The sequence below is a fragment of the Rhipicephalus sanguineus genome, chromosome 7 (assembly GCF_013339695.2).
Source record: "Rhipicephalus sanguineus isolate Rsan-2018 chromosome 7, BIME_Rsan_1.4, whole genome shotgun sequence".
Classification (NCBI taxonomy): Eukaryota; Metazoa; Arthropoda; class Arachnida; order Ixodida; family Ixodidae; genus Rhipicephalus; species Rhipicephalus sanguineus.
The window spans coordinates 130725684-130795828 of record NC_051182.1 but is presented as its reverse complement, the minus strand read 5'-3'; the positions used below and the strand labels follow the sequence as shown (position 1 = coordinate 130795828).

Sequence of the window (70145 nt, the reverse complement as noted above, 5' to 3'; positions counted from 1 at the left end):
ACACCGCCTTCGTTATAACGTCGCGTTCAATAATGCCTGTATGCGTTGACGCGTGAACCAACGTTTTTTCTCGACATAGTAGCTTCGTTTGCGTGCCATGTGTTTATATAGTAGATTTTGAGGGAGCGCTGTCGCACCGGCGTATAGATTTCACAGGTGCGGCCTGTGAAACTTTGAAAGCAGCACGATAAACTTGTGAAAAAATAAACGATACACTTGTAATCATCGGTGCAGAAGCGCACAGCGAACATTCTGTACCGATGATCGTATTTCAGTGCCATCAATAGGTAGAATGCAGCCGATTTCGTCCAGCACACGTGTGATTCCACGGCGCTTTTGTAAAGGAGCCGTTACCTTCCCCACATTCTCTGGCACTGCGCTTCGCCATTCGTTTTTCAAGAAAGCCTAGGCATCGCGTCTTATCACTAATGGCAACCTCATGTGCATTGTAGCAGGCGAGGTCTCCAAGTGTAAACGTAGTAGCGTTCGCTGAATACGTAGCGACATAAATGGAGAAATAAAAACACGGTAATCGTTCTAGCACTGCCGTAAACAAAGCGCGATTGCTTACTTTTTACGTCGTACAGCCGCAATCCACCGCCGCCGTCGCTCTCGCTCATGAAATAGCACCGGAAACCTGTAGAAGTGCGTTCCTGCGATTTTTGTGTGTGTTTGAGCAGCCGACAACGCAGCAGTTATTTTTTGACATCGCTGAGGCCCGACAGAGTCGTTAAATCACGACGAAAACACATCCATCCGTGCTCTCGCGTAGACGGTCGCGGGAACACTGCTCGCCGGGACCCGTCAGCGCTTCCGAGCCGTGGCGGCAGATGGCGTCGTCGGCGCTTTGCGCATCGCCTATAGGTCTCGAAACCGATGCGTTTCAACATAGTTTCTTTCCTCTCACTACTGAACGTTGGAACTCGCTACCTGGTGTTACTCGCTGTTTTGCTTTGCTAGATCTTTCATTGAAACTTGACAGCTACTGATTCAATTTGTTTGTTTATACTTTGTTCGTGTGTTGTTTATACTTGTTTTTTCATACGGTACAATTGTGCGATTCTCCACTCCTGCCACAGCCTAAACAAAGCTGCAGCATGCGTAAATAAAGAAATAAATATAGAAGGACTGCTAGCATGCGCTACGTCGAAGGGCTTGGGAAGTGTGCGCTAGGGGGCGCTCACTGTTTTGTAAAATGAGCGCGAGGTCGGGTCGCCTTAGAACGCGTAGTTATAAAGCGAGATTTAGTAAAGAAGAAAAATTCACCCCACATCCCCGAAGGGAATCGTGAGGAAATGCGAATGCATTTCTTTGGGCGCGAGTGTGCGGCGAAGTAATTATATAATGAATGACTAGACGGTGATTTGTAGGGTAACCATTTATTTAACACCTGTTTGTGTTATCGTTGCACTTGACGGCCACGATCACTGCCTTGTGGTCGGTAAAGTGCACGGTCAGACGGTCTTTGAGAAGCATGCGGGCGTCACAGTTTCGGGTAAAGACTAGATCAATGCAAGTACCGTGAATGGTTGTGGGGCAGAGTTCGGATGCGGTAGAGGCACACTGCATAGAGTGCTTGGTGTGCATGTACTCGACAAGCCACTGTCCACTCGTCTTTCGCACGTCAACGTTAAAGTCACCAACCAAGACAACGGGGTCAGAGCTTTTGGAGCGCGCACAGACACTTTCCATGGCCGCATCGAGCTGCGCGGCAACGGCGTCTCGGGTGAGGTTGGGCGCGAGGTACACGGTCACCACAAAGACTCCGTCTCCGGCGTAGGCGAGCATGTACATGTCCTCGTGCGGAGACGCGTCTCGCACGGGCGAGGTGGCAACGGCTTGCTATATCATGTTGCCGTACACATTAGACACGAGATTGACGCCGCAGTACTCGCCGTTCTTGTCGCTTCTGGCAAAGTAGTACGGGTCGACGGCGTCGTCACCACTGACGCTAGGGCAGACTTGGCGATCGAGGACGAGAAGCGAGGACTGGGATTACCGGCGCAGTTTGCGAGTGAGCGAACGGGAGAGTGGGGCGCCCGCCGAGATGAGAAGTGCCGAAGCACGCGCCTACCCTCGCCCACACTCTCCCACGCACGCGGGAGAGAGAGAGAGAGTGATTCGTGAAAGAAATGAAAAGGGGCGCTATTTTCTGCCTCCCGTCGTGGGGGCACGGCTCAGCGCCCTTAGGAATGGGGAAGGGGAAGTAAAGATGATAGAAGAAAGGAAGATAGAAGGAGTGATTAGCGTGGCAAGTGTGTCTTGTCCACGAAGGCGGGAGCACGAAGCCAAAGGGCTCGTCTATAAGGTGGCGAGGTCCGCAGAAGCCGCAAACTCGAGGAAGGCTCGCAGGGCTTGCAGCTTTGAACGTGCAGGAAAGAGAAAGTCCTCCACCGTTGTGGCAGGGAGACCGAGCAGGCGATAGCGGCCAACCATCAAGCGTCGTTCAGCGGCCAGGGCAGGGCAGGCAAATTATATGGTCCAAAGTTTCGTCGTCACCGCATCTGCGGCACGCAGGCGATGAGCAGCGACCCTTGGAAAACATGCGTGCCGCAGGCCAAGCACTGCCGGTCCGCAGGCGAAGCAGTAGCCACCGCTCGCGTCTCTCCAGGCCGGTCTCTGGTAGGGGTGGCGGTGGTTTGCCGCTTGCCACGCGCGTGTCAGGGCGGGCGCTGGAAGCAGCTGCCGCAGTCGTTGCCGGGAGTAGTCCGACAGGGCTATCGCCTTGGTGACTGGGGTGTCGCCGTGGTGTGCTGCCTTAGCGGCGGCGTCGGCCTCCTCGTTACCGGCTATCCCAACGTGCGAGGGAAGCCAGTGAAGGGACAGACGCACACCGCTAGTTTCGATGGCGGTTAGCTTGGCGTGCAGTAACGCCACGGTAATGCCGGCTTGGTCTGGCTGCAGCAGCGCTTGTAGGGCTGGGCGGGAGTCGCACAGGATCGCCACGGACAGCTGGGGTGGCATAGTAGCGAGGTAGTCAGCTGCCAAGTGAAGGCCAGCCAATTCTGCTGCAGTGGAGCTGGCGTGGAAGGGAAGGCGACACCGGATGGTCGTCCCAGTCGTTGGTATGACACAGGCAGCCGCGGCCGAGCGGGGGCTGTCCCGGACTGACCCGTCCGTGAACACCAGGAGGTGCCCCCGCAGCCTGTCGTGGAGCTTCGCCACGGCTGTCTGGTGGAGCTCGCACACCGGTGTTCACCTTTTGCTGAGGTTTGCCCAGCTCCAAATGCACGTCCAGAGGCTGCTGGTGTGGTGGAGGGGGCTGGATAGGACAGGGAGCCGCGGGCACCAGTTCTTCATAGAGTGTGCAGATTTGTCCCATTCGTGAAGCTGGTCGGCTCCGCAGTCTCCGTAGCAGGGCATCGCCCCCTGGGGCCCTGTGGAGACGGTCCACATGATTCAGCGCCTGTCGCAGCATAAGGAGAGACAGCGGCCACGTCTGGGCCTCTGCCAATGAAGCAGCCACGGGCGACTGGCGCGGGAGTCCCATGAAGCGCCGAATCGCCATGCGGTGTTGCCGCTCCAACTGCTCCTTCCGGTGTTGCGCCAGCTGCACCAGAGGTAGTGCGTAGGTTTGCACTGCCGTTGCAGCCCCCTGGTAGAGCTGAAGTGCCAGTCGCGGGGTGCACCCTTGGCTCCTGCTCAACAGCTTGCCCACAGCAGTCTGAACCCTGGTGGCCTTGAAGGTCGCGAGTTTGACGGCTGGTATCCAAGTGAGGCGGTGATCGATCTTTAGCCCCAGGTACGTCACCGCCTTGCTCCACGGGATTGGCCGGTCTCCCAACACAAGCCTTCGGATGGCCCTCCGCGCAGCACGCGGGAGCTCCGCCGAGCTCCCGCGATGCGAGCGCCCGAGCGCGCTCCTCCTCTCCACTCACTCTCCGCTGATCAGCCCGCACCACCTGCTCCGATTGCTAGGGGCGAGGAGGAGCGCGCGCGCTCGCAGCTGTTACTATGGGAGAAGGGGGCGGGAGCGGAGAGATCGCGGACGCCGCACGGCGCCTGACATAGCTCGACTAAGAAATGCATTCGCATTTAAAATTTACACGCTGTGGGGAAGCTAAGGAAACGACGGAGCGTGTTCTGATTGAATGTGGAGATATGCAACCAGGTGTGCGTTTGGGCACGAGCCTAAATGACGCTTTGGGTTTTAGGGACAACAATAGAAAGCTGAACACGTCTGCGATAGAAATAAGTAAGAGTCGGTCAGAGCATATGGTGGCGAAAAATTAGAGCGAAAGTACACAAATAGACAGTCGGAAAAATAATGTCACTCTGCCATTGGGGCAGAAAGCTGGGTTGTGAATTTGTTCCTTTTTTATAGTAAGATCGAAATTATCGACGTAGACGAAGCATTAGGCTAACTTAAAAACAAATGCTTCTTCTTTCCTGTTTCTTTTTGTCGAACCTGCTGTGGCGCACGTCACCATCCCATCATAAAGGGTACGCTCATAGCATCTATGCATCCATCCAGTGCCAAGTAGATTACTACTGCCTTATGGTGAACACTGCAGCCCTAGGCGCGGTCAACGAGGAAGAGGACGAGGCTGACGTGGCCCTCTGGTACTCTTCGCCGTGCGAGGAAGCGAGGACAGTCAGCTTCACCCACAACGGCGTCCTGCTGGAGTTACTGTTCCTACTGCTGAACGGCCTGATCTGCCTCGCAATCGAGAGCTACGTCACGTCCGGCTACTTCAGCTGGCGAGAGGCAATCTTCGGACGGAAATGGACACGGACAGGGTATACACAAAGGCTCAACTCTCATCCTCATTACGTTTTGCGCAAAATCGTCTTCATCAACCTCGTCATACCTTGGAACCTTTTAGCCACTATAGACTCGGAACTCGAACTCAAGCACCTCGAAACACTAAGACGGAAAGAATTGCGGCCGAAACTTCCTTTAAAGAGGTCCTGCAACATTTTTAACTGAGCAAAAAAGCGCTGTCATTAAGTGTAGTGAAAGATGCGATGTAGTGTCGAGCCACATAATATACATAGCATGCAGTCTGCACGAAAGTTACAATCTCGTATCACAAAACAGCAAGAACTAGCATGCTTTCTCCTCGGCAGTGTCGTCATAAACTACGCAAAAGTTGAGAGCAAATGGGTGCGAGTCAAGGCATCGGCATAGGCAGCCACACATGGCACCAGGGGCGTAACCAGAAATTTATTTTCGGGGAAAGGGGGAAGGATACGGGCGTTGATCCACACTTTATGTATTCTCGCGCGTGCGTTTCTGTGTGCACGTGTATGTATGCACATGCAAAATTGAAGAATTGCACGCACGCACGCACGCACGCGCACGCGCACGCACGCACACACACACACAGATAGATAGATAGATAGATAGATAGATAGATAGATAGATAGATAGATAGATAGATAGATAGATAGATAGATAGATAGATAGATAGATAGATAGATAGATAGATAGATAGATAGATAGATAGATAGATGTAGAAATACGCAAGATGCAGACACGGAGATAGGTGGATATACAGAACAGTAGATAGACATTGAAACGGCTGCTGCTTTATATATTCTGGGTGGTGAAGCCTGAAAGCGGCGCCACCAGCTCCTGCGGACGACCCGAAGAGGACGCCCGCAAGACCAGGTGATCCCGAGGTAGAAGAAGAGAAGCAGCTGGCGACCGCCCTATGCGACAAGAAGGACTTCACAGGGTACGCGCTCGTAGCCCGCGACCTGCGCAAGACCTTCGGCGACAGCCCTGGAGTCAGGGACTTCAACCTGGCACTGAGGCCCTCAGAGAGCTTCGGGCTGCTGGGTGTACACGGCTCGGGCAAGACCACGACGTTCAACTTGCTCGCGGCGCTGACCGAGCCCACGTACGGCGAGGCGCACACCGCCGCAGCGTCCATGCAGGAGGACGCGCGAAAGGTGACTGCTAGGGGCTTCGATGCTTTCTTATTCCCTTTATTGCACGCTCTAAAACACTCAAAGCGGCCATGCACCACCCTACATGTATGGCTCGGTGAAAAAAAAAAAGTCTGCAGTACGTTACACTCCCTCGACCACTTCGAAAAAGCCTGCTGCGAAGTTGGCAGTACATTAAATTACATGTTAGGGGATCAAACGTGCAAAACATAACAAGCCGCAGTGCAAGAGACACGCGAATTAGATTACCTGGACGTCTTCAGTCGATTGCATTGTATGTCTTGATCACACAAGCTGGCGATTCGCCATCATTGCGAATTATGTCATTGCTGTTCACATCATGGCGTTTATAACACCATTCTGACGATTAGTACAGTACCAAAGGATCGAGAGACTGAAATAAAGATGTGTTGTGCATAAAACGTAAACATGGCGGCTACGGGCGATATCAGGGGTGCTATCCTGGGCATTGTCAAATTCGGCCATTGATCAACAATGATTGACCCAGTGGGCTGTTGCGGCCTCTCTGATTGGCTTAAAAGGCCGTCATTGTGAAATTTGACAGTATGGCGGAATTTGACAGTGTCCAGAGTATCACCCCAGTACACAATATCACCCCGCGCGAGCATCACTTCCTCCTTCACGTCGTTGGCCGTTTTCTTTATCGGGGTATTAGTTGCCGATTTGTGTTTCGGCTCGAGATGCGCCTGCCGTCCTGTCCCACCTCTTACCAACGTAGCTTCTCGACACGATAGTGTAGCCTAAGATGGCGGCCCTAGCGTAGTGGCTGCAAAATTATCCATTCTAGAAAGCTAGGATGCGTAAGCAATGTCGTTTACTTAATCTCAGTTTTGTCAGCGTAACTCGATAAATGGTAATGACTACCTTCGAACAGTAAAAGACATTGCTGTTCTTCGAAGTTAGTCATTGTTGTATACTCTTCCCGCTTTTCTTTTTCCGTTACCAGTGGCAATCGCAGATCAGCTATTGCCAACAAAACGGAGGCCTCCTGGAGAAGCTGAACGCCTACGAGTTTTTGTACCTGATCGCCCGTCTACGTGGGGTCAGCCCAAACGACTTAGATGACGCGGTTAACTGCGTCATTTCTATCGTGGACATCAAGGATAACGCCAGCGAGCCCTGCGGCATCTACAGGTACCTTAGACGAACATTATCTATCTATCTATCTATCTATCTATCTATCTATCTATCTATCTATCTATCTATCTATCTATCTATCTATCTATCTATCTATCTATCTATCTATCTATCTATCTATCTATCTATCTATCTATCTATCTATCTATCTATCTATCTATCTATCTATCCAGTAACCTCGTTAGATGATCTGAATTGGTCAGCCTATAAAGGAGTCAAGGCGGTGAAGTGGGACAGCCGAACTTTTGCTGAATTTCGTCTTGTGACAAAGCGGCTGCAGAGCACACGGAGCCAACAGAACGAAGCTTAGGCAAATCCATGTACATATCCATCATTCCCGTGCTGGCTGAAGCGCCATGCGTAGCGGCTCCCATATGCACTAGCGCCAGATTTCCCTCTACTGCACGATTATGAAACTATATGGTCACCTTGTGACACCTTGCTCTCGACGCAGTGGCGGCACTCGACGCAAGCTGTGCCTGGGCGCGGCGCTGTTGGGCATGCCCCCGCTTCTCTTCCTGGATGAACCGTACACGGGAGTGGACGCCGTGTCGCGCGACAGGATCGACAGCGCCCTGTCGCGGATCAGAGAGGCCACGCACACAACCGTCATGCTGGCCTCGCACAAGTGAGCCGACTACGTTGTAGTAAAGGCGGTAAAACGGTTGCCGGCGCGTACGGCGCGTAAAGACGCATGCGTGGTGACCAGGCGTTGACCCTACATTCGTCGTACAACTAATGGCCGCGATAACATATTATAGCGAAGTACTTGCTTCGAACTGGTTCGCCAAGTGTTTTCAAAGGTGATAAAACCGAACTGAGCGTTGGTCCGTCCCATGATGTAATGGGCCCCTAAACCACCTCCAACATTGTTTTGTAACATTTCAAGTAAGCACGCGCATCGAGTTCAGAATGCCGCCATGGTCAACAGTGCCACACGCGGCAGCGCTACCCTCCACGGGTGCGTCACAGTATAAAGGAAACAATCCCGAGCTCCTCTCCGGGCCTTTCGGTATCCCCGGCGTTGGTCGTGACGTCACCAGGGGAATATGGTCATGTCAGCAGTAGCGAGAACCCGTTTGCCTGACTGCAGATACGTGCGCTCTCTGCCTTTCCTCCTCGCAAGGCGAGGATGAACAGTCGCCCAGGAGGTGAGACAAGCCAACGAACGAAGCGTAGCGAAGAGCGAAACGAGCTGCAGAGCCGCACTTCGATCATCAAATGCGTATAACTCCGCTGTTACGGCACCGTTGCGAAAAATTATCGCGGCTACGTGTTCCTTGTTGGCTCATGCGCAACTGCAACACTGCAACTACATTTTGACCTCAGTATTGTATAGGGACCTTTTAAGAGAAGTGCCCCGCTTACTCGGCGTACGTACAGTGGGGATGGAAAGAAACGCGAACATGCGGCATCTACATATCTGCAGCTTCGCATTTATCTTCAAGCGGTTGTAGCCTGAATGGTGATAATAAGCCATCCATGATACAATCAAGAACCATCTAGCATCTTTTTATTTCTACCAAGGTCAGAGCGTGATGGAAACAGCGCACCGCCCTGTTCGCGTTTCTTTCCATCCCCCTGTACCTTTCCCACTTAAGATGGCGCCACACTATAAACGCAGCACTTCTACATTGACGAAAGTGGCCAGCAGGTGACGCAATACATCGAGCCAATCGCGTCTGAAATGCGTACAGCTAACAACGACAAGTTCACTCAATGCACCTGACAAACTTCCAAGAGGTTTTCAGCGCGTTGACCAACAGACTCAACTAGCCAAGTTTTCTGCTGGCTTCTAGAAGACACAACAAAGCCCATCGGCATACAGCGTGCGTCCAAACCACCCGATCTTGGAGGACCCGTTGGAAAGATGTATGGTCATAGTATCGCAAATAACTAGAACTCGTTCGTTTGATAAATACTGATGGGACATTCGTTGTACGTTCCGTTCGTATGCAGTGATATGAGCTAGGGCTAATACAAAGATAATAGACTTAGGACAGATCACCATCGCAACGATGCAACAAAGTGGTATACCAATTGAGTTACACTTCTAGACGAATAGTCTGTCGATTAAACTCAGCTAATACTCGGGTAATAGGACCTCTCGTTTCCAGTTGAAATGACAACCGAACTTCTCATGAGGACAACATAAATTGCTGTTGTTACAGCAAGACTTCTCTGTAGTCACTACAACATCCCGATGTAGAGCAAACATTCTCTGTCGAGACATCAGAAGTAAATTCCGTCGCGTATCTTCCGGTAATAGGACTTCTCGTTCCCAGATGGAATGGCAACAGAAAATTTGCCATGGGGACAACAAAAATTGGTCTTGTTACGGCAACATTTCTCTGTAGTTACTGCAACAGCCTGATGGAAACCAAAATTCACTGTCGTGATATAAGGAGTGAATTCGGTCGCGAGCGCGTTGTTGCGACAGGGGCAACAAAAGTTTGTAGCACCGCAGAAAAAAGAGAATACGGCCGCTCCAGGGAGAGATGCTCTCCGCATAGTCACTTCGCGTTGAGAGCGCAGCACATAGAAGCTAGGTATACGAGCCGCCCGCTGTGATGGCTTTCGAGATAGCGCTCGCGACCGCGCCCTTAGATTCAAAGTTCAAAGTGGCTTCTCGCGCGAACACCCCCCCCCCCGCCACCTCGCGTGTTTTCATGGTCGTTAAAGACGCTCGGGGCATTTCCTGTCTGCTTCGACAGCAGGCCTCCCGAGCGGGGTGATGTTATCGCACGCACCCTCCGAGCGACGGAAATGGGCCGGCTCGTTTGATCTCTGCATCGGCAGCGTTCGTCGCCCCCCCCCCCTCGCTCGCTTTTACCCGCGGTAGAACATAAAATGCGCGGGGGAATCTTATCAATTTGGACTTCATACCGAAAGGACATGACGGCGACGGCAAAAACCCGTCGAGACTGTCCATATAATTGCTGTCACAATAAAATGCGTTGGCTCAGCAAGCAACGAATTGCCACAACAGATATGTCCCTGAACTAACGCGGCAAATCTGTTGTATCTCTACAGAAACCTGTTGACACAATTGCAGAGCTTCGCGACATACGACAATGTGGCAGTATTCCACGCCCCAAAGATCAAGACGTCAGAATTTCTTGTTTCGCATATTCTGTTGTATTGTTCAACTGGCACTTGCTTATCAATGTTTATTAATGTGCTCGAAAGTGGTGAGAATCATCAGTGCGTGCACTGTCAGACGAGGAACGCATCTTCCTGACTCGGCTAATAATGAAGTAATTAACACCTGCAACGAAAATTTAGTTGCCCTCCCCCAAACAGGAAAACGGGGCCCAGTGAAGCTTGGCTTGTGCGTGCCGGACCCACTATTTTTCTTTCTTTCGCATTCCGGAATACTCCCTGCTAACTTTTCTCCTTCCTCCATGCCGGGAATCGGACCTTTACCCACGCTCTTAACAGCGCGACACATCGAAGACAACTTCTGTTGCTACAGGCAACGACGACTGCCATGCGTGAAACAATGAAATGCAACAAATGAAGGCAACAGTGAACTGTGGCAACGTGCAGCGACAAGTGACCCCGATAAGAGATCAGATTTCCATATTAGAAACGGTGAATCGCTGACAAGACCACGATCGAGAAAGCATCAGTTATTGAAGAACGGCGCATAAGAATCACGCGTGTGAGAGCTGCACCTTCGAGGCCCTATTTGCATACACCCGCATTTCTGTACACTCGCCAGCGCCGGGTTTTTCGAGAACTATGCCGCTACCGCCACCTGGCCACCAAAACCTGGAACTCGTAGAAGTTTCGCTTAAAAGGCTGCGCACATTCGCCACCAAGTGCTACGAGCTGTAAAAATCCTGCGCTAATGTCATTTTTGTGCAGGCCTTGGTGTAGTTCTAAATCCTGCGCTTAATGCAGCTCCACTATACCGTGAAATCCGAGGAAGCGCGTAGCGCGGGCTACCCAACTATTCCCATAGCAATCGCGCGCTTGCCGAGGCGGTGGCGCCCTCTCTTGCGCGGCGCGGGTATCAGCCGCACGTTTCAGTAGCGTCTAGCGATGTACATTATTGCGATTAATTCTTGATTATTTCTGTAGTTTATATTGCTTTAGACCTTGTCAGTGTATCTAGCACTGGTCTTGAGCTGTTAGCCTTGTTTTAGGCCTGTATTGACCGCTGCATGACCGTGCGACATGACACAGTCGATGGACGTAAGGCAATTTGTGGGCCCTTCAAGTGTTAAGCACTAAAAAGGTCCCATTGTCGCCTTGCCCCATTGCTGCAGCATCGAAGAGTGCCAGTCCTCGTGCGACCGGATCGCAATCATGGCCGACGGCCGGCTGAAGTGTCTGGGCACGCTGCAGCAGCTGCGGGACAGGTATGCCCGGGGCTACCGGCTCGAATTCATGCTCAAGAACGAGGCCCAACCCAGCGCGAAGAAAGAATTCAGGGAGGCCGTGCAACAGCACTTCGTCGGAATCGAGCTCGTCGAATCACTCCAGGTAAACAATACCTACTTTCTTGCTATCTACGTATGAAGGGGACCCTGAAACGACACAAACGCATTCATCCGTCAAAGCATGTTCTAATGATTATTTGCAGACCAATTTGAGCCCTCTGCGTCAAGTGCGTAATATGTTACAATACTTTAAACATGCGAATCGCTACAGGTCGTAGCGGCGCAGCCGAACGAGTTTCCTACTTCCCGCTTCCATTCTATACGTAGCGTTGTTCCAGTATACGTAGCACCGGCGACCTATCTGATTGGATGTGTCTAGTCTACGTCACTGAACCACCGATGGACAGTGAGCGTCGTCCGCCTGTGCTACAACGGGCTCCGTGTTGTCCTGAGCTGTCCGACAGCGTTTATCTCGAGGTTTTCTTTTCTAGGACACCATGAATTGTCCTAGCTGCGTTGTGTGCTCGAAATCTAGCGACTAGCGACTTGTAAAGTTGCGACATCGTGTAAGACATGTAAGGTAACTGGTGAGCGGAGTCGCTTTAGCTCGTCGGTGCAGTGAGCGTCGGGCTCTCGACATCCGGTCAACGCCGGGATCCACGCCTCTGGGGCTGTAACATCAACCCGAAAGACACAACCAAATTGCCCGAGTTTACGTTTATCGTTCTCAGATACCTTTTGTTTGTGCAATACTTCTTGGAGTTGGCAGATTACCTGCGTGCCGGAGAATAAAATAAGAACGGCTGGTAATATTGCCGGACCTGGCGAAGCGGATGTCAATAATTACGCGATCCGCTTCGCCTCCGCTACACGACGGCGTGCTGCTGAAGTTCACGGAGAGCCTGGGAGAGGGTTGTGCCTCTCAACCCGTCGAGCGCGCTGCCGCTGCCAATGACGGCTGCACGTTCGACGAGTTAAGGAGGAAAGACAGTGCCGAGAAGTAGGATAGCATAATTGCCCGTAGCTGCCTTGATACAAGCTGCGTCGCTTAATTTATGGTGCAAATTAATTTGAGGATGGTAAAGCCTAAACGCTGACAAAATGTAAAAAAAAAAAACGTTTCAGGGTGCATTTAAGCAAAGCTTTTGGCAGGTTGCCTGGATGTCTCGTTTTGAACTCGCAAAGATGGCCGGATTATCTCGTTTGAGGGCCCGGATAATGGCGCTCGCTTTTGGCTCAGGCTCACTTGAAGGTCGCTGCAACGAAAGCTAAAAGCATTTCATGCGTTAAAAAATACGAATTGGAACTCTAAACGCCTTGCTCGTTGAATAACTATAATACTATAACACCAAAACGCATCCTCAAGATTCTATTTTTTTCTCCGCTACCGCAGAACGGGCTCACCTACCAGTTGGCGGAGCGCCTACCGTGGAGTGTGCTGTTCCGCAAGGTGGCACTGCTCGAGAAGGACTTCCCTCTCGAGTACGCCATTGTCGGCGAGAACACGTTGGAGCAAGTCTTCCTGTCCCAAGTCGGGGCCGACAAAGGGCAGTCCTCGACGTCTAAATAAGCAGTGACGTCATTGCTAAACTTTATATTTCAATTATCGATTACACAGCGTCGATAACGGTGCAATAAATGCTGTAGTCTCCGAAACACTCTTTTCACGGCCACGTCGCTCGCTTTAGCGTCTGCCGAAGCCCCCGACGAACGCTTTTTGCGCTATCGTTGCCGTAAATGTATCACTGTTGCGTTTATAGCTCAGGCGTTAACAGGCACGACGATAAAGGTAAGACTACCGCAGCTTCTACCTTGTTAAAGGGAAACTAAAGCAAATAATTTATGCCAGAATGAAAGGTGAATGCTAGAGAACGTCTAAAACGTCCTCCTCTGCTCCCTCCACCACCGCACCCTTCCATAATAGTCTTTCTCCTCCTCCTTATTACACACAGCCGCGCTTTAGCAATTGAGAAATTAAGATAAATGTAGGACACGATTTAAGCCACCAGTCGGACATTCTGAAACACAAGCCCGATGACTTAGCAGGACCTCGGTACAATGATTCACAAGTACTGAAACTAGCCATGACAGAAAAGAGCATTTCAGTACATTACAGGACGGAATAATGCGCAACAAGTGCATTTCAGTGAGGAATCAATACAATCTACTGATAAGAAATAAACGATTGTTTCCGCCTTCGAGTCGTCTTCAGTGAAAGCAGAAGGGACTTTGTGGCTTTTGTTTCACAACAGGATGTCTGTGAGGGAACATGATCCATTAGTAATGCCATTACCTGATAACTGAAGTGTTACGGGTATGGAGGAAAATAAAACTAGGAAGGAGCTTCACGTGACATTCCTGAAACTGACCCCCCCCCCCCCAAAAAAAAAAAGAAATTAAACAGGAGCATGCCGGAAATGCTACCATGAGCATCGAGCGCATGATTGAGCATGAGGAGGGAGCAGAGAGCGCCCCGTAATTTTTTTTCCTCATGAGCCCAGCAAAAAATGATGAAGCCGGAGCATGATGGGAATTCTACCATTGGTACGAAGAGATAACGGCTTCGGAAGAAATTGGCTTGTGGACGCTAGGCGCGCTCCCCCCCAAGTATCTCTTTCTTTGGTCTCTGTGGTTGTAGCGTCACTTTAACACACATCCAAAGGATGACCTTTAACAGCGGAGCAATTCAACCGCCCAGATGCACTTATTGCATACTCTAGTCCTCAACATCTACGTTGTCTTGGACAGTTTAAGTATTTCTCGGGCATTAATAACGAAAGGTAGATAATAAGATAGATGCATCTGAAAAAGTCATTTGGTAAATTCCTCTACCGTTTAAAGAATACAAAAGCATTGCTCAGATATGCAATCAGAATTTCAATAACTCGCCCGAGCGAGTCGGACGGTTCTGTTTGACTACGTTAACGTTAAAGCAATGTCGTTAACTGGCTCCAAGAAGCAGTGTGTGTGTGGAAGCCTTGAATTTCGTTACTTATTCAAGGTTATCCAACATTTCCTGAACACGTAATGACCAGAATTTGGAGACGTGTGCACGTAGCGCCATCTCTCGTCAGTGAGAGCGGTGGCCTGCCGTAACTAAATAGGAAAGAGGCGAAAAAAATCATATCCGACGAAAAAAGATGCTTATCAAAAACGACTCCCGGTTCTATGCAGCAGAGACTTATTTGAATATTCTGTTAAAATTACAGTGCCGCACCACAAATCATGTGGCTTCCCAAAGTGTTTAATATTTTACAATGGGGCCCCATGTGTTTCTTATGGGAGGTGTTCAATTGTCCTGGGAAGCCACACGCTTTGTAGTGCGATACTGCAAATTTACGAAAATGTCCCAGTAGGTTACTGCTGCATAGAACCCGGAGTCGTTTTTGATAACTAGCTTTATGCAAGAGATATGATTTTTTTCGCCTATTTCCCATTCAGTTAAGGCAGGATGCCATTGCTGCCGCCGACAGATGGCGCCACGTACAGATGTCCCCAAATCCTGGGAATGTGATACAAACTGTGCGCCATGTCCAGGGAACGGAGCTTAAGGTACGTGATAAGCTTACTTACGAAACACACGTGAAAAGCATTTTTCTGGGATAAGTTTGTGGAAAGCTTCAAAAACCCCAAATAAAGGGACACTGAAGGGAAAACGATCTTTCTCATATTTCTAAATCACTCTTTCACAATTGCAGTTTCAAGAAATTTCGTCGAGCCAATGTCGCCAAAATACGAAGAATACACTTTGACATACCTGACGTCACGTGTGGCGATTATGGGGGAAATTTAAAAATGCAACTTTCACCTTGATTGTCTGCACTACTATTAAACCTATGATCGCGATATTAACGACATCTAACTGCGCAATTTTTAACAACGTAGTAATTACGTGTTCATTTTTTCCGGCTGAAAAAGAAAACCCTCGAAATATGAAAAATAACACGTGACTACGCTCCCACCCGCAAAGGAAACCAGCGCCCTCAAATAAGCTTACTGCAAACAACCGCGTTGCCTGTTGTCCATTGCGAGAGACAGCATTCCGCATTTTGGCAAGGGTACAGGCAATGCCACCTAGAAAAAAATTCTAGAGGGCGCTGGTACAGGTCGGGTGCCAACGATATGCGTACAGTTTCGCTGGGATTCACTGCGTTCAAAAGTACGCCGCAATCAACCTTATCTCACGGCCAACCGTTCTCACTGATAACGCGGCAGGTGTTCTGATTACGGCCTGACTCTGAAGAAACCAAGCGGTGCGTTTCTTAGGCCGGGGAGTGGCAGATAGGGCGATGCGTTTTTTTTTCTTTCTGCATTTTTTCCTTGATACTGTCTACATCATAGGGAGCCTGTTTGAGGGCGCTGGTCCCCAACGCGCGCAACAGTCTAGTCACGTGTCACTTTTCATATTTCGCGGGTTTCCTTGATCAAGCAGAAAAAATGAGCGCGCAATTAGCACGTTGTTGAAAGTAGCACAGTTAGATGCCATTTGAACATGCCTACATACGCCTCATTGATATTTGACAATTAGGTGAGTACTTGTCGAGTTACAAATATAATTATGACTAATTAATTAAACCTCATTAACGAAAAAAAAATAGCAGTGACTACTCCAGTCCACTAGGAACATTATGCAGTAGGTTTCCTTCGTGTAACGCCGTTCCTATTTTTTAAAATCGTGCTGCGTGATAGCTGGGACACCCCTGTATATATATATATATATATATATAGATATATATATGATGTTAGGTGATTTTTTTATATTTATAGAGCTGAGCAGATGACTTGCTTTTCAAAACTGTTTGTTTTAAATCAAGGAAGAATCTGCAGAAACAGATTGCGCAGGCTGGGACGCCATATACCGCGACAACACAGCAGTGTTTAATAACATTTTGGAAATATTACCATGAAGTTTAAGAAGTACACGCAAATTTAACCTGATCATTTGAGCATTGCATCAGCAAACTTCCCAGTCTTAGTTTGGCGTTGTAGATACGATGAGTATGAAGAACCTGCTATGACTCTAGTACCTTAAATTCTCACTTATTAAACAAAACATGTGGTTCACAAAGCAAGGTGCTTCGCATGAAGCCGAGTGCCAATTTCTTTACTGTTAGAGCCCTATAACATAAAATCTTTCTTAAGAAGAATACAAAGTTCAGTCGTTAATTACTTAAGCAAACCACATTGAGCTGGGTGTATGTTTATAAGATTATAAATGACTACGAATTTATATACTACGTGTCGTTCCTTGCCCTCCTACTTTTCCCAGCTTGGGTGGGGAGTGCACGGAAAAGCGGTGAAGTGGCCATTTACCCTCCCTCCGGCTCCTCCAAGTAACCGGCCTACGTAAACCGTGTAAGCTCAAATTTTCCTTGAAAAAGTGTGGGCGATTATAACGTTAAACTACCCCGCATTGTTTCCTTCCGTATACGTCGTTAGCTGTTAATGATTGGCAGGTATGTTCTGGGTCATGCACCCAGCAGCTGCTCGTAAAACGACGCAACAAATGACGCGTAAGTGATCCACCGCATAATTACCACGTACGCTGACTGCGTAAAAAATTATAATGAACTATTTTCAATACGGCGTATTGTTTGTCATTGGCTATTCGTCAAACATTTTCAATGTGCCATAAAATCGCCTCTTTGTTACGCGACGTCTCAAGTCTGCGAAAACTCACGGCGCTAAAATGAAGTGTGCACAATAAGCAGCACATTACTGTGCTGAACAGTAACTTATTTTTTTTTTTCGGAATAGCCAGACAGTGTCTCTTTTTGAACGTAATTTAAGAAGGCTGCCCGCCAATCACATTGGCAGCGGATTAGAATGACGTATTCTTTTTTTTTTTTCGGGAGGGAGTCAACCATACTTCATTATGTATGAAGCATACTTCATTATGTCGTGCGTGCGCTTGCATGTGTGCGTGTATATATACACGCACACATAATCCTCCCGCTCCCCCATCTCCTGTCTAGGCCAATTGAGCAAGATACTAAGTACGGGGCTCCCCACTCGACCAGCGCAACGGGCGCGGCGGCATCTCAGCCACCCGCCCCCATCTAAGATTGGAATCGCCCGTCCGGGACGCGCGAATCGAGCATCTAAGACAACGGCCAGTCTCAGTCTGGATCGCGCGTCTCGCCACGAAAGCGCGAAAGGTGCCTCTGTGCGTCGCCTGAGGCCCCTTCCCGTCGCCCCCTCCGCTGTCGGCCAGTGCGGCTGAACTTCACAAAGACTTTCTCCCGAGGCAGGTACGACGACATCTTCGTTCTCCGTTGCATGCAGCTGCAGTAGCCCGGATAAGTAATAAGTGCGCGGCAGTTTTCCGCTGCCATAAAACTGTTCTACATCTCTCGGTTAACGCAGCCGGGTCGTTATTTCCCAGTAATTTCCATGAAAACTGAACACAGTTATTTTATTCTTGAAACAGTGGCTATTTTCTGTCAACTGATCGGGCCCATCGGGCCACTCATTTCGAATATGGTTAGTGAGAGTTTTTGTAGGCACGCCACAAGTGAAAAACATTCCCTAGGCCGCAAGCGTCGAACTCAAAAACCGCCATAGAGCTTTCTAGAAAAAAGGACGCGCCCACTCTGGCAGAGGGGAGGCCGGCAAACGGGAGCGCTGGTCGCCGGAGTTTCGGCCGTTTGCCGTGGATGGAATGAACAATTTGTGCGTTCACGCAAGCGAGTTGATGCATTCAATAGCCGCTCTTGTAACTATGTGTGAAACTTTCTTCGTAGCACATAGAAGGGGAATAGCCTTGCGTTGGGGAAGTCGCCCCTCGGTCAGCTGACGATGGACGCAAAGCCATCTCCCAACTGTTTATGCTCTCTTCACTCGTTGCTTACGCTCTTCGAATCGTTACGTCGAATGCATTTAAATGGCTCATGAAACGCAAGAATTGAGCGTCGGCGTCGACGGCGTCAACACGATCGAGTGATGCGAAGAAATCGCCTGGTGACAAATTGCGGAATTTTGTGACATCTTGACGTCACTATGCCGTCATATATTGTGAGGCCGCATGATGACGTCACCACATGACATCATTGCTTGGTCTAAGCTACGTGGGCCTATCAAGGAGGCAGTGCAAAACAACGTTAGGTGCAGAAAGCTTTCGGTAGGGGGCGCGGGAGGATCAATACGTTGACTGAGCAGAAAGAAGCTGATGGCTTTCGCCTTCGCGTCATCTTAGGAGAATATGCATCAGGGACCCTGGGAGTTTTGTGCCTTCCTCCAATTCCCCCGCATTTCTTAAGCCGTAAACCCCTATCACCTTACTCCAGTGGTTCTCAAATGGGGTTCCGCGACGCCATCACCCGCGAAAAAAAAAAAACTTTTTTTTTAGGCAAGTTTTGACCTATTCCCAGTTCCAGGCTCTGCTCCAGGAAATGCAGCTACCTTCTGAATAATACCACCTCGGCTTCCCCAACACCTCCATTAAGAAGTAAGCCTGCTACATCAGCCGCAATAGCGCTGCATTTCCTTCCTGTTCTGTCTTCGTTTTAATGCGATAGCGAGCGCGTGTTAAGGAAACAGTTTAGATGAATTGCTCAGTGCAAGATAGATAGATAGATAGATAGATAGATAGATAGATAGATAGATAGATAGAAAGTATAATCATGCACGTATACGCTAAGCTTAACTCGCCTCACATTATCGCGGTAGGGCAAAGACTCCTCAATATTTTTCTGTTTCCTTTTTCATTGCGATAGCCATTTTACGGGCACTCTGGGTGGGTTTTTGCCGTCGCCGTCATGCTCCGTATATAGTCCAAATCGATAACATCGCCCTACGCATCGTATGTTCTCCGCGCTAGTAAAGGCGCGCTAGCGTCACGGACGAGCGCGGCTGAAGCTGAGATTGAAAGAGCCGGCCTTCTCCGTCGCACGAAGGGCACATTCGATAACATCGCCCTGCGTGCGAGGCCCGGCGTCGATGGCTCGTCAGGCAGAGAGGAAACGCGCCGCCCGTCCTTCGGGCGAAGGAACGTGAAAGGGCGTCACTGGGAGGGCTGCGTCGCTCGAGCAGCAACTGCGAACTTTGAAGATATGGGTGCGGTCGCGAGGGCTGGCGCGCCTGTTATCTCGATAGTAGACAACACTCGACGGCTCGCATACGTGGTGTGCTCTCAGCGTTTGCTTTGTCTTGAGACGACAGACAGCACGAAAACCGCGTCGCTCCCTGGAACGGCCGGATTAGTTTTAACCAGCGTTTTGTATAGTTACGCGAGATCGGGTCCTAAAGACCAATCCCTGGCGCGATTACGATAGAGGCGAAAATGCTTGAAGCCCGTATAGTTAGATTTAGGTGCAGGTTAAAGAACCCCAGGTGGTGGGAATTTCCACTGGTTTTACGACGTTAAACGTGGTTTTAGGACGTTAATCGTGGTTAATTTTAGGACGTTAAACCCGAACAATTATTATATTATCCAAAAGAATTATCTGCTAGCCTTACTTTCCACTAAATTTTAAAGGGACCCTCCAACGCTTTTGAGGGCGCTTTACTGACCTGCTACTTCCCTTTCTCCACCTCTCCTTTACACCCCTCTCTCCACTTTCCACAAAGGAACTGAGAGATACCCCACCCGGCAGCATTGTCCGCTACGGGTGCCGTTCGTACTGGTTTTAGGAACCGCAGCGGGAGCGGAGTGGGTTGAGAGACGCGGGCGACGGCTGCCATGGTTAGTGCGCCAGTTTGTGCTAAAGTTGAACGGCACCTTCTCCAGGGGTGCAACAGCTGCGCCAATTGCGCAAATTTCACACAATTCCTTATTTTTGTGCTAAGCTGAGCCAAAACCGTGAAAAATTGCTCCACGCTGCGCCAGAATGCCCGACCAGCCTCAATATTCTCTCATTTGCGCAAGTTTTAGCGAGAAATGGAGGCCGCGTTGGTCATCTGTAGCTTGGGCATCGTCATCCAATACAGACGTGCAGACCCTAACTCCCCAGGGAAAGAAAAGCAAGTCACAGTTTCACCGCAAGGACGAAGCAATGAATGCGATAGCAACAAATTGTAATGTTTCTTATACGAAGTGAGACCGCCAGCAAACTATTTTTTATCCAATCTCGCATAACTCTGCAAAACTTTGGTGTAAGAGAATACGGCCGCTCCAGGGAAAGATGCTCTTTCTGCACTGTGTCTTCGCATTGAGAGCGCAGCACGTAGAAAGATATACGAGCCGCCCGCTCATGGCTGCCGAGATAGCGCGCGAACCGGCGATCGCGACCGCGCCCTTAGAATCAGAGTTCAATGTTGCTGCTCGAGCGACCCGTCCCCTCGCGTCTTTTTATGCTCGTTCAAGACGGGCGGGGAGTTTCCTCTCTGCTTCGACGGCAGGCCTCCCGAGCGGAGTGGTGTTATCGCATGCGCCCTCAGAGCGACGGAGGTGGGCCGGCTCGTTTGATCTCTGCTTCAGCCGCGTTCGTCACCCGCACTCGCGCGCTTTTTCCCGCGGTAGAACATACTATCCTCGGGGTGGGGGGGGGGGGGGTATGTTATCAACTTGGACTTTATACGGCACATGGCGGCAAAAACCCGTCGAGAGTGTCCACATAATTGCTATCGCAATAAAAAAAGGGCAGTGGTTCGCCAATTTCCTGATGCTTGTTTTATTGCGTCCAGAACGCTTTTTAAGCCACTTTTTGCCGCAGTACACTGTTGTCCTGCTGAAAAGCGTACTGAGATTTCAAAGGGGCTATTAGTACTAGCTGTCAGGGACACAGCACGTTTCGTTCCTTAGTTACTTAGTCGTGCACGCGCAGTGTAATTACGAGCACTAGTATAATCGCTGACGTCTAAAGAATTATTGACAATCATTTGGAGCTGCTGTGTATGGCGTTTCTGCGGCCTTGGGAAACAACTAGATAAAAACGTACGCCAGTTTTCTTTTTTCGGTACCCCCACTTGCTCCTGCTTTACGAATCTCCCAAATTTCGAGGTTGCCAGTTTCGCAGATCCACATTAGCATTTGCAGTGTCTGTCGAATTATTTGACAGGCCCTGCAAATGCTAATGTGGACTTAGTCGTTGTTCGCACTGTGGGGTGGCTGAACACACTGATTTTATTGAAATACCAGTGTTCACGTGCACTGTGCACGACTTGGCTGATGCTGAATGGTTTGTACGTGTTTTTGTTTTCTTTTCTAAAAGTAAGCCTTCTTTGTTATACTGCTGCAATGTGGGATTTCGTGCTAGAAAATTCAGGTATTTTCGTAAGCTGCTCCAAAAGCAACATTTCGCTGCTTCAAAAATTGCTCCAAATCATTTTTCGGCTGTTGCACCCCTGCTTCTCTAGTTCACGGCGCGGTCGATAGATGCGGCAGTTCCTGAAAAACGCATAAAATTCATTATTTTGCTCCAGTTTACGCCTGTAAGCACCGTTGTATTAGACAATTGTGCTTGGGTGCTAAAATTAATTTTAGCACCCAAGCTTTCATTTGGGCTAGAAATCTCGGCAGCAAAAGTTCTGTTCAGTATCCCTTCAAGTAATGGCTTACTGATGCCGAACTGTGATAGGCGATTGTTATTCTAATTTTTATAGGGTTCCAGCCATGGTTCCAGCCATGGCCAGAGTCAAGACACGGACGTCTCAGCAGACCTCTAGGCCTGTCCGAGGATCTCCAAGGAAAATCTGCGATAATAGGAGTCAAGACTCCATATTGACAGCAGACAAAAGGTGAGTAATCTGTGTGCATCACACGTTTCTGAAATGTTATAAAAATTTCCTGGTGCTCGTTTTTCAGTCCAGGTTATTTTTCATGTATAAACATTGCTGCTTTCTATCGCGCATTTTTGTTCGTGTTTTGCTAAACTTGATATTATCGTGACCAATCGCAGTTTACAGTGAAACCTCGGTGATACGAATCTCACGGGACCACCGAAAATATTCGTATCATCCGAAATTCGTATGACCAGAAAGCACGGAAAATTAGCATGCGACAAAAGAAAGATGGCGTACATTTTCATTTACTGTTTTTCAGGGCCGCAGCAACGTCAGAAAGAACCCTGAATGATTGTCAGTTATGTTTTTAGATGTCGGCAATCACACCTGCACTCGTAAATGTACGGCCCGTACGCACGTATTTAATTATTGAATCAGGTGCGTTGTGACTCGCGACAGCCGTAGCCCCTTCCAAATTTTAGTATGCCTTTTTGCATGACACCAGAGCACTGCAGCGAAAGTAACAAAAGAAGCGCTTTGTCGCGATGAATCAAGACCACAAAATTACCGAACCGCGGTCCTGTGTTATGATTTTGTTATCTCAGAGTTGTTGGGGATGATTTTTTTTAGAGATTTACGGCCGTGCCTGCACAAGTGCAACCTCAACGGTCGCGCATGTTGACGTTGTGAGACCTGACTCCTTCGCCAAGACCGTCCTCGCCTTCTTTCGGTCCTCGTCCACCTTTCGTAAGATGTCTGATGCACGAGGGAGGCACGTGTAAACACAGTACAATGACAGCAGCCCGCGTCGACGCGTTAGAAAAAAAGCATGGCGCCAATGTCCTCTGTAATCTAAATGCGAAGGCACACGGAAGCACATAAGAGCGTCAAAGATTCGCGCACACAATCTCGGAGGCCGTGACGCGTCTCTGAAGGTTTATTCTGACCGTAAGAAAAGTTTTTCTTACACTGTGATTCTGACGATTCGGCGGTGCGGCGCGCATGCCCACGCTTGCGTTCCAGCGCTCGCACCTGCTTGGCGCGTCTTCCGCGACATCGCGGACAGCACTTCTTCGTACCTGGGCGATAGCGTACGTTCGTATCAAACGTCGCTCGGTGAAAATCGGTTCGCAACAACCGTACTTCATTACATTGCAGTCCAATGGGCCGGCCGGGACCAACGAAAAATTCGTATCACCCCGAAATTCGTATGAGCTGTGATCGTATCACCGAGGTTTTACTGTATTAATGTACAACGTAATACTCATTGCAAAAGTTGCGAGGTTATTCGGTGGTCTCTTGTTTTTTTTACGAGAGTAATAACTAAATAAGCTAACGAGCACATACAGTCGCTGATGTGTTTCGAGCCGTAGCCGATCCGAAATCCGTGCCCGAACCAGAGTTTTACCTGGGACTGAAGCTGAACCAATATTCTCGGAATGGGCCTGAGCCGAAAAGGGTAACGGTTACCGGTTCAGCTTAGAAATGGTTCAAGGATACAGAGCAAAAACAAGGACACAACATGTAGCACGATTCTTCGCCAGCTTCTCCCACTGGCAGATCGTGACGGCTGACGAGTACAGTAGTCCACGTGAGTGGCAATGCACTGTAGATATGGGCTCTAAGCTATGTGGATATATGCACGCCTAGACGCTTCCACTGCTGAACTAAGCCATGCCACTAGCTTTGCGTAGCCGAAACATTGCTCCGTGAAGCTTCGCATAATCTCCGGGCTACCAATATGGCTGCTAGAACAGCTCACTACTATCTAGGTCATTTCGCTACACTTCTCTAGCCGTACTGCGTGCCAAGGTTTGTTTAAGTAATGGTGGCATATTAGCGACAGCACAAGGCCAGACTAATTATTATTAATAATCATTTTATTAGTCTTGTTTCTCTTCCAAGCACTTCTGGTTTTCGAATATCCAGAAAGTCTTCTAAAATTAAAACTAGTATGAAATCGATGGCTCTGGTTGAAGTCATTAGTTGTGCATCTGATATCGGAGCATATGTTTACATAAGGGCAATTAACTGTCAGGATAGGTAATGAAAATTAACTGATTGAGTTCATTGAAAGGGCAGATGCTTTTGAACGAAAGAGCATGCCGCACTTCAATGAGCATCGCTGCTGTTTACGAACTAACAGCCAAACGACGACAGATTCAGTTCTTCTTGTGCTCATTTGGTTAATATTTTTATTCACCACAGCCGCGATAGAAAATGTGAAAACACAATTTGCCGATAATCGCCTTTTCTTTAATAAGCGTGCTATTTTACTAATGTTTAGTCCTGACAAGTGATTTCGGTATTATTTTTATACTGCAGCAGTCCAGTTGTGACCAAATCCAAGAGACCGACTTGTCAACCAGCCCAATCCAGCTCTGTCCAAGATTCTCCAGGAACAAGCGGCATGGATAGAAGGCGAGGTTCCGCCGCACTGACAGCGGACAAAGGGTTAGTAATTTGAATGCATCATGCGTTACTGAAATATTGTGAGAAATTTAGTGTACACGTCATTCAAGCAAGGTTATGTTTTTTTCATAGATATTGATGTTTTCCTCTGGATATCTTTTGCCCACCCTGAAATGAAATGTCCTCATTCATTACATTTAGAGAGCTAATGGAGGTGAAAATACACCTGTATATTTCGGGTGCTCTGATTGGTGTTTTCATAAATGAGAGATTGGGGCTCTTTAGCATTTGATTGATAAGCATAGGGGACAATAATTGTTGCGTTTAACTGTAACGCGCCAATTATGATGTAAATTGAAATGAATTAAAGTGGAGGAAACATCACGATTTAATTCTTTAGGATGCGAATCCAGGGCAATCGAATCACCCATCTGACGCTGTACCGAGCTACGATGCAAGGCGCTTTCCTGTCACTTAAATTCATTTCCGTTTACATCCTCGTTACTAAACTACCCTTAAGGACGTGTATTAATGCCCCCAACTATTTCCTTGGCCTAATTATCTCTTGGATTCACTTGCTACTGTCTAACAAGGAAACAAGACCACTGAAAAAAAAATTGCCCTCTCGTTGGAAGATGTCTCTATAATGCTCAACGTGTTAATCAAAACTAATGGCATTAGACCGCAGAGCAATGAGTATGAAGAAACTTCCGGGCCCGTACGTGTTCTCCGAGAGCATTATGTGCGCTTTAAAAGCGTTCAAACGCTTTCTTGAAGACAGCGGCATTGCTGGCAATTATTAAGGCAATTACCTTCCTATTACTTTAAGGTCACTTATTATATATATGTCCTTCGTATGTCCTGGTTATGACGTGTTGACTGCCACGTTGCCCATACGCGGGGATTCAGTTCTGTGATGACTAGAGACATCGTTAAGGACTTTACTAATTGCACTTGGACAGTTTCTTTTGCGTTACGGTGCTGTTGTTGGACGTGTGCGTGTGTTTTATTTCTTTCCGCATCCTACTGCTTGTGTGTTAATTTGTTGTATCGTACCTATGCGCCAAGCAGCTTCTAGGGTAGCGTAGCCTTGTATAAATGTAGCAAGGCGAGGGGAAAAGGAAGCGAGGGTGAGGAGAAGGTAAATGAGGAGGGCAGAGGGTAAAGAACAGCATAGTCTTGTATAGTATAGTGTAGCAAGGGGTGAGTGAGGGAAGTTAGTGTGAGAAGTTGGGGAATGCCACCCACGCTTTTCCGCTGTTTTTTTAGTCTTCGCACCAATAGTGCTAGATGCCCCAAAATCTTCTTTTATATCCTACTGTTTGTGTGTTTATTCGTTGTCTTGTATGGCCGATCCATTTTTGAGAGCTATGAAGTAGCCAGGACCTTATTTGTGCGCCAACATCTCCTTAATATCTTATCAATGAAAAAAAAAATATTTCTATCGCAGGTCCACTGACAATGTCAGTGTCTCCAAACTAGAAAGAGACCGCAAGACTACGGCCACGAGGTCCTTGCAGTGCGGCGTGTGTGACAAATTTTTCAGATTCAGGTCGCGCCTGCGAAGACACTTGTTTTCTCACGCTCGCGTCAAACGGTACGTCTGCGACGTGTGCGACAGGAAATACATGCGAAAGGCGAGTCTGGTGATCCACAGTCGCACGCACACGGGCGAGAGGCCCTTCGAGTGTTCGTCCTGCCCTGCCACGTTCGCCAGCCGCCAGAATCGGAGAAGACACATGATGACCCACACCGGTGAAAGACCGCACGAGTGCAACGTCTGTGGAAAGAGATTTGCCAGGAAAGCAATGCTCGTGGACCATGCACTGACTCATTCGGGGAAGAAGGCGTTCGCCTGCCACGTGTGCGGCCGAAAATTTTTCCGTAGAGACGCACTCCGGAGCCACGCCCGTACGCACACTGGCGAGAAGCCCTACGTCTGCCACCTTTGTCCCGCCACGTTCGCGCACCTGAGCACGCTGAAAGGGCACGTCGCAAGCCACACTGGCGAGCGACCTCACAAGTGCGACATATGCGGGCAGAGTTTCGGATCAAGGTGCAACCTTTCCAAACATATGATCGTTCACTCGGGTGTGAAGATTAGCTGTGAATTTTGTAGCCGCAAATTTAGTTCTAAACAAGCACTGACAGAGCACACCCGCACGCACACTAGCGAGAAGCCGTATCTCTGCCACCTTTGTCCTGCTCAATTCGCGCAGCGGAGTACGCTGAAGAAGCATGTTGTCACCCACACTGGCGAGCGACCTCATGTGTGCGACGTATGCGGGAAGAGATTTACCCTTAGGGGGAACCTTTCGCGTCATAAGCGTATTCACTCAACGAGTACCTAAGCTCGATTGTCAAATATGTAGCGGTACAACCTAATATGAAAGTAGATCGCTATTCTCATATCCACATCTATGAAAACCGCAACGCCTGCTGCATGAGATTTTGAGAGCCTTGTATCCTTAGAGAAGCGCATGCTGATATCATGCACCTTGAAACACTACACCAAGCAATTAGGCAGTAAAGCAGATTCATTAGCGCGCATATTGCCCTCAGCCATGCAGCGGGCAGACACCGTGTATGTATGAATTGCATTCAGGAGTCGCGGCCAAAATATCGCATTTTAAATTACAGGGCACCTGTGGGTAGTGCCAAGTAGGCAAGTGCTCTGGCATGAGTATCTCTTTTCAGTTCATCGTGTATGTACAATTTTTCTTTTAGAGGTGTTCCTAGGTATTTTCAGATAACATCGAAAGATGTATCATAGATATGTCTCATAAACGTAATGCCTAATCTTGCTGCTTTTAAAATGTTCTTTAAATATATGATCTGTTGTGTGTGACAATAAAATGTGCTGTTTAGACTGTTTCGTACATGGTTCCTATATTCTTTACACGCGTGTGCATGTGAACCGAAGTGATACAGATCAGCCAGGAAATAACTTAAAAGGGTACTGGCACGAAAATTATTAGTTGATTTTCTTGCGTCATATGAAAGGCCATGCCCCTAATGACGTCACACTCGGTGAAGCTGCAGCGTTGGCGGTTGTCGGCTGGGCTAGTCGGCGGCGGGAAGGCGAGCAATGGAGCGCCCACGCCCTGCGAATCGCGCATTGCTACTGACGTACCAGGACGTACACGTTTAATGTAGGCCAAACGTACAGGGCAGTAACAATGCTAATAGTGGTATCTTGTGACAGTTTATCCAGCGACAACATATGAAACAGTCTTGTAGTACGTGAGCGTTCTGGCCGAGGAATGAAACGCGAAAGGCACTATACATCGAGCTCAGGCAAGCACACTCAATCATGTATGAACTCACTCGCATTCATTTGGAAGGCGAGCTTGAGTATAAATACCCACGAGTGTGGAGCAAGACGCGATTATACGCACATGGACGAGTGCCTGAGTTTGAGAACACGTGAGTATGAGAGTCAACCCCGATGAGTGTTTGTGTGATTGTGAGACGGGAGTACTATATATAAACATGAGTGAGCACTGTTGCTCCTCAGCGGTATTTCTCCAGAAATTCTATGACCTCTGCAAATTCCGGGCGTCACCATGTGAATGCACGTTGATGTGTGCGCGTGTTGGGGGCAGTTGTACGCCGGCTAGCATAAGTGTACATTGTGGAATATGCAAACAGCGGGGTAATTCTGTTCCCATTGAACTGCCGATCATCGATCATGATCACGTTACCGCAGGCATCGAGCAACTCGTTCAGTTGAAAACGTTTTCGCTTTTCGCGGTTCATTAGCACGAAATGCAAACAGCGCAGTGTTAACTGTACGGTAGCTCTCTGCCTAAGAAACACAAGAAAGGCTAGAAAAGTACTAATAAACATCGAGACAGGCGCGAAGCATATATTATAAGTTTAATTTATATGGTAGTTAGACATACGCAGCTTGAAAACCACCTCTAGCTGTGCTAACGCCACGTTATTATACGTCTACAAAACTTCCTGCAAGAATTCTAAAAAAACTTATAACGAGAACTATTCAAGACTTTATTTATACATCTATTTTTAATTCCAGTTTTAGTTTTAGCAGCGCGTACGAGTGTCATGTTAGGGTCATTGGCAAAAGAAATCATCCATCCATATAGCGCCGCTCCTGTAAATGCGTAACCCAGGGTATGCGTGCACACAGAGGGGGAGCGGGGGGGGGGGGGGCGCCCCCTCTATCAAGTGAATGGGGCTCTAAGTCTGCCCCCCATACGTTTAGTCAGTCGCAAATGACCGTCACTGTTTAATGTGCATGGTTACGGTCATGCACGTTTTTGAGGAGAATGGCTGCCGAGCACCGCGGTGATATTACATTCCAAGAACTGTTTACTTTTCACCTGTACACCTCAAAAGCCGGATACCACATGTAGATCGTTGTGGGAAGCACATGAATGCTTCATTTTCACGTTTGTATCTATTGTAAAGCTTGTTCTCCCTCGAACTTGACAAACGGAATGGGGGGGGGGAACCTCCCCCCCCCCCCCGATGCAACCCAGGCATATACTGCGCAGGCAACACGCCATGAAAACGCGCCGCTGTGATGTACACTCCGGTAACACGGTAAACGCAATCCCACATTCCGGTAACACGGTAACATTAGAAAATGACACGGACAAGCTTAAAAAAAGTGTAGTGGCTTAGCTCGGCTATGCCAGGATATACGTAGCGTGAGCTAAGGTTCAGCTGATTATTCTTAGCTCTCCTGGTTGTCTAGGAATAGCTTCATTATCATGCTTACTGCTGCTTGATTGACACACACATGGTGTACGCATTATGTTACACATGTATATTTATTTTTTTGCTCAACACCATTTATTGCCACAAGGACGGCTCGGTGGTCAATGTAGTAACACGCTGCCGTCTCTATCGCCCCAACGCACGACGCAGCGCCGCCGTTTGGGTCATAGAGACGGCGGCGTCTTATGGCAGCGTCTCGTGCGCGGTCGCAACGCCCGGCGCATTGGTCAAATCTCCTCGCGCATGCGCAGCGTGGCTCTGGGACGTGCACGCGAAACCAGGCGAAACTGCTCGACGTCGGCCAGTGTAGCTAACGCGCTAGCGCCAGAAAACCCAAGTCGGCGGCGGTGCTGCCGGTGCTGCCCTTGCTGCCCGCAACACCAGCGCTAGCGGCGCGGCGTCATTTCCGCCGTCACCCCCATTTAAGAATGGAACGATGGAACCGCCCGAGTGCGACGCGCGCATCGCGCATCCCAGACAACGGCCACAATGCAACCGATGCAACCGTCACAACGGCCTGTCTAGCTCGCGCGTGTCGCCACGAAAGTTGTATCTGCGTCGCCTGACGCGGCTTCCCGTCGCCCCATCCGCTCCCGGCAAGTGCGGCTGCGTTCCGTTCAACTCCACACAACTCCAGGGCTCTCTGCAAACCTTTCTCGCAAAGAAGGTATGACGACAACTTGATTTTCAGTTGCATGCTATCGTATACTAGCGCGGATAAATATTAAACGTGTAGTGGAAAGGCGAGGTGTGCTCCTCTTTTGCGTCGCCATAAAACTGTTCTACATCTCTCAGTTAACGCAGCCGTTTCGCCATTTCCCGTTGATCTTCATGCAAATCGAATATGTCATTTTCTTCTAGAAACAGTGGTTCGTTTGTCTGAAGTCAGGGCGACTATTTTTCGAATATGGTTAGTGATGAGAATTTTGTAAAGGTGTAAAACACTCCCTAGGACGCATGCGTCAAATTCGAAAACCACGATGGACCTTTCTATACTCCATCCAACGCCTCCTCTAGAAAGATGCCTGCGGCGTCGCTGGCTGTACCAGCCGTCTTGCGTTGTAGCCGCCCTGCCTTGAGTTGTGGTTGCTTGTCGAGAGATGGCGCCACGTACTACCCTATTGTTTTCAATGGGGCTGGCGTAGTGTGACGTCGGTGGTGGTAATGTGCGCATGCGCCAATGTGTCTTGCAAGCAGCCGCCGCAAGGATCGCCAGCTACCGCCTCGATTAGAAACTAGGAAGGAGGGAAAGGGAAGGGAAGGAGGATTTTGGATCACGCGGCATGCATCTTTCTAGTGGAGGCGTTGTTCCATCTCACCACTACCGTTCACCACTACCAAAGCTACGGGGTGTAAGCAAGCCACATGCTTGCGCAGCAAAATATAGTTCCAGATATAATTATCTTACAATTCGCAGGGTTGAGACATTTGCGCTTGTTTAGCACGCGTTACATTACATGACATCAATGCGCGATATGTTTATTCTTCATCGCATTTACTTCGTACTTCTTCAACTGTTAGCCACAATATTAAGGAGAACTAACTGATAATGCGGATATAAATGTGAAGAAAGTAAAGTGGACGAAACGATAACTTGCCGGCGGGATGCTATTTGTAGTAATTAGGATATAAATGTGAAGAAAGTAAAGTCGACGAAAAGAAAACTTGCCGCCGGCAGGGACAGAACCTGCGACCTTCGAATAACGCGTCCGATGTTCTACCACTGAGCTACGGCGGCGGTCATCTTCCCGTCCACTTTATGGGGTCAGTTCTGGGGTCAGTTATGGGCGTCACTTCGAATTACCGGAGTTCGAATTAACGAGCTTTTACTTTATAACGTGACTTCACATGACGACGTCACCACATGACATCATCGGTTGTGCAAACGTTGGCCGATGGGCAATCACGGAGGCAGCGCGAAACGACGTTAGGGGCAGAAAGCTTTCGGAGAGGGGCGCGGGAGGATCAGTACATTTAAATACCCTTCAATGCATTCACTGAGAGAGCAAAAAATAACGTTTTTCGCATTCGAGTCATCTCAGGCGAATGCATAAGAGACGTACCCAGTGAGTTTTGGTTTTATGCTTTCCTTCTATTTCCTCGCGTTTGTTAAGCTGTAACCTTTTGTCACCTTTTGTCAACAAGCTTCGCCAACAAGCTTGGCCTTTTCAAGCCAAGCTTGTTGTGACACACATGTTTCGGTGGCTGGTCGCGGTCGCTGGCGCGCGCGCTATCTCAGCAGGCATCCGCAAACAGGTCGTATACCCCTCTACGTGCTGTGCTCGCAACGCGAAGAGACTGCACGAAAACCGCTTCTCTCACATGTAGCGGCCGTATTCTCTTACGCGGGCGTTTTGTAGAGTTACGCTAGATCGGATCCAAAAGAGTGAGCTGCCACCCTTACTTCGTATAACATTAGAATTTGTTGCTATGGCATTCACTGATTTGCCCTAATAGTATACGTTGCTGGGCTAGTTGGTTCATAATCTTCAAAATTGGATAGCGCGAAATCGACAAGAACTACAAAGGAACACAGATGTACAGGACAGGCGCTGTACATCTGTGTTCCTTTGTAGTCCTTGTCGATTCCGCGCTATCCAATTTTGATGACTTGCCCTTACTGTAAAGCTGTGATTTTCTATGTTTTTTTATTCGCAATAGCCATTATATGGGCACTCTCGCCGAGTTTTCGCCGTCGCCGTCATGCTCCGCATAAACTCCAAATTGATAACATCGCCCTGTTCTACGCGCTAGTAAAAGCGCGCGAGCGCTGGGGACGAGCACTGCCGAAGCAAAGATTAAAGGAGCTGGCCGTCTCCGTTGCACGAAAGGCACATGCGATAACATCGCCCTGCGTGCGAGGGCTCGCGTCGATGGCTTGTCGGGCAGAGAGGAAACGCCCCGCCCGTCTTTTGTAGGGCGAAGGAGCGTGAAGGAGCGCCGCTGGGAGGGGGGACTGCGTCGCTCTAACAGCAACTGCAAACTTTGATGGTAAGGGCGCGGTCGCGAAGACCGGCGCGCACGCTCTCTCGATAGATATAGCTAGACGGCTCCTGTACGTGTACTCTCAGCGCTTACTTTGTATTGAGACGACAGGCAGCATGAAAATCGCGTGCTCCGCATTCGTTATAACCAGCTCTTTACGCGAGATCGTATCCATAATAGTTAGCCGCTAGCCGTACCTTTTCAGATATAAAACCAGGTCTTGTTCCCCGATCACGATCATTGCAGGCGTGAAATTACCATGCTACTTCCCTCTCAGGGTTCTTCGTCAATAGATGACAAGTACCGATAGCGACACCACGTGACGTTGCAAATGACTAACCCTTTCAAAACTGTCATGCCAAGCACAATAAGCTGTCTTTGCCGAAGATAGGCCTCCACGTATTGAAACGTCGGTCAGCCAGCCTGAGGCACATATTCCTGCTCAGACAACCTCTATAGCACATCGTCTTACCATCCGTCGGTTCCCACCTGCGTTTTGGATTGACAACAGTCCATAGGAACAAAAACCTATAGTAACCGCGACTTCTCGGTCAGTCTTAGAACCATCTTGGAAGTAGCCGTACAGCACCTATATGAAGAGAACATAGAGGCCGCCTGTTCTCTCTTATATCACCCTTGAAACCCACTTGCAACTGCACTCTTGTTCCAATCCCCAGCACAGAGCATAGTAAAAGTACATTGAAGCAACTTCTTCGTGATACGGTGGTTAGTGTACGTGCCGCAAGTTGCAACGTTTGAGTGATGCGGCATATCATTCGAGTGCTTCTCGAATGATATGCCCACAGCGCAGCACCACTTGCAGCCCACAACGCAGCACCACTTGCCATCCATCGGAAGCCCGCCCACGTGGAAAACAAAATCGCTCGTCCAATCAACGAAGCGCTGGCCAAATACACGATCGACAGCAGACGAGCAGACGCTCTAGTGGCACCTCGGTGTTGTCACTTCCGTTGCTTTACCATAAATGACGTCACACACAATGTTACCAATAATTGTGGGAAGACAGGCGGGCGATTCGAGGGATTCAATCAAATTCGTTTGTAAACAATCCGCGTATCTGTCAATCCTGTTATATCGCATAAATGACGGCAACGTCCAAAGGAACGTGCCCATCGAATTTCACTGACATCCACTGACCTCGAAAAATCGCCGGCGTTGGCATGTAACCTAGCAAACTGAGCAATTATAGGTGATATATGTACTATTCTGTTACAGGCCTCCAGCTATGGGCAAAGGAAAAAGACGAACCTGCCAGCAACCATCCAGCTCTGTCCCAGTCTCTCTGAGAACAACTGGCATGAGAAGAACGCAAGGCTCTGCCGCAGCGACAGGAGACAAAAAGTTAGTAATCTGTTGCACAAGATGTTATTGAAATGCTGTAAGAAATTTCCTTGTGCTCGTCGTTCAACCCCAAATATTTTTCATTTTTAGAAATTGCTGTTTTCTGTCGGATATTTCTTGTCGACCTTTTTTATGTTATCCACTGCTAAACTTTATATCAGCATGATCAATCGCAGTTTAATAACGTACATCATTGCGTAACACTCGTTGCTGAAGTTACGAGGTTATTATGTAGTCTGTTGGGGTTTTTTTGTACTTTTTTTTGCAAGACCAATTGAGCTAACCTGCATATACAGTCGCCGATGTGTGTCGAGCCGTACCCAATCCGAAAACCTTGCTCGAACCAGAGTTTTAGCTGGAACTGTAGCCGAACCAATATCCTCGGAATGTGCCTAAATCCGAACTAAACCGGAACCGGAAGAGGTAATAATGGTTACCGGTTCAGTTTAGAAATGGTTCAAAGATATAGAGCGAGAAAGTGAACACGAAAACATACAGCACGGTTCTTCGTCGGCTTCTCCCACTAGCAGATCCTGACGGCTAACGAGTACCGTATAATCTACGCCAATGACAATGTACATTAGATATGGGCTCAAAGATGTGCGGATACGTACGCCTAGACACTTCCACTTTTAAACTAAGCCATACCACTCGCTTTGCGCAGCCGAAACATTGTGTGAAGGAGCTTCGCATAACATCCGGGTTCCCAATATAGCCGTTAGAACAGCTCTCTACTATCTAGGTCCCCTTAGTTATAAAACCTACAATGGAAAATGTGTCGAACGATAATTATGCAATAAGCGTATTTTCTTTACTGCGCGTGCTGCTTTACTAATGTTGAGTCCACATACGTGATTTCTGTACTATTTTACTACAGGATTCCAGCTGCGACCATAGCCAAAAGGCAGCCAGGCCAACCAGCTCAATCCAACTCCATCCATGGTTCTCCAGGATCAAGCACCTTGAATAGGAGGTAAGGATCCGCCGCATTCATAGCGGACAAAGGGTTAGTAATCTGCACGCAACACGTGTCACTGAAATGTTATGCGAAAGTTATTGTGCGCGTCATTCAACCCAGAATTTCTTTTCTTTCGAGATATCGCTGTTTTCTTCTCTATATTTTTCCAATGTTCTAAATTCTCGCTTCCCCAAAGTTTACAATAGCAAAAAAAAAGTTGCAGATCAATAATTTATAAACATTACTTACCACTACATGCATGATTTAAATTTATTTATTTATAAAAATGCTCTCAATGCCATTGCGGTGTTACAGAGAGGAATGGTGTTACAAGTTCATGAGGTGAAGTCTCGAGTGAATGAATGGAGTATTCGCGCACAGCGGTTACTATTCAGTATTGTAAACATTGATGTGACAGTGGCAATGAAAGCTGATGGCCAGTTATTTCCCTGGTATGCATGGAACATAAGTGGGAGCGCTTTCAGTCGCGCAACCGCAATTCTGTCAGCTTTTTTTTTTTTTTTAGACGTGAGACCTAGACGATGGTTGCGCAATCTTATTATGGTCTCAAAACATAATAGGCCAATAATAAGTTTGATCCCCGATAGGGCTGTTTGCTTGTGTCTGATAAGCAGGTGAGCACGTTCTGTTAATGAAATTTGACCATATGAGGCGGTTTGTAATTGTAACAGCTAACTAATTCTATTTATGAACTTCACTGTAGGGAGAGTTGTTGATGAAACGTTTACGATTAGGAGGACAGTCATTGTCTGTAACATGCGTAAATACTTCACGCCACCTGAAACTGCCTGTTCCGACTTTCTTTGGACAAGAACATTTCAATTAGATCTTGCTCTTACATTTCTGAGCCCGATGGACAGTTTATGTGCGCATGGAATGCCTCTTTTTATGCGTTGGCTATAAATAATATGTCTCACGAAGGTGCCTAATTTGACAAGCCTAACGCGCTGCTGCAGGGCCACGTGTATGGCGAGTCGGGCATACGAGTCTATACGCTAATTTTGAGGGTGATCAGTCTAGCAGCAGAACACATCTGGCAAGATTTACCCACTCTGAAATGAACTGGCCTCATTCATTACACTTGGAGAGCTAGCTAGTGCAGGTGGAGATAGCTGTATCTTTTGGGTGCTCTGATTGTTGGTTTCATAAATGAGAGATAAAGAGCTCTCATCACGTCTAAGATGACTCTACCAAATTGATCCAACCGACAGTTAAGCCAAGGAAAGTACAGGGGACACTAGGTGTTGCCTTTAACTGTAATGTAAATAGTATGACATAAATGGAAAAAGAGTTAAAGTGGAAGAAAAGTCACCCTTTCCGAGTATACTTTCTAGGTTTAGCAGTGCTTGGAAATTTAAGCGTGTACTACTCTGGAGACAATCTCTTTCTTCTCTGTATGCCTGGCAATCTTGGACCTACCTATTCTCCTTCTCAGCAGCGTCAGATTTTAAAATTCCTGTCCAAATTCCTCGAGGACATTAGCCTAACTGATAAACTGTAATTTAACTTACATCAGCACCATTAAGTTGTGAGATGCACATACCACGGTCATAATATTTTCTCCTGCGGCACTGCTGGAAAGTACTAAGGCATTTATGGTCATGTTACTTTTATGTCACTTAATATATGTATGTCCTACTTATTAGGCAGAACCTCGGGGATACAAATCTCAAGTGGGAGCGAAAATATTCGTATCACCCGAAGTTTTATCCGCAGAAAACTGGTAAAATCTGCTTTCAAACGGCGATATACGCATGAAACATTTATTTCCGTTGAAATAACTCGTGTATATCTTTCGGGACACACGCGAACGGACCAAAGAGGGGCGGCGCAGCTGGCTGCCGCGAACGCGCGCCTGAAAGCTTCGCGTGAGGTGATCCGAAAACTAAGTGACATACTCCGCTCCACCGCAGTTATAAGCGAAGAGCCGCAGGAACGCCGGAACGCTGCGTGCATTTTGACGACATCATTGCCTTTAGTCTACCGCTGTGTCTAGCGTCACTGTCGATGATTGTGTTGTAGAGAAGCCTTGGGACATGGTAATGGGTTACCCTCTCCAGCGCCTTCTAGTGGGTCGTCCTCTTTGGTTGCTTGAAAAAGAACGCCGCTCGCGCAGGGAGTTCGTGCCTTGCCGTGACTGCCGCCATTACTCATTGTCGTTGAGTGCTGTCTATTAAACACCTTAACAATTTGGTGGAGAGTGCTCTGCTCCCATTCAATGCCCCTGGAGCTCCGATCCCGTACCCTGCCATCTACCATGCCTCAAGACGCCGCCCAGCAAACGCCTCCTCTCGCAACGAGCATATGTCCCGGTGTCCCCCGTATACGCGATCCACCTATCTTCACTGGCGCCGATAGCACCGACGTGGAGGACTGGCTCGCAGTTTACGAGCGCGTCAGCATCCCCAACAAATGGGACGAAGAAGGCAAGTTAAGGTGGCGGTTCCACTACCACCATCTTGCCAATAGTTCGAAAAACGACAACAGACGACGCCACTCATCCACGTTTGCAGAAAGCGAGAAAATTGCGCGCGCAAGTATGGTCAGCGTCGCCTCGCGCGTGTTTTATATGTTATATGTCGCGCTAGGTGACGGAAATCGGCCGACAAAAAGCAAGGAGCACAAACGCGGACGGCGTCTTTCACCTACAATCGGGGCCAACTGTTGGCGTCGTTTCAACGACATGACGATAAGTGCCCCAGTTTGTAAGGACAAACGCTCGCTTCCTATTGCAGCCCTTGAGAAAGGACAGCGCAGCGTCTAAATACAATCGCTTGAGAACAAAAGAAAAAAAACACGCACACACACGCACACTGGTGCGTACAACAGCGTGCACTCACACACGCACACACACACGCTCTCACGCACACGCACGCGCTACGCTCTCACTAACGCACTCACTCACATAATATAATGTGCCTCAGTGAAATAGTATTGAACAAAACATCAATCAAACGCTTCGCAGCGTTTCAGTGGAATTGCACGGCCGCTACTAAAACAATCATTTTGGTTCATTTTAGCGACCGTGCCAGTGACTTTTATAGCATCGCGCGAGCGCATGTTTTTTGTGTGTGTGTGGGGGGGGGGGGTGGGGGGGGGGCGTGCTTTTGCTTATTACAATTGGAGGAGGAAAAAATGGACAGACAGATTTCAGCAAATTATAATTCGAGAGTTATCTGCGAAATTTAATCCTCTCAAACTGCAATAAACGGTTACCAAAATAAAGTACATCTTGATGATCAGTTGAACACATGACTACCACTAATTACTGGAGTTAGAACCTTCTAGAACACATGCTTCTGCCAGCGAGACGTCTGACAATGAATGCGTTTGCGTGAGGAAGAAGACAATGATTTTTCCATGTGAGGCATGATTTTTTTTCTCTTGGGAACAGTAATAAACCAAGATGGTTTGTGCGTTGGAGGGCAAGACACCCCGTTATTTTCGTCTCTTTGTTCTCATTTGTAACCTTTCGCAACGCTGTGCAGGCGCGTTCGTGGTCGTCTCGCACGAGCGTTTACAACGATGAAAGCCAGGCGCAAGACGCGCGTAGTCACACATACTGCTGACTGAACTTCTTGCATAGCTTCCACAGCGTTGCATATATTGTATGAAACTGAGTATAGGTACATCGGCCAGCGTAGGCGTGCACATGAGGGGGCTGGGCGTCCCCCCCCCCCCCTTGGGAGGGAGAGAATACAACATTTATTGGTAGAAATAAGTCGCTATTGGGGGTGGGCCTCCTAGTCCGGAAGACCATTGGCTCTTGCCGCCGCCCGGGCACGACGGTCGACCAGGGCTTGTTGCAGCACTGGGTCAGAGCTGGACAGGGTCGCCTTGGGGGCTTACATGACCGGTCATGTAGGCTTTTACAGAATCCAGTTTTTATTTATGCTTGTTCTATAAAAGCATGAATACACTTATTTGTTGTGGAAGGCTGTGGTTTTCCTTTATTTTGACTTACAGGCACCATCGACAAGTTTTCCATTTAGGTTGCCGCAAAAGCTTTTCAACAAAATGTTCGTCAGTAGCATATGTATCGGGACTGTTTTGTTCATGTGGCCACTCTCACGTGCGTCTAAGTCAGGTTATTCTTCGTTGACCAGACATTGCACTGTCCGCCTTGTACTTTGCTACGAACTAGTTGTTATTCGATCATTAGTAGTAGTTCTGGCTACGCAGCAAGCCGCTTTACGACAAAGTAGCAGTGCGCAGCAGCGTTATCACTAGGTAGAGTAGTCCTCCTCAGTCGAACTGTTTCCTGACACCGTAGCGCTCATTAGTGGCAAAGACAGTGATCGCCTTATCCGAAGTGAGTGCGTCTTTTCACAAAGCACAATATAACTTTTCCAGGGTCCCGTACATTGAATATTCTGCCACGTTGACTAGAACGTTCTGCATCTTCAACAAAGTCTCGCTTCTGTGGCATCGTTGCAACTAGGATGTAGTTACCTGATTGGGTACAACTTACCACTACTGGTCAGTGGAAGTTGTCGGCACAGTGCTCGACAGACATACTTTGAAAATTCCGGCAATGACAAGCTTTCATACGTTCACCATCGTGTCCCCTTTGAAGCGGCGCTACATACGTATCATTCACACGGCATGTCAGCGTCCTTCCTTTCACAATTTCGAACCTCACAGGCACGAAAACACTCAAAGGAACGCGCAAAACACGAGCAGCTGAACCACAAAGAGATGCACATTACTAAAGACGTGCCGGGGAACACTGGTTCTAAGAACGCGTGACGAACGCGCAATCTTCCTGCATACCGAAACCACTTGCCGCTTGATGAGACCGCCCCACCTGCTGACGTCGGGCGAGTGGAAAGGGTTTATCACTAAGCCCTCCTCCTTTTACGGTTGGCGTTTGTTACGCGCGGCGACTAGACTTAACTAGTGAAGCAAACTATGAGGCCTGGAGATATAATTCATGCCTGTTCTACCCGTTTTATTATGTTTAATTGCGCCACTTTTGGCGAACGCTTGAACTCGCATAAAGCAACTTGAAGTTTTATTTCATAGATGGAGCTACCACCAAAAAACGCCTGTGAGACTTATGATTCATTGAAAATATTTTGTTTGAAGCACTGAGTGGTCAAGTTAGTGAGCACAAGTAGATAAAAGACACAATATGCATCTACTAATGTGCAATACTCGTTGGCAATTAGCGTCTAAAAGAAAAAAAAAGCTAGTTTCTACGGGACTGGTCAGCAGGAAAATTACGTAAATTCACTGCTGTCTTGCAGGTTCCCTAATAAACATAAAGGAATTTTCTCTTCATAGAATCATAGAAAGGGCCTTGCTTCTTCGTTATGTAGAAGTTCACAGTATCAGCTTGTATAGTTTTGTCGCTTCATCGGTAATGCGTGACCAAGTACAGCCATAAACTGCCGCATTGACACAATAATAATTCATCAAGTTTTTGTCAGAACACAAAGAAACTTCGCATGGAAAATAAGTGTAATGTAGTCTACGTAGCCACTAAATATTATCGTTCTGCTTTGAAAAGTAAAAAAGATATTCTCACAAAAACTTTTAATATTTTGCCCATTTTCATTGGAGCGTAAATAAATTACTAATTATTTTATGGCTAATATCTCTTCATAGAAACCTTAAATAGCACTTCTTCTAAAGGAACGGTAAATTTGGTCTTGTTATGTTGAACAGTTTCGCCGTACTGGTAGTACAACGGAGGCTTGTACAACGAAACTGCCTTTTGTTGCTCGCACTATTTTCATTGCTATTAGGTAACGCTTCCGAACAGGCATTAACACCAGGTGTCATTAGAAAGCGGAGATCATAAGCTTTCTGAATTATTACAATTAATATTTATTTGTCAAGCGCAGCGAGCACAGTGCATTCGCAAACAATGCGTAAAATGCGGAGGGGAGTTCGCCGGAGTGGGACCGCCACCTTAAGCAACTTGGTATTCTACCTCGCGGGCGTAGCAAGCTTGTGGTACAACAACCACTCGTCCGATTTTGCGACTTGGTCCGATTTCAAGACCGCCGTCATCAGCGTTTTTGGCCGCCCAGCAGTTCGTAAGCTGCAAGCCGAACAGCGCTTACGTGAACGATCTCAGCAGGCCGGTGAATATTTCACAAGTTATATCGAAGACGTCCTCGACTTGTGTAAGAAGGCCAACGCAACCATGTCTGAGTCTGACAAGATCCGGAACGTGATGAAAGGCATTGACGACGATGCCTTCACCATGCTGCTCGCCAAAAACCCTGGCACAGTGGCCGAGGTCATAACACTGTGCCAGAGCTACGAGGAGCTCCGCCGGCAGCGTTCGATGACCCGTCGCTCCCCATCACGCGACGCAGAGCTTGTTGGCTTGGCGGCAATATCTGACCAGGCCGCGTTCCTGGCAGAAGTCAAGTCATTCGTGCGCGAGGAAATTGCACGCCAGGTCTCCCTCCTCGCCTTTGCCCACCCGCCGCACGTTCAACAGTCGTCGACCGCCCTTCTTCCTCCTCTCCGCCGAGCGATTGAGCAGGAAATTGCGGAGGTCATGCCTGAGTACCACCCGCAACCTCCGGCTCCTGCGCCCCAGAGTTACCCTCCAGTTGTCGCCAGGACGCCCCAAGTAATTCCTGCGGCTGCCCCAATGAGTTACGCCGAAGCCGCCGCTAGACCTCCGTTCTTTGAGGCGGGTGTGCCGGCTACATATGCTGACGCCATCCCTCGGCCCCGACTGCAACCCACCATGCAGTCATTTCAGCAGCCGACCCGTCAATCACGTCCTGCGACATGGGCGGGACCTACCCCGGCGAACCGATGGCGCACCACCGACAACCGGCCCATCTGCTTTGCTTGTGGTTACGCCGGTCACGTGGCCCGTTATTGTCAACGCGTGCAGCCGCCTCGAGTCGCGTCACCTGTCACCAGCCAGTCAAGCCGTGCATTCTACGACCCACCTCCACCTATGTCGCCGACGTCACGCCCACCTCCAGCTACTCGCCGCTCTCCGTCTCCACGACGTCGATCACTGTCACCCATGCGGCCACGTTCGGTCGCACGAGAGCAGGAAAACTAGTCGTCGCAGTCCAGGAGGCAAGGGCTGCGACGCTATCGAACTGTGAAAGCCCTCAGCGAAGTCCATGGAATGTAATAGACGTGCTTGTGGACGGTGTTCGCGCATCGGCCCTTATCGATACTGGAGCCGCTGTATCCGTTATGGACGCAAAACTTTGCCGCTTACTTCGAAAAGTGATGACGCCACTTTCTGGGATGTCCCTCCGTACCGCGAGCTCCCAGAGTATTCATCCTACAGCTGTATGCACTGCTCGCGTCGTCATTCAGGACGTTATGTACGACGTCGAGTTCATTATAATTGCGGCATGCTCTCACGACGTCATCCTGGGGTGGGATTTCCTCTCCCGCCACGACGCCGTAATTCGTTGCGCACCAGCCGAAATCGAACTCTCACCGTTCTCACATTTGACGCCGACAGACAGTCCACCGGCAGTGAGCAAGATCCTCGTCAAAAACGATACGAAAGTGCCTCCAAACTCGTCAACGGCTGTGTCGGTCTACTGCGCCGGTCTCTCCGAAACCATTGCACTCCTTTCGCCATCTGCACGCGTCTGCACTAGGAAAGGGTTGCTGGTACCTTTCGCGACCGTGCGAGTCACTCAGGGCAGCACCGCTATTTTTGTTGCCAACCCATCCCCGTGCATTGTTACGTTGGTTCGAGGGGAATGTCTCGGCAAAGTGGAACCCGTTGAAGACGCACAAGTTCAGGACGCACCCGATGACTCGCACGGTACCAGTTCCCGCACCATCAGTGCTGTTTCCAAGTCTGATTCGTCACCTACTGATGTATTTGGTCCCTCCATTGCTGGCAACCTTACGTCGGTCCAGCGTTCGCAGCTTCTGTGCTTGTTGGATGAATTTCGTCAATCTTTCGATGTCGGGCAAACATCCCTCGGCCGCACGTCCGCTGTTACGCATCGCATCGACACTGGCGCCCAACCACCACTGCGGCAACGTCCATATCGCGTGTCTCCCACAGAACGCCGGGTAATTAACGAGCAAGTGGACGATATGCTTCGACGTGACGTAATTCGGCCCTCCGACAGCCCATGGGCGTCTCCTGTTGTTCTCGTGGCGAAGAAGGACGGTTCTGTGCGGTTCTGTGTGGACTACCGACGGCTCAACAAGGTCACCCGCAAGGATGTTTATCCACTGCCGCGAATCGACGACGCGATTGACAGCCTCCAAGGAGCAGAATTCTTTTCATCTCTCGATTTGCGCTCGGGGTACTGGCAAGTACCCATGGCTGATGATGCTCGACCAAAGACAGCCTTTGTCACGCCCGACGGCTTGTACTAGTTCAACGTCATGCCGTTCGGTCTGTGTAATGCGCCCGCGACCTTCGAGCGCATGATGGACACCGTTCTGCGTAACTTGAAATGGCACACGTGCCTATGTTACCTGGACGACGTCGTCGTCTTCGCTCCGGACTTCTCCACGCATCTCCAACGTCTGCGGCATGTTTTGACACGTTTGAGCAACGCCGGCCTCCAACTGAATCTGAAGAAGTGCCGATTTGCGGCACGGCAGCTGACAATCCTCGGCTACGTCGTGTCCAAAGACGGAATCCTTCCCGATCCGGCCAAGCTTCGGGCCGTGGCCGAATTTCCCAAACCTACGTCCGTCAAAGAACTGCGCAGTTTCGTCGGACTGTGTTCATACTTTCGACGCTTCATACGAAACTTTGCCACCATCATATCGCCGCTGACGAAGCTCCTTGGAACTAACGGACCCCTAAATTCGTGGTCGTCCGAGTGTGACGACGCGTTCGCAAAGCTCCGTCGTTTGTTGACGTCTCCTCCCATACTACGCCACTACGACCCTACGGCCCCAACGGAGGTACACACGGACGCCAGCGGTGTAGGCCTCGGCGCTGTCCTTGCGCAACGCAAACCAGGGTTCCCCGAATATGTCGTGGCGTACGCAAGCCGTACGCTTACCAGAGCCGAGACCAATTACTCAGTCACCGAAAAGGAATGCCTAGCGATCATATGGGCCCTTACAAAGTTTCGACCTTATTTGTATGGTCGCCCATTTGATGTCGTCACCGACCATCATGCACTATGCTGGCTGTCGTCATTGAAGGATCCCTCAGGCCGCCTCGCCCGCTGGGCACTTCGCCTGCAGGACTACGACATCCGCGTGCTGTACCGCAACGGACGCCAACATGCTGACGCCGACGCCCTCTCGCGCTCTCCCTTGCCTGACAACAATGCCCCCTGCTCAGTATCTCACATAGCTGTTGCTTCAATCAGCGTTCACACCATCGCTACCGAACAGCGCAAGGATAAATGGATCACCTCGCTGATCGACTTGCTCATTGATCCGACGGCAACACCATCCACTCGCGCGTTGCGTCGTCAAGCCCACCATTTCGCCGTTCGTGACGACCTCCTGCACCGATGCAATTACAACGCCGACGGCCGCCAGTGGCTACTAGTGATACCCCGCAGTCTGCGTTCTGAAATATGCGAAGCCTTCCACTCCGACCCGCAATGCGCGCACTCTGGGGTATCCAAAACTTACCACCGCATTCGACAACGATACTTCTGGCGTGGGATGTACCGCTACGTGCAGAAGTTCGTTCGCTCCTGCCTCGATTGCCAACGCCGAAAACCTGCAACGCACGTGTCGCCAGCAGGTCTACAACCATTACCTTGCCCTAACCGTCCGTTCGGGCGCGTGGGCATCGATTTGTATGGACCACTTCCGCTGACTTCGGCTGGTAACCGCTGGGCCATCGTCGCTGTTGACCATCTAACGCGATACGCCGAAACCGCCGCCCTCCCAGCGGCTACAGCGCGCGATGTTGCCTCCTTCCTACTACACCGATTCATACTGCGTCACGGTCCACCCCAAGAGCTTCTCAGCGATCGAGGCCGTGTCTTCTTATCGGAAGTCGTGGAAGCCATTCTGAAAGAGTGCCATGCTGTTCACCGCAAAACTACTGCTTACCACCCGCAGACGAATGGCCTAACCGAACGCTTTAACCGCACGCTCGGCGACATGCTATCAATGTACGTCGCCGCCGATCACACCAATTGGGATGCCATTTTGCCCTTCGTCACCTACGCCTATAACACCGCCCCTCAGAGCACTACTGGTTTTTCACCGTTCTTCTTACTGTACGGAAGGCACCCGTCGCACACCATCGACACGATACTTCCGTACAAGCCGGATCCATCTGAGTGTGCGCCTATTTCTGACACAGCCAGGCTCGCTGAAGAGTGTCGCGAGCTTGCCAAGACATTTACGACGCAGGAACAAGAACGGCAAAAGAGCATTCACGATGGCACCACCACTTCTGAACCCACGTTCCTCCCTGGAGCGCTCGTATGGCTCTCGGTTCCTACCACTGCAAGTGGTCTTTCTTCAAAACTGCTGCCGAAATACGAAGGCCCATACCGGGTCGTCGAGCGCACATCCCCGGTCAACTACTTGATCGAACCCATCGAACCAGCTTCGGACATGCGCCGTCGAGGGCGCGACATTGTCAACGTGGAGCGCCTCAAGGCCTACTATGACCCACTCATAGTGACGAGCTGTTAGGTCGCCGGACGGCTCCCTTTTCGTACCCGGGGTAATTGTAGAGAAGCCTTGGGACATGGTAATGGGTTACCCTCTCCAGCGCCTTCTAGTGGGTCGTCCTCTTTGGTTGCTTGAAAAAGAACGCCGCTCGCGCAGGGAGTTCGTGCCTTGCCGTGACTGCCGCTGAGTGCTGTCTATTAAACACCTTAACAGTGTCGACATCGGCCGTGGTTTCGTGCGCTGTGGTCGTGGCAAACGGTAGTTTCGTTTTCAATCCTTGTGCGAGGGCCGCGCACGTACCTTCGAAACTACGTCGTTGCTATCTATGGTCGCGTCTACCGCGGTTTTGTCCGCCACGGTTGCGGCAAGCAGTGTCGCCTAGCCTTTGTGAACGTCGGATATGCGCGTGTAGTTTCGTAGTTTCGTCGCCACCATACGCGATCGCGTCGATAGCGACCACGGTACCGTCCACAGCGGTTGTGGCAAACGATAGCCATTGTTCTGACAGAGTGTGCGCTGGCCGCGCATACTTCCGAAGCTTCCAGAACGCTCCTCTAGGTCGTCGCTCGACGGTTTCGGTGCCACAGTTCGTATCACCCGTCGCGACGCGGAAAAGTGTTCGGAACATCCGAGTTTCGGCTCATTGGACACAATGGAATTCGGCCGGGAATTTCACGAATTCGCATCCGCCGGGTTCGTATCACCGAGATTCTACTTACATGTATGCCCTATATAGTTATGATGTGTTAACTGCTATGTTGCCCATATGTGAGCATTCATCTCCTTGATGACTATGGACGGTATGAGGGACTTTATTAATTGCAGTGGATACATTTTCTTTTACGTTATTACGCTGTTCATTGACATGTGTGTTTTATGTTTTTCCATCTACTGTTTGTACGTTTATTTGTTGCCTTGTATGCTCGATCCGTTTAAGAGCTAAGCAAGTAGTTGGCGCCCTATTTGTGCGCCAACATCTCCTCCACATCATATGAATAAAAAAAAATTCTTTCAATCGCAGATCCCCTAACAACGTCAATGTCTCCCGACAAGATAGAGACGGCATGCCTGCGGCCACGATGTCCTTGCAGTGCGGAGTATATGACAAAGTTTTCAACCGCAAGGCGCGACTGCGGACACACTTGTTCGCTCACGCAGGCGAAAAACAGTACGCCTGCGACGTGTGCGGCAGGAAATACGCGGCAAAGAAGAACCTTGTGATCCACAGTCGTACGCCCGCAGCGACCATCGGAACAACCACATGTTGACCCACACTGGGGAACGACCGCATGAGTGCAACGAGTGCGGACGGAGATTCGCCACGACATCAAGCCTCGCGCGCCACGTACTGATTCATTCGGGCAAGAAGGCGTTCGCCTGCCACGTGTGCGGCCGAAAGTTTTCCCGGAGAGACGTACTCCAGCGCCACGCCCGCACGCACACTGGCGAGAGGTCGTACGCCTGCCACCTGTGTCCCGCTGCGTTCGCGCACTTGAACACCCTGAAAGGGCACGTCGCAAGCCACACCGGAGAGCGACCTCACAAGTGCGACGTATGCGGGCAGAGTTTCGGATCGAGGTGCAATCTTCACAAACATATGATCGTTCACTCGTGCGGGAAAAAGTTCAGCTGTGAATTTTGTAGCCGGAAATTTGGTTCTAAACAAAACCTAAAAAGGCACAGCCGCACGCACACTGGCGAGAAGCCGTATCTCTGCCACCTTTGTCCTGCTGCATTCGCGCACAGTAGCAACCTGAAGAGGCATGTTCTGACCCACGCCGGCGAGCGACCTCATGGGGGCGAGAAGAGATTTTCCCGAAGAGGGAACCTTTCGCGCCATAAGCGCACTCACTCAGCGAGTCGCTAAGCCTGAGTGCCAATTCTGTAGCGGTGCATTTTACGGTAAGGTACACCTCAATGCCGCCATGACTGCAGCTCGAACAGGAGGATATTTTGAGACCGTTGTAGTCAAAATTATATTTGACATTCTTTTCTGTATTTATATTTTCGTTCAGTATAGATACAATCGGTTTCATGCATGTAACATGTATAATATTGCTGTTGTATTATCATAAATACGTTTCTTTTCTCTGTTTTTTTTCATGTCTTGTCTTGAAGTGTACTTATAGAGGTATCTGCTTTGGCAACATAATCTGTTCATGTAGTTGCATATTTATTGAGACTCCCTGCTAGCCAATGGCTATGGATCTCACCAGTGTTGTGCCTTTTCATGTACTAACAGAACTTGAAATAAAAGACGATTACGATATTCCGATAATGAAAACTGGGTACATACAGCAAGCATCACGAATCCATAACCTGCAAATTTCTTTGCTTCAAAAGTGGAGACATGTTGAGTACTAGTGATTGCGACATATGGGGCAGCAACATACGAGTTAAATATTCGGAAGGGAAATGTTAGGGACCGCGTAATGAGCCATGGAGCAAAAAAAAGTTTGGCATAAAGTTAAAGGAGCCATGAGATGGTATTGACACTTTTGTGCAAACCCGTTGCGCTGGTAGCAATATATGCGTGGTTCGAAGTATAACTTGCTTGCGCTGTAAACATGTATGTTCAAAATCAATTATATGTCTTACACGCAAGCTTACGCACGCCTTCTGTGAAATTGGCGTCGTGGAGTGTGTTCATATGTGTGCGCGCTAAGCAATGCCATCTACACTCTTAGCCAGGTCCGGCTTAGAACAATGCATATAACCGGGAGAATAGGTCAAGTTTTCGGCGCTTATAAATGGCTCACTTTAAGTGGCCTAAACGTACGTAGCCCAACATTAAGCGGCCTATTTTATGAGGCTTTTGAATATGCGGCTTATGCATATGAAGGCCAGAAGTATGCGTCCCATGCACCTGCGGCTCTTCTATATTCGGCACATTGCCAAGAAGTAGTTTTTCTTGCCTTACAAGGCCGCTTGGAATGGGCCGCATACCGCCAATCTCGTTATGCCGGGCATTGGATCAAATATGTCCTGCCTAATAGGCGGGCCGAAAACATACGGCCTAAACACATGCGGTACTTTTCGCAATTTTTTTAAGGAAAAAAGCAATTATACTTTTTTTTTCTTGTGCATGCCTTTTCTCTCTTTTTTTTTACTTTTGCTTGTTTTTAGCCTTTTACCTCATGAGCATGCACATTCACATCACGAAGACACTGGACAGAGAGGCATGAGTCAACACACATCCACAATGGGGATTGGAACCCAGGCCAACCGCATGTCAAGCAGGCACCGTAACCAGTACAGAGGGGAACTAGCGGAGAGCGAAGACCAAACGTCGCGGAGAACGGGCATTGTGAGCCAAGAGAAACAACGCGGCCAGACGGAGAAAACATTCTCGTGCTAATTAAGTTGTCGGGCATAGTGTCTGGTCGCAGGGGTAAACGCGAAGAGATCTCACTCGACGACCCCGAACATCATTTCCTTTTCACAGTGCTGGGGTCAAGTGGTAGCACCCTTGGCATCAGCCCCGCTACCAGCCAAATTTACTGTGGCGTTTCACTTCGTGAACTCGAGCGACTTGCAAGCGAGCGGGTGCCGTCACAAGTGCCAGAGGAGGTCAGAACTGCGGCGGCGGCATAGTGCGCGAAAAGCTCGGCGCCAGCTAGTGAACAGAAATGCGGGCGTACACAAATGCGGGGTACGGCGGTCAAATACGTTATTTGAATGCTCCTTTTTAACACGAAAGTGTTTTATGCCGGGGTTCCACCACGGCTCCACTGACGCATTTCCGTCACGGATATGACGTTGTAAAATATAAACTAACATATCGCTAAGAAAAAACAAGGAAGAAAAAGTTCCGTCACCTGCAATCGAACTCGCGACCTCTCGATCCCCAGCGCACAGCGCGAAACGACTACGCCACAAACGACACGTCCTTCGACCTACTAACGGCGTGCTATTTATATACACCATTTGCCAGTGGCGGTACTCAGAGATCAGGGTACATCAGCGTGTTTTCGTTATCACTTGCGAGATGGCGCGAAGGGCTTTAAATGTCGTCGCCCCCCGCGTTGAGATGGGCGTGTGTCTCTGCAGGGCGTGGTCACTCCTGCGCGCGCGCTTATCTTGTACGTCTTGCGCTCTCACCACAAGTTTGCGTTCAAGTTACAGAGAGCACGAAGGTCATTTCGCTCACTGCAGCGGCCGCTTTTGTGAAAGGAGCGCGCTGCTGTCAAACAAATAAGTTACAACTGTGACAGTTTGCGCTCATCCTGTGTATACTTGTGCGTTCGTTTCGAGCGTCCTCCTTTGTATTTGACCGGCGCGCTTTAACTGTCGAGCTGTGACAGTTGTTAGTTTGCGCTCATCCCGTGTAAGTTCGTTCCGTGCGTCCTTTCTGCTTGAGCAGCGCGTTGGAAGTTTCGAGCTGCATGCCGTTCTTCGCGTTACATTACAACTTGTTGCTATAGCATTCATTTCTTCGCCCTCGGGGCGAAACAATGCACAACAAACGCTCAACTACGTCTGTGAAGACACGTTTTACTTTCGTGTTAGACCGATTCCTATGACAGAGGGATCAGCCATGTTTTTTTCATAAACTGCTGCTCGCTCGATCGTTGGCTTGTCGGCGGTCAGCCGTTGCTGATATGGCATCGTGATCTTTTATCGAGGCCACTTGTCGCTTCACGTCGCCACATTTCGTTGTTGCCTGAATATCAACGCATGGCAGTCGTTGTTGCCTGCAGCAACTGGAGTGTTGCGCTGCTAAGCACGTGGGTGAAAGTCCGGTTCTCGGCATCAAGGAAGGAAACAGCTTATTTATTTATTTATTTATTTATTTATTTATTTATTTATTTATTTATTTATTTATTGTACCCTCAGGGCCCGAAGGCATTACAGAGGGGAGGGGATACATAAAGGATATAATAAACAGCAAATCATAAAGGAACAAAAAAAAAACTACAAAGTGGCTGGCGAGAATTCACAACAAGACAAAGAAAAGGAAATATAGCAGTGGGAATACCCGAGAACAATTTTGATAATGAGAGATAAAAAAGTTATACAAAGAGTAACAAGCATAAATATATTCACAAGATAGCAATTGTTTTACGAAACATATTAATATCTGCTATGTCAGCAATGTCATGGGGAAGGGCGTTCCAACTGGCACAAATTCTGGGTACGAATGAGTCATGAAAACATTTAGTGTGACAAGATGGCATCCTAACTTTATTGCGGTGATCAATGCGAGCTGATATGTACGAGGGCCGTGTGAGTAATTTGTTTTTCAGATAGTTGTTGTAGTATATTTTATGAAAAAGACATAATGAAGCTACAGACCTGCGATGAGAGAGAGGAGGGAGGGACAAACTTAATTTCATGGCGGTTACGCTACTTGTTCGGTGATGGTATGAAACGACAGGCACGGTTTTGCACCGCTTCCAAGTCTGAAATGAGTGAATCAATGCCAGGGCTCCAGACTGATGCAGAGTACTCTAATTTCGAGCGAACCAGCGTTTTATAAAGCAGTAATTTTATTGAACTGGATGAATGAGAAAAGTTCCTGCGAAGATACCCAAGCATGCGATTGGCGTTATTTATGATATGATCGATGTGAGCTATGAGGGAGCATTGTGCAATGCAGTAGAAAGAAAGGTCGTACACGTCAGGCACAACACACGGCAAGCTTTGTTTGTCCCCATTTTCCGGTTAAGGCAAGACTTCCTGAATTTCCTTCTAAGTGCATGTTCTCTTACATACCTGCAACATCAGCGCGAACACGAGGGAGACACAAGACTAGAAGGACGCAGTACGAGCGCTGTCTAACAACTATTGAAACGAAACTGAACACACGAAAAACCAACGCCATGAAGGTGCAGGAATTTTAGGTCACGTGAAAGAAATTGCTAAGCGTGCGTACCTCGCAATCTAGCAAAGAAACAGAAGGTTCAGATACGCAATCATCACCCGTCATTTTGGTAAAGAACACTTCCGCGAGTTCACTAGCTTGAAGGGTGAACTACGAGGTGAACGGAAGCGTTCTTCCAAGGTTTGAGGCGGAACCGAACCCAGGTATTCTGCGAGGCAGTCGAGCATTCTACCACAGACCTACGCCAATGTCATCATATTGTCACGGGGTCGTGACGTCGACGAAGGCAGCAGCCGGCGTGTCGTAGATGAAACTCTTTATTTGGCCGAACTTGTGGCCGGGAAAACGGAAATCAAACTACAGCAATACACACTGTACACTGATAGCGGCGAACAGAGCTTCGGCCGTCGAAAAAGTGAACATCGCTGGGACACGCCATCTTTAATACACCACGCATAGAACTTTCCAGCCTTATCACTGGTGGTCGCGCAAGCTCTAGAATAATCTTGACTATACGCGTCATGTGCGCAATTTTCGCAAAATGACCTACTGCAATCTGGAATGTTCCCAGACATTCTGGCGCGGCCCGCGCAAGACGGTGATCACACGTGCAATGGACCAGTTACACAAACATAGCAAAAGAAGCGCGCGTGGCAATATACAGTCTTCGATTCGGACAAGTACCCATGTTAAGAGATGCAATACTGCGTGGCAGAAGGGTAGAATCGCTCCAAGCGTCACAGCGAGTGAATGGCGCAACTTGTGGGTGGGTGTTTCTAAGCTGCAAACCCGTTACGAGGGCCCCAGCCATCATTCATCGTCGCCATTAGCAGTGTATGCTAGCAGTTGCGTGTCAAAACTGGCTTCTCCTCTGCCGTCACCAGAGAGAAGTGCACAGCATCAATAAAGTGTGCGCCTACGTAGGTGTGCGTATCGCTTTACAGGCGCGTAGTAGGTGCATCGCAACTGTAGATTCGCTACTTTCAGGCTAATTTGTTCATAGCGAACGGGTGGCGTACTGCACAGCACAACGCAGGGAAGGAGAAAGCGAGACTGTGAAAGAGGGCAGTACGCCTTCCTTCGTGCTTGCGCAGTACGCCAACCGTTCGCAACTGTAATTCTAGTAGACGCCTTAGGAAAATTTACAACGGTCAACTATCTCGCTGAGTAATAGGCACAAGTGCACAGAAAAGTCTGTGCGTGTGCACGGTCCACTGAAGCCACACACTGACGCCAAACACGTGTACGTGCTCACTGCGGCTCATTTGTCTTACACGAGTACAGCCATCTTGTGTTACAGAGAGTAACACACGCCAAACTTTCTTTTTTTTTTCTAAGCACGTGGGCATCTTTATGGGACGGCGTGCCGCGCTGTCACTGTAAAGTACACAGTGCTCTAAATCGCCCACATGGTGTTTTTATAAGCACTAAGCCATTCTTCGTGCGGTGTCCCTGGTTATGAGGGACAGCCTGACATTGTCTCGTAGCAGAATAACTTCAATGGTCCCCAATTTTTAAGGCGAAAGACATGCCTCACCAAACACGAAAAGTGATCGTCGGCAGCGTCGGAGTCAACATGAAGTGATGTCTAGCTTACATTAGACGTGGACGGCACTAACAATGCTAATACAGACAACTTGTAACAATTTGTCCGACGACAACTTATGAAAGAGTCTAGTAGTACCATGAACGTTCTCGCCGATTAATCAAACATCGAGCGTACATAGGCAAGCACACTCACTCATGTATCAACTCAATCACATTCATTTGGAAGGTGAGCTTGAGTAATTACCGACGAGGATGCAGCAAGATGCGAGTATGAACATAAGAAGTACCTGAATCTGAGAAGACGTGAGTATGAGGTGAGTGAACCCCTATGAGTGCGTGTGTGGGATTGTGAGTACTATGAACATTATCGAGTGCTGCTGCGCCCCATCTGCCTTTCTCGAGTAATCACACGACCTCTGCAGTTTCCGGGAGTCGCCATGTGAGGGCGCGCTCATGTGTGCGCGTGCTGGGGGCAGTTGTATGGGGGCAAGCAGAAGCGTACATTGCGCGATAAGCACGCAATTCTCCTGATGCTATGTAACCACTCATCATCATCATCACGTTACCGCTTGCATCGAGTAACACGTGCAATCGAAAACATTTTTCGATAATCGCGGTGCGCCCACAAGAAACCGAAATTTACCAGCACAAACCGTAGCAAGCCAACTGCTGTAGCTTTCTAATGCCAGTTTTGAATGTTAGCGGCCCTTAATGGCTTTATGTTTGGATCCTTAACAGGAAAAATAAATTATTACTCGAGCGTTTACATAACGATTGCGCCGCAAATGCAAAACCCAGGCCAACGCCTCCGGTAAATTTTTTTTATATATAGAGGACGCGTTGCACACATTGTACAGGGAACGCGCCAAGAAAGCCCGCTGCCGTGCGCCCCACTTCCACCATATATAGGTAATATGTGCAAGACAAAGGATTGGCCAGAAATTTTTTTTCGGGATGGGCTCAAGCATACTTTACGTATGTTCGTGCATGCGTTTGTATGTGTACACGTATATATAGAAATTCAAAATAAAAATAAAATTCCGGGATGTGGGGGTTCCGTCCCTTGGCTACCAGTGGTCCAAGATACTGGCGTCGGGGCGCCCCGCAAGATCAGCGCTACCGACGCGATGGCATTTCCGCCGACTCCCCCATCCAAGAATGGAACCGCCCGAGCGCGACGCGCGCATCGAGCATCCCAGACACCGGCCACAACGGCCTGTCTGGATTGCACGTCTCGCTGCAAAAGTTGTTTCTGTGCGTCGCTTTACGCGCCTTCCCGTGGCCCCCATCCGCTCTTGGCAAGTGCGTCTGGGTTTTCTTCAACTCCACACAACTGCTGGGCTCTCGTGCGAGCCTTTCTCGCAAGGCAGGTATGACGGCACCTTATTTTCCGTTTCATGCTATCGTAGTAGACCGTTTAAATATTAAAGGGACACTGAAGAGAAACAATGAATCGGCCTAGATCGACAAATTGTGCTCTGAGAACTCTTCTCTCGTTAATTGTGCCACCATTGGTTTATTAATAACGCAGAAAATCAAGTTGAAAGCTTGATTTTTAAATTTCGCGCCGAAATCTCCCCGCGTGACGTCACGGAGTTCAAAGGTGTATTTATCGTATTTTGGCGCCATTCACTCAAACGAATTACCCCAAACTTGGTATGTTAAGTCTATGGCCCCCTCAGAGGACAATGTACTTCATTTTAGGGGCGAAGCTCCTTATAGCGGCACCCGTTCGTCCCTCGTAGCGTAGTATGTAACCAGTCTTACGCTTTGACCTGCAAGGTGGTGCCGGTGGAAGATTTTTCCTGTGCGTTGTTGAACAATAAAAAATTCGCAGCGTTAGCTAAAAGCCGACTTCTTCTGTCTCTCATTCCCATTAGCAGCCATTCTTTACCTCCAAGGTAGTGCCTGGTGAGATTTCTCCTGTGCGTGATTAAACAATAAAAATTTTGTTCAAAACGCCGTTGATTGATGAAATAAACCAACAAAAGACGCCAGATGTTTTGTAAAAGCATAACGAAAGAACGCCAGATGTTTCTAAAGCAAAACGAAAAGACGCCAGCTGCTTAACGAAAGACGCCAGATGTTTTCTAAGCAATGGTTTTCTAAACAATGAAAATTCACAGCGTACATGTAAAATTAAAGTGCGCTGCAAGTCGTCATAACTCATCGAACCTTTAGTATAACGCGCCCGATCTCACGTCGGTGATGATGTACTGGGCAGAATTCACGGAAGATTCACGGTTTACCGATGAACCTCCGCAGCTTCGCCCACTCATCATCATTCACTCCGTGGATATGCTGTGATTTTTTTACTGATAAGGAACTACGTAGTCCCTAGCAGGCGCCGTCAAAACATGTGACGTCACGGCGAATGGTGCGTAAACTTCAAGGTGGCGTCGCCACCCACATTTTCATTTTGCGCGTTTTCTCGCTTACTAAGCGTCTCCACGCAGCAAGCGTGGTGTTTTTGGTATCGTGAAAGAGTACTTTACTAATATGAGAAAAATCGTTTTGCTATTTAGTGTCCGTTTAAATATGTTGCCGAAAGGCGAAGTGCGCTTATGTTGTCCGTTGCCATAAAACTAATCTACATCTGCTGCGTTAACGCAGCCGGTTCCCTATCATTAAGCAAATCGAACACGGTATTCTTTCCTTCTCGAAACAGTCGTTCTGTTCTGCGAATTAATGGTGACTCTTATTGAATATGGTTAGTGAGACTTTTGTAGCCACGCGGCAAGCGAATAGGCCGCATGCGTCGAATCTGAAAACTGGACGCGCCCACTCCGGCAGAGGGGCGAGCGGCAAGTCGGAGCACTGGTCACCGGAGTTACGGCTGTTCTCCTTGGCTGAAATGTACTGTACAATCTGTGTGAATTCACGCAAGCGAGTTGATGCATTGAATAGCCGCACTTGTAACGATGTCTGAAACTTTCTTCGTAGCACGTAGGAGGGGGTTGGCCTTGCGTTGGCGAAGTCAACCCTCGGTCAGCTGACGATGGACGCAAAACCATTTCCCAATCCGTCTACACTGTCTTGTCTCGTTGTCCGTGCTCGTAGAATTATGATTTATCGAGGCAAAACTTTCAGATATTATTATTATCAACACGAGTGATTATAAAAAAAATCATCATGCGGCGACAACGTCGCAGGTCGCCACACTTCCTGACGTTATGATGAGTCACAATAGGGAGTTTTCGAATAGGGGCCCGAAAAGTTTGGAGCCCCAAAGCGCTTTGCGTGGGCTGGCTTTGAGTCAAGCAGGAGGTGAGAGTTTTCGAATAGGGTCTGCGGCGCTTTGGACTTTCCCGCTATTCTAGGTCAGTCGAGTCTTCTCCGAGAGTCGTCGCTTCAGTGGGTGCCGTCATCTGTGTTTGACCCAAAGCTTGTGGGGCAGGCTTTGGGGCTCCCGCTAAATTCGAGAAATAGCGTCCCCAACGCAAAACCCAAACGCTATTTGAGTCTTGCGCATGCGCAGTGGCCTCGATGCTATTTCTTTAGGGCCCCAAAAGGTTTGGGGCCCCTATTCGAAAACTCCCTAATGACGTAAATAACTTGATATCACATGATGGCGTCATCACATGACACCTTCGCCTGTTCAAAGGTGGGCTGATCCCAGCGGCACTGCAAAACCACGTGAGTTGTAGAAAGGCTCGAATGCCTCCCTTTTTGCAGGACGGATGGATGGATAGTAAAGCTTCATTGAGGTCCATTGGGTCGCGCTAGTTTCCGAGCCCAAAGCTGGACGCTCCACACGTAAGACAGTGGAAAATCACGTTGCGTGGAGAAAGCTTTCAGGGAGGGGAGGCATCAATACAATCGACGGAGAAGAAGAGGAAGAAGATGGCTTGCACCTTTGGGTCATCATTCATAGGCAAATGCAGGAGGGACCGGCTGACTTTCTTTTGTATTATTCCTACAATGAACTGCAACGCCGCAGCAGCCAAGCCGAGGCGAATTGCATGCCGATCTTCAAGGAATGTTGTTACTGCTTACGAATTAACAGCCTAACGAGGGCACATTGTGTGATATACGTGCTCACTTGGTTCATATTTAATCATCACAACCACGATGCAAAATGGGTCAGAATACAATTTAGCGACAATTGTTTTTTTTTCTTTACTTTGCATGCTATCTTACTAATGCGGAGCTATTATATGCACTTCCTTTACAACAGGAATCCAGAAATGACCAGAGCCAAAACACGGACCAGTCAGAAAGGATCCAGCTCTGTCCCGGGATCTCCAGGAACAGGCGGCACGAATAGAGGGCACGGTTCCTCCGCATCGACAGCAGAGAAAGGGTTAGTATTCTGCGCCCATCACGCATTACTATATTGCACGAAGTTTATTAAGCCAGAAGCCTTAGATGCCTCATCAAAGACGAAGAGTGATACGTCGGTGGCATTGCCGTCAACACGAGTGAGGCATAAAATTATTGTCATGTGATGACTGAAGGATATCATGACTTCATTACATGACGTCGTCGCTTAGTCAAAGGCCGGCCAATCCTGGAGGCACTGTAAAACCAGGTGAGGTGCAGCCAATGCCTCGGATCCCGGAGGCACTGCAAAACGACATTGGGTTCAGAAAGCTATCGCAGGGTGGGTGGGAATCAATACAATATTTCCCTGCCCCACCCCACGAAACCTTGTGTTTACGAATGCGCAGCCTTACAAGGACAGGTGCAGTTCTATTCGTGCTCATTTGCTTCATTTTTAATTATCAAAGCCACCATGCAAAACGTGTCAAAGCACAATTTTCCAATAATCGCTCTTTCTTCGCTACGCGTGTTATTTTACTGATATCATGTTTGGTATCAGCGCGGAAACAACCAAGACGCAGCAAAACAGAAGGGACACGGACTAGAGTTGGTGACTCGCAACTGGAAATATTTATTTGAGGAACACATGAAGGTTAGACCAATGACATGTGAACATTGCGCAGAAGTGTTAAAAAAGTTGGGAAAAGAAACACTGCATATCACGTAACGGCACACGTGCTGAGCAGATACGCAAACTCCTTGTCCGTAAGAGAGAACAGTGCCTGACTTACGCATGCGTCACCCAGTTGGTTAATATGGAAGGCCTCTATCTCCTCTCCAGTTGCTTGGCAACTGTGTCTTGACAGTCTCTCTGCTTCGGCAAAAACAGGTGAGCAGCCAGACGACGAGGGAGTCGGCGCTCTTCCGCATCTCTTATGTTTTACTCCGTATTTGTCATTTCCCGCTGTACAAAACATGCTACCTTACGAACTGGCTCAACTTACCATACTAATGTAGTATTTACTAATGTTTAGTCCTCATACATGATTTCTGTACTATTTTACTACAGGAATGTACCTGTAACCAAGGCCAGAACACATGCGTGTCAACCTGATCCATGCAGCTCGGTCCAAGGTTCTCCAGGAACAAGCGGCGTGAATACGAGGCAAGGCCACGCAGCATTGACAACAGACGAAAGGTTAGTAATCTGCGTGCACCACGCGTTACTGAAATCTTGTACAAACTTTACTTGCGCGTCATTCAACCCAGATTGTGTTTTCCTTCTAGCTATCGCGGTACTCTTCTGCATATTTTTCCATTGTTCTACGGTCTTGCTCACCCAAAACTTTACATTATCTAGAAAAGTTGTGTTTTAGTAATTTCACAACATTTGTTAACACTAAATGCATGATCTAAGTTTATTTATTTATTAAAAAGTCTCGATGCCATTGCGGTGTCACAGAGAGGAGTGGTGTTACGAGTTCATGGGGTGCAGTCTTGAATGAGTGAGTAGAGGAATTCAAGCCGAGCAGTTACAATTCAGTATTGTAAGAAGTGACGTTATTAGTGGCAATGAAAGTTGATGGCCAGTTATTTCTCTGGTAAGCACGAAACATAAGTGAGAGCGCTTTTAGTCGCACAATTGCAAGTTTGTCAACTTTTTATATGTATAGATGTGGGACCCAAGCGACTCTTGCTTGATCGCATTGTTGTCTCATAAAACATAGGCCAATAGTTTGATCTCTGATGACACTGTTTGTTTTTGCATGATAAACAGATGAGCATGTTATGTTGACATGATTTGACCATGAAGGCGGTTTTACAACTGTAACAGGTAAATAATTGTAGTCATGAATCTGAGTCAAGATAGAGTCCTTGATGAAATATTTATTATTCGGGGAACAGTTAATGTCTGCAACACGCGTAAACTTACTAATATGCATGAACATTTAGTGCCACCTGAAGCAGCCTGTGCCAACTTCCTTTCAAGGAGAACATTTTTATGGACTGTTCCTCTTTCATTCCTGAGCCCGAGGGACAGTTTGTGTGCACTATCCAATTAGAGCAATCTTTTTGACAGCGCAGCCGTTTAGGCTTTTCGTTCTGCCTGTTCGCGTGACCAGCAGAAGGCGCGGTATGTGCCAAGTAGTTCCTAGCATAGCATAGCCAGTCCATAGTACAGTATAGAAAAGGGGTGAGAAGCGGAAGCGAGGGTGAGGAGGAAAGAAGGAGGGGAGAGTGTAAAGTGGGTATACGCCACAGAAAGCGGGTATGTGCCAAGCAGCTCCTAGCATAGCATAGCGTAGCCAAATATGGTATAATAAGGGGGTGGTAAAGGGAAAGTGATGATGAGGAGTGATGTAAGGGTGAGGAGGAAGAAGAGGGTGAGGGCAAAGCATGGCATAGCCTTGTCTAGTATACATTAGCAAGGGGTGGAAATGTGAAGTGAGGAGGAGGGGACCGTGGAAACGATAGCATAACTATGAACAGTATAGCATAGCAAGGGAGAGGGCAAATAGGGATTAGCAAAAAAAGAAAGAAGGTGTAGAAAAAGATATCGGAAAAAAAGAAGCATGAAAAAAAAAACATCAAGAAAGTTGAAAACTCAATCTGCGTTCTTTAAGTTGTGGCGCTTTCGTGCCAGCACCGCTGTCTACTGAGGTTGCACAGGCGCTTAACTGGCCTTAATTTTATTGCGATAGCAATTATATGGACACTTTAAACGGCTTTTGCCGTCGCTGTCATGCCCCGTATAAAGTCCAAATCGATTAATCTCCCGCGGCGCATCGTGTGTTCTACCACGCAGCTGAAGCAGAAATGAAACGAGCCGGCTCACCTCCGTAGCTCTCAGGCCGCATGCGATAACACCCCCCCCCCCCCCCCGCCCCGCGTGTTAGGCCTGCCGTCGAATGCTGCTCAGTCAGAGAGGAAACGCCCCTACTGTCTTGAACGAGCATGCTGGGACACGGCGGAGCGTCGCTCGAGCAGCGACTGTGTACCTTGATTCCATGGGCGCGATCGCTGGCGCGCGCGCTATCTCGACAGGCATCAGCGGGCGGCTCGTGCACCCTTCTACGTGCTGTGCTCTCAAGACGAAGAGACTGTACGAAATCCGCTTATATCCCTGGAGCGGCCGTGTTCTCTTACACCATCGTTTTGTACAGTTACGCGAGATCGGATCCGAAAGAGTTAGCTGCCAGCCTTACCTGGCATGACATCAGTTTGTTCCTATCCCTTCATTGCTTCGCCATGGCGGTGAAACTGTGATTTTTTTTTTCATTTTCGATGGCATTAAATTAACCTGTCTCGTGGATGTGCCTAATCTGACACTCCTAACGAGCTCCTGCACGGCCACGTAGACGGCGAGTCTGGCATGAGAGCCTATACATTAGTTCTGGGGTAATCAGACCTCACTTTTGCCCACTATGAAATCAAATGGCCTCACCACATTTAGAGAGCTAGCTATTGCAGGTGAAAAGAGCTGTAGATTTTGTGTGCTCTGATTTTGGTTTTCATCAAGAGGAATGAAGAGCTCTTGTGTCTAAAGTGTGTCTAACGTTCAATGCATATTTCCTTCAATGATAGGTCCCCTGATGAGCTTCGTGTCTCCTACACAAACGGCAAGAGGTCCTTCCAGTGCGGCGTGTGTGACAAAGTCTTCAGCCGCAGGACGCACCTGCGAACACACCTGTTTTCTCACGCTCGCGTCAAACGGTACGCCTGTGACGTGTGTGGCAAGAAGTTTGCGCACAACAAGAACCTGGTGATCCACAGTCGCACGCACACGGGCGAGAGGCCCTTCGAGTGTTCGTCGTGCCCGGCCACGTTCACCAGCCGCGAGAATCTGAGAAGACACATGATGACTCACACCGGCGAAAGAGCGCACGAGTGCGACGTCTGTGGAAAGAGATTTGCCATGAAAGCAAAGCTCGTGTACCACGCACTCACTCATTCGGGGGAGAAGGCGTTCGCCTGCCGGGTGTGCGGCCGAAAATTTTCCCGTAGAGACGCACTCAGGATCCATTCCCGTACGCACACCGGCGAGAGGCCGTACACGTGCCACTTGTGTCCCGCTACGTTTTCGCACTTGCCTACGCTGAAAAGGCACGTTGTGAGCCACACCGGCGAGCGACCTCACAAGTGCGATGTGTGCGGACAGAGTTTCACATCGAGGCGCAACCTTTGGCGGCATAAGTTCGTTCACTCGGGTGCGAAGAAGTGTAGTTGTGAGCACTGCGGCCGCGCGTTTAGTTTGAAACAAGGACTAACGAGGCACATTCGCAACCATACGGGCGAGAAGCCTTACCACTGCCACCTATGTCCCGCTGCATTCGCGGAGACGGATAATCTGAAAGCACATGCTCTGACCCACACCGGTGAGCGACCTCACAAGTGTGATATATGCCAGAAGTGTTTCATATCAAGATGCAGCCTTCGGAAGCATAGGATGATTCACTCGGCAGTAAAGAAGTATAGATGTCATTCCTGTAGCCGCACATTCAATTTAAAACAAGCACTAACAAGGCACACTTCTACACACACAGGCGAGAAGCCGTACCTCTGCCACCTTTGCCCCGCTGCATTCACGCAGACAAGTTCGCGGAAGGCGCATGTTTTAACCCACACCGGTGAGAGACCTCATAGGTGCGACATATGCGAGAAGGCGTTTACTACAAAGAGCAACCTTTCGCGCCATAAGCGTATTCACTCAATGCGTAGCTAAGCTTGGCTGTCAGTTCTGTAACGGTACAATGAATAGTAAAGCAGACGGTTTTTTAACACGAAAGTGTTTTATGCCGGGGTCCACCACCGCTTCACCGACGTATTTCCGTCACGGAAATGACGTTGTAAAACATAGACTAACAGTTGGCAAAGAAAAAACCAGAAGAAAAAGTTCCGTCACCGGGAATCGAACTTACGACCCCTCGCTCCGCAGCGCGAAACGATTCGGCCTTGGGCGGTACGTTCTTCACAACGCTAACGGCGAGCTATTTATATACACCATTTGCCGGTGCCGCTACTCAGAAATCGGCGTTACAGCGTGTTTTCATTATCACTAGCGAGATGGCGCGAAGGGCTCGAAGAGCGCGCTTGAAAGGTCGTCGCCGTTGCGACGAGCGCCTGCGTCTACAGGGCGTGGTCGCTCGTGCGTGCGCTTATCTCGTGATCGCGGTGGTTTGTACGTCTCGCGTTGAGAGCACGAAGGTCACTTGGCTCACTGCAGCGGCCGCTTTTGCGAAAGGAGCGCGGTGCTCACGCAGAAATAAGTTACAAATGCGACAGTTCGCTCTCATCCTGTGTATGTTCGTTCCGTGCGTCCTTTCTGCTTGAGCAGCGCGTTGCAAGTTTCGAGCTGCTTGCTGTTCTTCGGGTGACATTACAATTTGTTGCTGTAGCATTCATTCCTTTGCCCTTGGGGCGAAAGAATGCGCAACATTCGCTCAATTACGTCTGTGAAGACACGTTTCACTTTCGTGTTATACCGATTCCTATGACAGAGGGATCAGCCATGTTTTTTTGTATATGTACAAGTGGCCTATTGTCTGGGACAATAAAATACACCGTTTATTTAGACTACTCTTTTGTACGTGGCTCCCAGATTTTTTTACGCGTATGTGCATGTGGGCCGAAGTGTTCTAGATCAGCCAGAAAATAAGTTAGTACAGAACTTATGAGCCCAGTGCAATATCGAAATCATTTGGTGTACGAAAAAATCCGATTTTTTGTGATCTAATATAATTCTGTGATTTCTTTAGTGTGCTGGAATCTGAATTATGATATACCACTCTCTTCTAGAATATTTCGTCAAGTGTTTCATCCACTCAATCTATCGTACTTTGTATTTGAACTGCAATATTTCAGGTGACAATATTTAACTGGTTTTAACTACAGCCAGCTGGGTTCAGCTGGAAGCCAACGGGTTAACAACTGGTTCCAATTTGTCCCCGGCAGGAACAACTGTCTGGAAATGGAACCAGCAGCAACGGGTATTCTAGTAATGGAACCAACCGGAAGCGGTTGGTCAGGAAACAATCATTTGGACCCAGTTGGCCTGAAAACCAGCTAGATGCATCCCGTCTCGACATGAAATAAACCAAGTGGTCTGTAGGCGGAACGTGCATACTAGGCACTAAGCAGCAGCCTTTTTGTTTTTGTAGTACCAGCATCTACCAAGGCTACGTGCGCCTAAGATTGCATGTGAAACTAATGCGGTTCATTGGCGAGAAAGAAATTGGCTCTCGCAGGTGGTCTCCGAGTGCGCAAGTCGGTGGTGTATTGTAACACAAGCTTCTAATGTTACACGACGATAGAGGAAATGAAATTTAAGGCTTACCGTGAGTCCATATCTCCTTCCCCAATTGTTCTCCGCCCTATGGTTAGAAATTGAAACACTGTCACGAAAAATACTGCCTTATTGAAATAGGTATGGTTGCAAGTCAAAATTTTCAGCTATACTGATATTGTCACGGGGTTGTAATCTCGACGAACGCAGTAGTCGGCGAGTGTAAGAAGAAACTCTCTATTTGGCCGAACTTGTGGCCGGGAAACAAAGTCAAACTACAGCGATACACGCTGTACACTGATAGCGGCGAACAGAGCGTCGGCCGTCGAAAAACTGACAAGCGGTGAAGCGCGTCGGCATTTATACATGTGCCGCCGAATATTCCAGCGTTATCGCCGGTTGTCACGCAAGCTGTAGAATAAGCTCGAGTGTTCACGTCTTGCGCGCAATCTTAACGAAACGATGTACAATAATAGCGAAGCTTCTCGAGCAATGAGGCGCAGTTTGCGCTGAGCGTTGCTGACAGTCTTTGTGGGCGAAAACCGAATATACAGCAAAAGTGATAAGAAACGCACGTGGCAATATCATATGCAGACCGAACCGTATGTCTCCACAACTGCATTGTACGTGTCCTCTGAAACGGACACGTTCGTATGTGTGATTGTGAAACTATTTGGCTCATGCTTATGTAGTGGCCCTGTGTCATTGGTATTTGTTGGCATTGGTCCAAGTTGGGACCAGAAGCCAACATGGTCTGGTTGGGACGAGCTGGCTACTGGTATCAACTGGGACAAATAGGCAACTGGTTCCAGCTGGGACCATCTGGCAACTGGTTCCATCCGGAAATTTTTCTATAACACGGTTCAAGTAGTTCCAGCTAGAACCAGTAAGAATTCTTTCACTTGAGATTGTAGAAAACTTTCCGCGCTCACTCCACAGTAACTGAATATGAGCGTTTATTCTGGCCAAATATTCACCATGAACATTTATGATTAAAAGGATATTCCGAGAATCAAGAACTAGGTATACACGTCAGGCATCACGAATTCATGACCTGCCGTGATTGACTCAGGAATCCTTACGGCACATGGCAAACATGCGAAGTTCTTCCAAGGACACCAAAGGACAGAACGATAAAGAAGCGCTTCGGTACGACTCAAGCGGACGTCGAAACCAACAGAAAGGCGGAACAGATCGAGCTAAACCGCGCTGGCGTCCAGGATACGGTACGCATATTTACGAAGTTTTGACAGAATAGGGGCTGATGATGATGATGATGTGGTGCCGTTCCCTTTGTAACGGGTTGCCGCGTGTATTCAAAATATTCAAAACGTACAGCGCCATCTGTCGCCAATCCCATAAGCTCAATCCGCCATGTTTTCTATGACGCGAAAACGAAACCAGTCGCATATCTCAGCCTTTCAGGCATAGGTCGGCAAACTCAGTCATGAGTCGACTCACTCAGACTCGGATCGGGCCGTGAGATTGAGTCCGAGTGAGTCCGGTTGAAGAAAATTCTAGTGAGTCTGAGTCCGAGTGAGCCCTAACAGCAGAATATATTTCTTGAGCGAGTCCGAGTGAGCTCCAACTTGTTGCCGACTTATGGTCCTGCCTACTCATCTTCAGCACTTAATATGAGCCTTATGTTGGCGTGCGTTTTTACTAAAGTTTATTCACACATATATCAGCGCACTAGCATTCATGCGCCACCTCAATATTTACTGATCAGAGGCGTGTGTTACGGGAGGGGTGCCATGATCTCCCCCCGCAAGATAGTTTATAGGACGTTCCTGATAAAAATATCTCGTGTGAGTTACGTATTTCAATAAAATATCCTCACTGGATCGATATATGATAACGATGATATATGATGATAACTCGTATTAGAAGGTACAAGATCAAAGGGCGTATCGTATATAGCACTGATTATGTGAGATATTGGCGTTAAAGAAGATTGACACCATGATCGAAACAGCCAATTTTACGCCAACGGACTCACGAGTCGACTCACTCAGGCTCACTTAGACTCGGATCGGGCTGTGAGTCTCAGTGAATCTGGCTGAGTGATCTGTTGGTGAGTCCGAGTGAGTCCGGCTGAGAAAAAGTGGAGTAAGTCCGAGTCTGGTTGAGGAAAATTTTGGTGAGTCTGAGTGCGAGAGAGCAATGATTGAGTCTGAGTGCGAGTGAGCATTACTCGGGCCTCAAGCATACTTGTTTCCGACAGGCACACCATGGGGTCACGATGTGTTGAAACATTACCGCGGAACAAAATCTCTAGATCTGAGAATCGGCGTGCACATTTGTGTCATGCTGCAGATCAGTGTCGACATATGTTTCTCAAATCCGGACGTCAAAAATCCCGTTCTGAAATAACCCATATATCAGATGTGGGAAACGAGCTATTTCAAATGGCAGCGTGAGGGGACATTTTGTTAAACTCCTCCCCTACCCCCTTTGCGTCTACGCCCATGGTCGGTAGCGCTTGTCTTGCGCCCCGCGAGACAAGCGTACCGATGCTACCGACGCGACGGCATTTCCGCCGTCACCCCTAGCTCAGAATGGAACCGCCCGAGCGCGACGCGGGCGTCGAGTTACTCAAGACACCGGCAACACCGGCCTGTCTGGATCGCGCGTCTCGCCAAGATAGCTGCGTTTGTGCTTTGCCTGAGGTGCCTTCCCGTCACTCCCTCCGTTCGCCGCACGTGCGGCTGGATTCCGTTCAACTCAACACAGCTTCTGGGCTCTCCTTCAAGCCTTTCTCGGAGGACAGGTATGGCGCCATCTTCATTTTCCGATGCATGATATCGTACACTAGCCCGCATGAATCTTAAGCGTGTCGCGGAAAGGCGAAGTACGCTGCTGTTTTGCGTTGACACTACACTGTTCTACATCTCTCGGTTGACGCAGCCGGTTCGCCATTTCCCGTTCATCTTCATGCAAAGCGAATGCGGCATTTTCTTCTAGAAACAGTGGTTCTTTTGTTTGAAGTGCGGGTGACTCCTTTAGTGAGAGTTTTGTAGGCATACGGCAAGTGAAAAACACTCGCTAGGCCGCACGCGTCTAGTGCGTCTAGTTCGAAAACCGCCGTGGACCTTTCTAGAAACAAGGGACGTGCCCACTCTGGCAGGGGGGCGGCCGCTAGAGTTTCGGCTGTTCGTCTTGGCTGGAATGTATACGATCTGTGCGTTTTGGTAAGCGAGTTGATGCACTGAATGTCCGCTTTTTTTTAATTACTTTGTGTGAAACTTTCGTCATAGCACGTAGAAAGGGGAAGGCCTTGCGTTGGGTAAGTCGTCCCTCGGTCAGCTGACGATGGACGCAAAGCCACCTCCCAACCGTTTCTCTCGCTGTCCGTGCTCTTGAAATTCTTTGGTTAAACGCCTGCTTAAACGCCTCCCGCGTTATTCTAGCCTTTTTAAGCGAAGCTCGTTACAACCATTACGGTGGCGGCGTCGTACGCGAAAAACTCAAAGCACCTTTCTTAAAGGAAGATGGTTGAACGCGAAATTTCTGCCATGCGAACTGAATCAAAGTCCAAAGCCAACGACCACGCAACAAATCCAAGAAATGCTGACCGACCCGATGCGATGAATATATTTATTTGAATGGCTGTTTAGGATTGTATTTTCTGATGAAGTTGAATGAAGACATATTTCTTTGAGCTTCGTAGCCTTTATTATGGATCACGTAGCCGTTGGTTACACGCGCTCACTTACACTTTCAGGGACGTCGATACACTTGCACAGTATTGTCTTGTGATCGCTGTGGTAGACGGCCAGAAGGTCCCCGTAACGTTAGTATCAACGAGTAGCGATCTAGCATGGTCTAGCTGCGGGCAAGATCGCGCTTGCGTTCGCGTACGGCAGCCTCTTGTTATGCCGTGCGCTGCACCCGCGCTCTACCAGTGGTGACGGCCGGGAATGCATGGCGCGACTCCCGTAATGTAATGCAGATTCATACGCATCGTGACGTTGCAGTTGCCATTGTTCTTATCGGTACAACTGCGAATGTAAACTGTGGTGTTCTACGATGTCGTGCCCCATTGTTCTGTTGTGTGCGCAGATAGTGCAGTTCTGTAAGTTGGCTTTCCTGCAGTGCATATGCGGCACTCACGGACGAACCACTGAGCGTACAGAAATGTGGCCGTGGAATGGTTCGCCAGTGACATGCGTGTTTGTATGCGCCGTGTTCTAATAATTGATGCTCTCTCGATCGTGTGCTTGTCGGCGATGGGCCGTTTCAGATATGGCAATCGGATCGTTTTGTCGAGGCGACTTGTCATTTTCACGTCGCCACGTTTCATTGTTGCCTGGATATGAACGCGTGGCCTTCGTTGTTGCCTGCAGCAACTGAAGTGTTGCGCTGCTAGGCACGTGGGTGAATGAATGTCCAGTTCCCGGCATAAAGGGAGGAAACATATGGTGGTCACCCATGGAACGCACTTGCAACTACACTCTTGGACCTAGCCCTAGCACAATACCTAGCAAAAGTACATAAACTACGCCTTGGTGATAAGGTGGTTAGTGAGTGCGTGCCGCAACTCCCAACGTCTTAGCGAAAGCGGATATTCCCATCAGTCGAGTGCTTCTCTGTCTGCCTAAATATATGTTGTTGCCTGCTGTAGTCGTTTTTGGCTGTGGGTGCTGTTCGTAGTGGTTCTAGAAACCGCAGTGGGGTCGGGTTGAGATACGAGGGCGCGGGCTAGCACGGTTGGCACGCCCATTTCAGCTCAAGTTTAATGTCACCACCTCTAGTTTACGGCGCGGCCGATAGACGCAGAAGTCTGGAAAAAGCATTAAACGCGTTATTTTCCTCCAGTTTACGCCTGAAACCAAGGTTGTGTTGAGCAATTTCAGCACCAAAGCTTTCAATCGGGCAGAAAGTCTTGGCGGCAAACGTTTTGTTCAGTATCCCTTCAAGTCCGAACTACGATGGGTGATTTATGCACTATTTTATTACAGGCATCCAGCCATGGCCAGAGGCAAAAGACGGACGTCGCAACAGGCCTCCAGCCCTGTCCAAGGATCTCAACGAACAATCTGCGAGAATCGGAGGCAAGATGCCGCCGCATCGACAGCAGACAAAGGGTTAGTAATCTTTGCGTCACACGTTTCTGAAATGTCAGAAGAAATTTCCTTGACCTAGTTTTTCAATCCTTGTTATTTTTCATTTATAAAGATCGCTGCTTTCTATCGAGCATATTTTCTTCGTGTTTGGCTAAATTCCAGATTAGCATGAACAATCGCATTTTAATATTGTATAACATATCACTAACTGCAGAGAGGTTATTATATGCTCTCTTCTTGTTTGTTTGTTTTTACGAGAGTAACAAGTTAAGCCAACCTAAACCGACACTCGCAGATGTGTTTTGAACTGTACACGGTTGTCTGAATCGGATTTTTTGCCGGAACTAAATCCTAAGCAATATTTTCAGAACGTGCCGGAACTCGAACTCATCCTGTGCCGAAGAAGATAGTAACTGTTACCGGTTCACCTTAGAAATGGTTCAAGCATACAGCGCGAGAACAGGAGCACGACAACATGCGGTACGATTCTTCGTCGGCTTCTCCCAGTAGCAGATCGTGATGGCTAACGAGTGCAGTAGTCTACGTGAATGGCAATGCACTGTAGATATGGGCTCAGAGCTATGCGGAAACGTACGTCTAGACGCTTCCACTTCTGAACTAAGCCATACCAGTAGCTTTGCGCTGTCGAAGCATTGTTGGAAGGAGCTGTGCATAATCTCCGGGCGCCCAGTAACGCTGCTAGAATATCTCTCTATTATGTGAGTCATCTCACTACACTGCACTAACCGCACTGCATGCCAAGGTTTATTTAAGTAATGGTGGCCTATTAGTGACAGCACAAAGACAGAGTAATTAATAATAATAATAATAATTTTATTGGTGACAGTCTTGTTTTTCCTTCAAGCACTTCCGGTCGAATATTTCTGGTTTTCTGAATATTCAGAAAAAGTCTTCTAAAAATATAACTGGTATGAAATCGACCGTTCTGGTTCAAGCTAATATTTACATTGAATACATCTCATATCGGAGCATTAGTTTACATAAGGTAATGGGTAAATATGTGTCAGGATAGTTAGTAAAACTTAATTAGAAGCAGACCCTTCAATGAAGGAGCACGCCGCACTTTTGTGAGTATCGCTTGTGTTAACGAACGAAAAGCCTAATGAGGACAGATTCAGTTCTAGTTGTGCTCATTTGGTCCATTTTTATTCATCACAGCCGCGATGCAAAATGTGTCAAAGCACAATTTTTCGACAATCGCTTTTTTCTTTATTACGCGTCGTGTTTCACTAACGTTTAGTCCTCTTACGTTTTTTCTGTGCTATTTTACTGCAGGAATCCAGCTGTGACTAAAGCCAAAGGAGAGACTGGTCAATCAGCCCAATCCAGCTCTGTCCAAGGTTTTCCAGGAACAAGCGGCGTGAATAGAAGGTAAGGCTCTGCCATATTGACACCAGATGAACTGTTAGTAATTTGCATGCACCATGCGTTACTGAAACGTTGCGAGGAAATTAGTGTGCGCGTCATTCAAGCGATATTCTGTTATATTTAGATATTGCTGTTCTCTTCTGAATATCATTGAAGTGTTCTACGTTCTTGCGCACCTATACATTATTTAGCAAGAAAAAATTGCAGTTTAATAATTTCACATTACCTAGCAATAAATGCATCATTTATAAATTATCATTTATTTAAATGCTCTCAACGCCAAAGCGCCACATTTCCTCTCCAGCTTATTGCAAATATTGTACCGCTCGATCTTGCTGTCTGTGTTACGCCTCTGAAGCGGTAATAGCCGGGCCTGTTCTTCCGGCATCGTAACGAAAAATACTGTCACTTCTGACAGTCTGCTGTGTAAAATGCACCGCGTTCTAGCGTGTCCGTCATTGCGCACCACCGTCACAAAAGAGAACACCATTGTTTCTACACCACGATGAATGCAAGCATATTGCACAATGGTTTACTCCTCTTGCCTATCTCTGCTGCTACTACTTATGCCCAGCACGTCCCTGCGTACAGTCATCTCATAATAATAGCTGCGCTT

At 48.5% G+C, this 70145-nt stretch overlaps 1 protein-coding gene across 1 annotated transcript; it reads left to right on the top strand.

Annotated features, from left to right (window-relative positions):
- Positions 1-21993: 21993 nt before the first annotated feature.
- Positions 21994-69450, top strand: LOC119399035 (zinc finger protein 182-like). Its single transcript, XM_049417509.1, has 5 exons — positions 21994-22118; positions 60377-60770; positions 67137-67149; positions 68036-68161; positions 69437-69450. Exons 1-5 carry the CDS (start codon positions 21994-21996, stop codon positions 69448-69450), a joined length of 672 nt encoding a protein of 223 aa, XP_049273466.1.
- Positions 69451-70145: the final 695 nt, after the last annotated feature.

Coding starts and splice junctions, on each gene's coding strand:
- LOC119399035 (XM_049417509.1), top strand. CDS start 21,994: ATGGTTCCAGCCATGGCCAGAGTCAAGACACGGACGTCTCAGCAGACC. Junction 22,119..60,376: donor ATATTGACAGCAGACAAAAG/GTGAGTAATCTG, acceptor CTTCAATGATAG/GTCCCCTGATGAGCTTCGTG.